Source organism: Pituophis catenifer, unplaced genomic scaffold, assembly GCF_029215685.1.
Source record: "Pituophis catenifer annectens isolate HBS135680 unplaced genomic scaffold, rPitCat1.0.hap2 SCAF_3, whole genome shotgun sequence".
Lineage (NCBI taxonomy): Eukaryota > Metazoa > Chordata > Lepidosauria > Squamata > Colubridae > Pituophis > Pituophis catenifer.
Window position 1 is genome coordinate 43,937,572 of NW_027256883.1, and position 72,089 is coordinate 44,009,660.

Consider the following 72,089-nt stretch of genomic DNA (forward strand, 5'->3'; position numbering starts at 1 on the left):
AAAATACTTGGAACCAAATGCAATGGCATAAAATACAGTCATTTATGGATCAAAACTACATTTCAACACTTCCCTTTGAGAGGCAAGCTGCAATTCTAAATATAGTACATTAGGAATAGCCTTTTCCTGTATGTCAGTTAACAAAGAAGTTAGATTAATTTATGCAGATTAAAGTTGTTATATGCCCTCTTTCCAATTGATAAGTCATGGAAGTACAATCCAGAAAATATTGTATGTCTAAAGATTTTCTAATTAGATTTGTAATTTATTGTTAATCTGGCACATTTTTTATAGTTTTTAGTCCCACCTTTATTATTTTTATAAATAACTCATGGTAATCAACATATATAATACTCACGAATGAAGACAAATATACTTATGGAGGATAATGTTGCAGGATCCAACCTAGGTCAGTCATTGGGACCAGAGGTTTAGTCTTCTGAGCTTTCAGATTCATTTTGGAGCCCATCCACAGGGAACTTCTCTCTCACTAGAATGTGTGCTTTGGACTATTCTATGCATGTTATTTATGTGGTGCCTGGTTTTATGTGGCTTTTTAGTTGTTGATTGGGGTGTTGATGGCCAATTAAATTGTTGGCTGTTGTTTCCTTGTGCTGCCATGTCCTCAACTCCTAAGTACCTGATAAACTAGTAAATCAGCATTTCTGTTGACTGACAAGGGTCCCATTTCCCAGGTTTCAATCAATACCCTGGCTCAGTCAAAATCTTAGTAGTGCAAAATTGAATGTATGTCCTTGATCATTGTAATATGAAGCTACCGATGAATTCAGGTCTCCTGCTCTGACTGCTTGCTTATGTTCTTGCAATCTGGTAGTTAGCTTCATCCCTGTCTGTCCTTCATAGTCACAGGGTCAATCTATGCAGGGGATCTGGTAGATACCGGTGCCAATTGTAGTCGTAAGTTGAGGACTACCTGCATATCTGAATGCTTCCAAAAATGGTAGGGTGTGGCCCTTAACATGAGAAAATCACATCCTTTATTTACAGGACTAAGACAGAATCCAGCCTTTTTGGCTCTTCAACCTCTAACCTGATCTGAGGTCTAGAAATCTTTATCTCCATAATAGCAACACCCATTCCAAGTCAGAGGTTATCACCTATCTTCTTCCTCAAACTTTAAACTTAGGCAAATGCTGATAAAAAGATTTTACAAGATAGATATTAAGAAGGATAGATAGAGAAACTGGGTGTTGAACTGCAAAGGGCTCCAAAAAGGGCCTTCCTTAAATATATTAAATAAATACTTAAATAAACTGGGGACAGATTAGATTGGAACCATATGCTCTAAGACCAGGGGTGAAATCTAAAAATTTTCCCTACAGGTTCTGTGGGCATGGCTTAATTTGTGGGTGTGGCTTGGTGGTCAGGTGACCTAGTAGGTGTGGCTTTGTGGTCAGGTGACTGGGTGGGCATGGCCAATAATAATAAATAATAAAAATAATAAACAAAGTACACAAAACAATAAGAGGTACCAAAAACCACTTGCACATTTTACACACACACAATACAACACAACTGACTCCCACACAATGTAAAAGCTGCTGCACTTGACCCAAAATGGCCCCTGCAACAAGCAGGAACCTCACACAGCCACAAAAAGCTCAAAAACCAACTTTTACACTTTACACACACACAACACAACACAACTGACTCACACACAATGTAAAAGCAGCTGCGCTTGACCCAAAGTGGCCCCTACAACAAGCAGGAACCTCACACAGCCACAAAAAGCTCAAAAGCCAAGTTTCACACTTTTTCCACACAAAATGCCACATACAGCTTTGTGAGATTTTGTGTGTTTGTGTAGTTAGAGTGAAACACTACAGAAACACACCAAATCTCAGAAAGCTGCACAAATATTTTATTTTATTTTATTTTATTATTTTATTTTATTTTATTTATATTTTTAGATAAAAGCAGCTAAATTTAAAACTTCCTTAACTTTAAATTGCTATGTCTAAAAAAAGAAATAAAACTCCTTTAAAAGAACCCAATTAACTATTTTTTTAAAGCTCCCAAAAAACAAACAAACCCAGTTACTTACCCAATTGAAGGCACAAGGCAGGCAGATTCAGTTGCTCACTGATGAGATTGATTGCATGTAGGCAGATTCAGTTGCTAGCTGATGCAATTGATTGCAGGGATTGCAGCAGGTGAAGCAAGGCCGGAAAAGCAAGAGAGCCGGAAAGAAACAGCAAGCGGCCAAGCGGCCAAGTGGGCAACCAGGCGATTGGGTGGGCATGGGCATGAGGGGAAAAGGGATTTTTGCTACCCGCTGCCATTACTAACTGATCGGCCGATCCGGTCCAAACCAGGAGCATTTCACCCCTGTCTCAGACCCATCCACCAATTTTGCTTTTTGAGAAACCCATTTTTTTTCAGTAGTTCTCTTCTAGTTTGCCAGATATCTACTTTATTTTTAGCTTTCCGATAGTGGGAAGGAAAATAATCCTAGAACATAGAACAACAGAGCTGGAAGGAACTTGGACGTCTTCTACTCCAACCTCCTGCTCAAGCAGGAGACCCTAAACCAGGGGTCTGCAACCTTAAACACTCAAAGAGCCATTTGGACCCATTTCCCACAGAAAATAAAACACTAGGAGCCACAAAAGCCTTCCCGTGCCCGACTATTTCTTGAGCGGCCACAAAACTAGCATATGTAGTTGAATGAAACATTCTGTTTTCTTCTGAAACTTTTCTTTTCTTGGATTTATCCATGGTTGGCCTACCAGAAGTTGAAAAACTCAATAAATCACGTGCCGGCGGGTGTCGCACATTGGCAGTTGCAACGCATATTTTGAGTGACAGGAAGCCTCAGCAGAGGGGCGAAAGAGCCACATGCAGCTCCAGAGCCGCAGGTTGCTGACCCCTGCCCTATACCATTTCAGACAAATGGCTGTCCAGTCTCTTCTTAAAAGCCTCCAGTGATGGAGCACCCACCCAATGGTCTGTAGGCCAACCGCTCCACTGGTTAATTGTTCTTACTATTAGGACATTTCTCCTTAGTTCTAGGTTGCTTCTCTCCTTCTTTAATTTCCAACCATTTCTCATTCACAGATGCCCATGCCAGCTCAGTAGATATTTTGAATATACGTTAATTTTAATAAAAATACCAGAGATGCTGGTATCATCTCCGACCAATCTATACTATGGTTAGAGTGTTGGAAGTTAGGTGAACAGTTGTTCTTAAAATCAGTGTTCTTATGCATGCCAAATTGCAGCAAGTTTTTTGCAATTAAAGATTAAATTAAATAAAGACTATAAAGATTCCCAGTGAAATGTTGACAAGATTCTGAATGCTAATGATGCCCTTTTAAGTATATGCTATTCTTTCCAAACTTTCATGAATATTAGGTAGTTTTGCTTCTTTTCTTTCTAACAAACATTCTGTATTCACAAAGAGTTGTTTTCTTATGCTAGCAAATCTTTTCTACTTACTTTTACTACCTGTGAAAGTAGCCCCTAGCTTTTAGAAAAATAAATAACTTTTTATAAAGAGCAAATTTGACAGGCCCGCAATAGCTTAAGGGCTACTTGCAAGAGCTGCCTTCTACAGGATGTGACAAATTATTCTCCGTAAACAAAAGAAAGAAGGATTGCCTGTTTAAAAAGAACAGTTGTGTCAATCTGCTAATGAAGGTTCCCAAGGAAAGTGATTGCTTAATTGTGATGAGTAATGACAGGGATTTCCTAGTCTTCCATGGAAGTCTTAGAATAAGGATATGTATGGTCACAAATATGCCTGACAGCACTATTATTGTCTATTGGAAAGGATGCTAAATTGTTTTGTGTATGTCACACCAAGGCATATACATATGCAGTTAAATCTGCTGTTTTTGTGATATGATGCATTGTTCACAGTGATGTAGCTGGTTAAAATATTGATCATAATGAATGAAACCTGAATCAGAATATAAGTAGAAAGTCAAAGCAACCAGGCATAGAAAACTCTGGAAATACAATTCCACCAAGGCAGCTTGAGAAGCAGGAATTGTTATTTGCTGGTATATCAGGAGATGAATGCTCACTATTTCAAATAGTCTACAGCTGAGATTAAAAGTAAAGGTTCTCCTCGCACATATGTGCTAGTCGTTCCTGACTCTGGGGGCGGTGCTCATCTCCGTTTCAAAGCCGAAGAGCCAGTGCTGTCGAAGACATCTCTGTGGTCATGTGGCTGGCATGACTAAATGCCAAAGGCGCACAAAACGCTGTTACCTTCCCAACAAAGGTGGTCCCTATTTTTCTACTTGCATTTTTTATGTGCTTTCGAACTGCTAGGTTGGCAGAACCTGGGACAAGTAATGAGAGCTCACCCTGTTACATGGCACTAGGGATTCGAACCACTGAACTGCTGACTTTTCAATCGACAAGTTCAGCATTTTAGCCACTGAGCCACCGCATCCCTTGGGATTAAATTTGGGATTAAACCGGGATTAGATAGAGGCAAATAATTAAAATATTTGCCAATCAAATATTTGTTTTCATTTGTGATCAAAATTTTTAAATGTATTATTAATTGTACTGATTATTGACTGAATAAATTCTGCCCACAAATGTGGCTAGCACGCACTATGATAGCTCATGTAGGTTCTAAGTTTTCCTCTTTCGCAAAATGTGGATATATTCAAATTGAATATCTTTCTCCCTACCCTGAAAAAAGGTTTGTGAGAAAGAACCAATCACCACCCTTACCAACAACCATTAAAGGCACAAAATGAATATTAACCGGATAAGTTGGGGACCATTGCTATAAAGGACTGTCTAACATACATCCAGATTAAAGATAATGAGCCATCAAAAAAGGAGAAAAAGTTTGAACCTGCCCAAACTACTGTTAGCACCAGTGTAAGAGATTGTGTATTCATCTAATCATAACCTTCCATACAGTGAGATGTATTTATGTTTTAAGGAAGTATAGTTCTAGTTAAATAACTATTTCACATTAGACACTAAACATATATTTAAGAAATGTAAATTACCCCGCAAACCTGAACCCCCAAATCTATGAAATAAATTTAGTTAGTTTGGGAATTTGTTTATGGCAATTGGACAAAAGATAGCCGTAATTGGAAACAAAGTGGGTCAGTGCAAGCCCATTTATTCAAATGAAAATAGGCACTAGACAAAAAAAGCCATGTTACTATATATGTTGCATTTATCCAAGACTCCATCTCCTAAAAACGGTCTGCCAAGCCACAGAAAAGATTCTATGAGGTCAGAATAGGTCTTATATAGATAGGATAACAAGATAAAAGCATACTTATGGCACCAATGCTTCTTTTTATATAGCTGACTCACAAATGCATGAATCCTTATCAAAAAGCTCCCATTTGAAATGAATTAACTGCCTCTTGTTTTGTTCAACATATGAGCCAGTGTGTAATCATTATGGCACCTGCATTATGACAAAACAGATCTAATAAAGGCATATTTTTTTAGTCTAGTAGATGTCTGAATAGGGACTGTCACTGAAAACAGGAAGCAAATGCTGTAATTTGAAGAACGCTGGCAACCAATCCATTAAAAGAAGACTGATTCAAGCTTTAAAAACAAAACAATCTAGAAACCTATATTTGGAAGCATCCAAATAAGGTTTCCCAGCTAACTCTTGACTGTGATTTGTGTTACTTTGGAAAGAGGGATGGACCTAATTAAAACAATCCAGTGCATAAAGCAGTGGAAGAAACAGCCTATTATCTGGAGAATACCGGTATGAACAAAATCAATTTATTTCATTTATAACTATTTTGCAGTGAAGGAAAGTAGATTAATTCTTCTAACTGGTGACTTAATGACAGTCCATTCTAATATAAAGTTCAATTCATAAACATAAATGAATGAGGAAAGCTCAAAATCAAATTCCTCTATCCCAGGCCTTGTTTTTTAATAGTCCCAGATCAAAAATAGAACTAGATCTAACTCATAATGGTCCTCAGACCTGCAACTGGGATTGGATTTGCCAGCATTCCGGTGACACACTGTCTAAAATTTTTATAGTTTATTTTTGGGAGAAAAAGTCAGAGGTACCCAAACTTCTTTTTCTTTTCAATGGCTCTTTAGCCAGAAAAAAATACATATCTCTCTGCAACTGTGAGTGATAGCCATTTATTGCCTCAAAGGAAGGAAGAAACAATGATTTTGTTAAGGTTGTTGTTGTACCTGGGAGTAATTCTTATATCTTACTAGGAGAAAGTCCATTTTTACTCCTTTATAACGAAACTACTTGCTTTTGTGTAAATCTTGTGGTATCTTTCTTTTTCACCAGTCTTTCACAGGTATATAGGAATTCTAGGAGTTCTGGTTGCAACTGTAGAATTGATAAGATGACCACAATCTTTGTAACATTGAAGGTGCTCTCTTTGTAGTCTTTTTAATAATATTGATTATAATATGTTTGAATAACTTTTATAGCTGTTTTACTGTACAGTGTCCAAAGTCACATTTGTGAGATGGATGGATATACAAATTAAAGGAATAAATAAATAAACATGGAAGGTGCCAAATCTCTTTGGGGCCAAGGTATTTTTCGTCCCTTGCTTTTAGACCTCATCTGTCTATGCCTATTTATCTACTTATCTACATCATAAAGTTTATGGAATAAAAAGTATAGTCATACCTCACATGGAAAATGTTGAAAATCTAAGGAAAATCTCTCCTTCAGTATTATAAAATACCTTAAAGTATTGGTTCTTCTGGAGTTTCAAACTAATTTTTCTAACCCAGATAAATCTCTATCAAAATACATTTCTCAATAAATCCAAGATTATGAGAATATTTTGATGAACATTTTTTCTTATCAAAACAATAGTGATGGTACAGTTATATTTCAGGATGAGTATGTAGTTCAAATGGCAGACAGAAACCCTGAAAACAACTCTGTTATACAAATAAACAGTGCTGTTCTTGAACTTCGAGCTTCTGATCTTTGTTATTACTCAGATTCAGTATTTGATTTAAAAAACTCAGACAACTAATGTGAAGAAAGACAGAGACAAAGCATATTTTGAGCTCAGGAAAAATACTCTTGATTAAAAGAATTACGAAATACTAATTTTTTACTTTTCTATTCAAATGCATGAAAAGGGGCATTTTTTGGTGTAATTGTTGTGGCCCACCAGCAGCCTGCGCGGATCGTGGCTGATCCCGACAACGAGGAGGCTGGTGTGGGGTCACGCCAGCAGCCTGCACAGCCGGCGCTCGCATCAGCCAGCGATGAGGCTGAAGAGGATGTGGTGCCAGAGGCAGAGACTCAGCTTGGGCCTTCAGAACCTCCAGAGGCTCCTTCAAGTGGAGAGAGCGAAGTGGAGGAGCCTCTCCTCAATGCTCGAGCATGCAGGGCTGCCAAAAGGCAGGAGTGGCTACTCAGGAGGAGGAGGTCTCCTCGAGAGTAAGATTTGAGGATAATTGGCCACTCCCTTAGCCTATTTAAGTTGCACGCAGTTAGTAATTTCTTGCTGGAAACAACATGTTATTATTACAGAGCATTTTTGAAAGAGTGAGTGTCTTATTGTATCTTGTTTTCTGGGCTGGTTGCCAACCTTTGCCGGACTTTGTTTATTCTTGGTACGTTATAACTTTGATAAGGATCATTGGTGTGTGTCACAATCCTTGGGAATCCAGAGCTGGGGCAGAATAGTAATAAAAATAGTTTGCTCTAATATTGAACTACCAGCTACCATCACTTCTGTCAAATTTCTCAAAAGGCTGGACTAGAAATTAGCACAACAGGCATTCAAGAATATAAACGCTCTTGATAAACAGTTATATTGTAGAAATGGTGATCCATTATGAATGAATGCCAATGACTTCTGTATTAAACACAATTCACTCAAGATTTAATTTTTGTGCCTGTTTTTCCAGCCCATGCAGTATAATGGGTTTGAAACTACAAAAGTCTTCTTGGACAGACAGGATATTTTCCATCTATCCCTTGGTTATGTAATGTAGTAGTCTAGTTTCAGGCTGGTATCTACTGAACCTATGAGAACTATATTCTACAACTTTCTGCACATTGAGCTTGAAATCTGAATTTAGACAGGAAGAAGATGACAATTTCCCTCTGGTCCAAGGCCGCACCTTTATTGTTACTGCCCTCCTAGAAAAGTTGATAGTAACTCAGAAAATTACTGAAAGGTTGGGGTGAAATTGTATGGCAAGAAAAAATCTGACAGAATTTAAGTCTCAAAATAAAGTTTCTATACTTACTAGGATTTAAAAAACAGTAAAAAGTTATACCATGCAAAATCATGTTTATCCATGAATCAAAATTGGATTGAGACCATATACTTTTCATAAACAAAATACCTTGGGGGCTCTGTGAATGGCAGACATCTATGGCCAATGCATGGAAGATATTAGGCAAGGAATCAAGCCATATCAGAAGAAATAAAATATACATCCCTGTGCCCCTTCACGTGATCAATCTTTTCAAAAGCAAGAGACATTTCACAGACAATAGGTGTGTGCGAGGCCTGGCTGCAACTGTCCGAAAGTAAGCAGCTCCACCATCCCCCATCCTTACCTTTGTTTGATTTTGGGGATAGGTGATTTATACTGTTTTGTTTGTCTCTTTTATTGCTCTATTCATAATTTTTTATAAAAATATTTTTTTAAAAAAATAATGCAGTGTTAGTTCTGTTTGTATTGGAAATTAGCTTTGGAACAGTCACTTTCCTTTAATTTGCCTTCATGATCTGAAAGCAAGTACCAAGTTTCTAGAAAATGGTTTCTCAGTTTGACAACAAAAAGGCATGCACAACATAAATGGTCCTCCAGAACAGTAAAAAAGCAAATGAACTCATGAATTTTCTTGAAATATAAATAGATCATTTATGGGGTAGAAAATGGCCTTGATATGTTTAATGGAAGGGCCAAATCTGACAATGCAACCAGCAGATCTACAAAAGTTATGTTATTCAGATGGCTTCCAAGCCTATCAGGAAAACAGCCAATTCAGAACGGCAGGAGGAAAAAGCCTAGAGTTTAAACTCTAGGTCATAGACCTATATTAAGGATTTAATTTTGCACTATAGAAAAAATCTAGTCGAGTTTTCTCTAACTCTTCTGCCAAGTTAAGCAATTGCTGAATAAGGGGTTAGGCATATGAGATTTACTGCTGAGTTCTGGTTTGAAGCCTAACATATAAATGTGTGTTATTTTATTCTGTTGAAGCAATATGGATAGTAAGGCCAAGAGCCAGTGCGGTATGGTCCTCGTTGCATCCAAAGAATAGTCTCATTATTTGGATTGCATCACAGTTTCTGCTGTGAAAGGATGGAGTTGTAATTCTTATAAGTAAAAAGCAGACTGAGGTTTCATCAGCTTTTATCATTAAGATGTAGATTTTATGCACAGAATATATCAGTTATTTTTATAACTAATTCAATAATAATGAAGTACAATCAACACTGAATTTTCTCCCCCTTTCTCCTTTAAAAGTCAGCTAAAACTCAAGAAAGTTTACCATCTTTGCCAACAGCCAAATCTACTCACTCAGCTAAGGTGGAGTAACTTTAACCACCCAAGAAGTATAATTATCACCCTGAAATTCACTGTCTGGAATGTATTATTTATGTCATGAAATGGAATTTCTACATAATCATGAAAACAGTTAGATATATGGATTTACCAGGCTTTATTGGCACTAAGAATAACCAATGAGAAAGTTTCAGCAAAAGTTCAGCTTTTCCAAACAAATCCTAATTCTGTAGGATTTTTACTCAGATAAAAGTCTGGGGAGAAGATTGGGGCCCAGTGCTTTACTCCTACTTCTAGCAGTTCCTAATGTAACAAATACTCATTTTCTCCATGAGTTCTTGGAACAGTCTGAGCTGTTGTTATGCGGGGAAATGTGGGTGGTTATTAATCTGTCTTTTTCCTGCATATGAGTTGAAAATTGTAGTGATGGCTGAATACTGTAGCTTTGTGGCCAAATACAATCATTCCAATCGTTGTTGGCTCAGTGAAGATTGTCTATGTATGTTAAGGGGGAAACTAATGGTGCTTAGCACATAGTCTGGGAAGTAGATAGAAGCAAGAGTTTGATGTTTGGTATTTATAATAAGCAGAAAATATTGAGCTTGACAGTTCCTTTTTTTAATAGAATCATTGAATTGCCTAGAAATACACTACAAAGATTAAAATCAGACTCATTGCTAAGGTTCCCTGTGAAGTCTTACTAGAGAGCTCTGATTTCAAGCAGCTGGAGGCAAGGTGAGAAAAATGGAAAATTTGTCCACCCCCAGGTTCTGTGGAATGATATGTACAAATTATAAAAGAGAAATGTTGCAATTTAAGCTATGGTGAAGTTAAATCCAAAAATAAAATTAGTTTGTCTGCCCAAGAAAAACAAGATTATGGGAACTTGGGTTGTCCGCAGGGAACGGTAAAATAAAAGTTAACATGTTGGTCACAATGATGCAATCAAAACTGTGCTTGTTTTTATGTGTACTGTGCATAAAATATAATGCACCTAAATGCCAGGTGGGTATCAGGATACCCCTGATGTGAATGTAATAGAATACTGTCAATTTTGGAACAGCACTAAAATCACAGATGGATGTTCTTCATTCAGAAGAATGATCTCCCTCAGGCACCTGGTTCTCCAGTTTTTCATTTTTTTTCTCTCTCTCTTTCTCTCTAACCTTGAACTTCATTTCTATATTTAAAACTTGACCTCTGATGCAGGATTAAATAGCCTGAATCTTGGTTCCTCTTCTTATTACTGCTTCCTATCATGGATTTGTCATGTGTAACAAAAAACCTTCAACAAATTAACCAACCAAATTAAAGAGGACGTCATATTATTGTCTGAAACTACACCAGTACCTTCCTGGTAATAAGTGTCAATATTTAAGTGATTTATCAAACAGAGATATACATTGTATGACAGTTGAATTGCTTTTCAGTAGTTCTCTGCTTTTAGATGTTGTTAATTCAATATACTTATCCTCAAATAGCTGCCTTATTTATTACTTTGCATTATGAATTCTATTTGCTAATATAAGACATTTATTGATCTGAGATAATGAACATAGTTTTCAAAATTTAAAAACTTGTCATGGGATAGTTATGATTATGTTTTCTATTAAAATGGAAAATGATAAGAATAAGTTGCAATTATCAAGAATTTCTGGTAATTATTAGTTCACAATGATGTGGCTTTTTTTTTTTTGTCCTCTTCATCTCTGGCTGGCAGCTGTCCTATTTCCTTTCTTAATTTTAAGGAAAGGTGAGAGGGCATTTTGCATTGTCTGGCAAAAAAACACTTGTCCCATGAGATAGGCAATGCCTTCCTACAGACAGGAAGAAAGTTTCACCAGACGGGATGCATTGTTCTCTCCCAACTCAAAAGTACATTTCATTGTCATCAGATAAGATTAAGAGAGTCCATACCTGAAGATATTATTGAACTTGACACAATACACACTGATGAGGACACATCCCTGTATAGAAAAGGAGTAATTAATGAAAAGCCTCACATAGATATTGCCTTCTGACACAAGATATTTAGCTCCCTTCTTACATGGAGCCTCAGCAGCTGCTTACATCTTGCTGATTATCTGGCCTTGAAAGCTCAGCAGAACTTGCCTGAACTTCAAGGAAATACGAGGACTCCATCTAACCTAGATGAAAAGTTAAAAAAAAAACTGTATTAATAATATTGGAAGAAGGCAATGGCAGACTGTTTCTGAATTGCTGTCAAGAAATTTAATAGATATATTCATGAAGTCCACAGAAATCACTTGAAGAATACCTTATTTCACAGACATGGAACTTGTAACTCTGTGTCACATACACAGAGTGTATGTGCACAATTTTGCAATGCTGAATCTTCAGCATGGATATAAATGCTGGAAATAATTTATCAAAGGCTGTACTTTAAAAAAAAAATCTCACAATTGTATTTAATTTCAAAGGTAAAACTGACACCAGGCGAGAAACTGAAAGTTACATTTGAAAGTTAAACAATTCTTGAGATTTGGAGATCACCGTACTTAGTATGGGATTCTTATTCTTATTTTTAATTATTATTTGGAAGAATTGGTGACAAAGTGGTATCTCTTTTTCATGCTTCTTATGCAAATTCTGGAGTTAATTCTAGAGAAGCTCCCTGAATACATAAAAAAGAAGGGAAATTCAATTGTAGATTCAGGTATTTCAAAAAGTGACCAGAAAGATCTCATGTTTGCAGTACGGATTCTTTAAAGCTTGATGACAAGAATGATTTGCTCAAAGCCTGACTTCATATATACTGTGTTTCCCCGAAAATAAGATCCTGTCTTATATTTTTTTGAACCCTAAAATAAGTTCTTGGTCTTATTTTTGGGGAGGTCTTATTATTTTGGGGCGCATGGAGCAAGATGGGGCTCCTCTTCCCGTCTTACCTGATTTCCAGCTCTGCGTTTAAATATTTTTGGGGAGGGCTTATTTTGGGGGGAAGGCTTATTTTAGCGCATGCACTCAAAGCCCAATTGGGCTTATTATCAGGAGATGTCTTATTTTCAGGAAAACAGGGTAGTACAGTTGAAAGAATAATATAAATTCAACCCTGGTTATATTTTGTTTCATGAATTTAAATATGTGTACTTAGAATCATGCCTTAGATTTCTATTACTGGATCTTTTATTTGTGAATAGCATTTGATTTAGTCTGCTAATTGCTAAAAGGAGTGATGCCCTTTTCAGAAGAAAAATAACAGTATTTACATTGGGAATGAAGTTTAGAGTTGCCTTTTAGTCATTGTAGAAACAAGAATTCAGAACAAAAACTTGGACATGTTAGAAAAGAATCCATAACTTGGCAATCTTGACAGGCTAGAGCAGGCCTGTCAAACTCCCAGCCCGTGGGCTGGATGTGTCACGCATTGGCTACGCCCACAGCTGGTTTAGTGAAGAGGGAAAAAGTTCCGATACGTCACATGATGCCTCTGTGATGGCATGAGTTTGACATCCCTGGGCTAGAGCTATATTTGCATAACCAGGCCCCTAAACGTCCCTTATCTGTTTCATGAGATAGATTTTGCTAAAAACTGTAATTTGATGCCGACAGTAGCTGGGTAGCTAAGAAGAGTCAAGTCTGGGTAATACTTGAAGGGGTCTCCAGGGAAACCCAGGTCCGTAGGCAAGATTGGGGAGTTGTAAAGCCACTTCAAAAGGAGGTTATGGCAAATGAGTTCTGTGCTGCTGTCAAGAAAATGACAGGATATGTCCACATGATCATCAGGATTCTAGCTCAACTTGAGAGATTTTTATCTACCATTATTTAAGCTTCCAATTTCTCTTTAGTTAGACTGAACAAACCACATTGCTTCATCTCCAGACTATACAAGGATATAGTTGTTCCTTATCAAGGCAAATTGCTTTACCAGTGCTAATATTGAAAGATATTGTCTTGATGTGCTGGGAATTTTTTTCTAAAGTGAGAATAGTTCAGAGAAAGAAACACAGTATAAATAATGTAAAAAATAAAAGCCCACCAATTAAAAAACTGCTATAATAACAACTAAAAAATCCATACTTAAAGCTGGAAAAAATGTTCCTGTGGAAAATAAAAAGCAGAGTGGTTTGAATTCAGAAAAAGATGCCAACTGTAGCTCTGAATTTCCAGGCTCTGTGTCAGATTCTGTCAATGTTAGCATTATCCACAGAGAGCTTTATGTCCATGAGTTTAGTCTTTACTATGACTATTTTAAGAGAAACTGTAAAAAAAATATGGCTTTTTTATCCATGAGTGAAACATGCATGTATTGAGCTAAAATAAGAGAATGGGAAATCATGGAAAAAGACAAATTATTGGATCCCTATTTCTGCCTGATCAACATACACAGGTTTAAAAGACATATTTGGTATAGAATATTTTAACAAGTGTAATTTAAGTCTCTGTTTAATCTGATCATTCTGAATTGAATGCTAGATAATTACCTTCTAGTAACCATATGGACTCCAAAGCAATTCATCAATGCAATTTCACAATAACTTATGTAACTCTTGCCTCCTTTATATGCAGTGAATATATTCAGAATAGGATATTTTTCCTTACCAGTAGAGGAAATATAGTGAAGGCAGGGAAGGGAGTTGCCTTAAAGGGTGTTCATCAAACTCAAACTTGATATTCCCTTTCCATTCAGGAGGCTCTTCTCAAAGTCACTTAAAGGTCACCTTCTGAATGGCCTATTGCATGCATTCCATATGAAGTTAGTTTGAAGAGCATCCAAAAGCTACAACTGGTGCAGAATACAGTTGCACAGGCAGTTATGGATGTTCTGTATAGGGCATATGTTAGACCTCTGATCCGTGAGCTGTATTGCTTGCCAGTATGCTTCCAGGTTCAATCAAGATGCTGGTAAGTATCTATAAAATCTTTCATGGCAGTAGACTATTTGTAGGATCACCTTTCCTTGGTTACACCTATCTACCCCATTAAATGTAGCAGGAGAGGCATGTTCTGGGTCCCATCAGCTAGAGAATGTTATCTGGCAGGGCTCAGGAAAAGTGCCTTTTTTATCATGGCACCCGCCTGTGGAACATCATTCCCCAGAGATCAGATTAGCCCCAATCTTACTGGCATTTTATAAGGACTTAGGGATATCGGTACTAATATATACTGGGCAGTCATCTAAGGATGGCAACTGGTGAGTAATACTTCTCAGGTAACTGTTTAATAACACAACCAACTTGAACACGAACAGCTGAGGTAAAAAGAAAAGACCGCGAACTCTGCTTTGACAGCTCTAATATATGCAGCTGTCAAAACGGCTAACCAATCCTTTTACAGAACATTTCAACCACGGCCCCTAGGGGGCCCACTCTCAGAGCAGACTCAATACATTACACCCCTTTCCCCCTGGATCGCACATGCATAATCCTGCAAGTATGCTGGTCACCATCGTATGCGGCCCGACCGCCGGGGGCTCTTGCTCTGCACTGGCTCCAGCTGATCCGGAACGTTAGTTTCTCCTGGGCATTGCACAACAGACTCCTGCATGGGCTGTTCACCTGAACTTGGATCTATTCTGACATCGTTAGGTAAGTCCACCAGTTCCCTTTCATGAATCCGGCACTCTTTCCCCATCCCTAGATGTGTATTCTCCCTTAAACTCGTTTCCAGCGCCAACTCATCACCCTCCGGAACAGGGACTGGCGCTGACCACCTGGCTCGTAACTGATCACTGTGGCGGTGCCACATGCGGCCGTGCCCCAGTTCAACCCTGTATGAGCAGGGACCCGTGACATCTGCTATAGTACCCGGCAACCATAAAGGTTGACCTCCATAATTTCGGGCGTATACTGCGTCCCCCACCTTGAATGCCCGATGCATTTTAGTAGAATCTAGGGGGGTGCTAGGGACATATTGTGGGTGGAGCTGGTCCAAAATGGTCCTTAAACGGTGTCCCATAAGGAGCTCTGCCGGGCTCCGATTCGTTGATTGGCACGGGGTGGTATGTTGTACTAGCAAATATTCAGCAATTCGCTCATGCCAATCCCTGGACCCCATTCTTCCTAGTATCTCTTTGGCATGTTCTGCAAAACCATTAGTCGAAGGATGGAACGGAGAGATCAGGCAATGCCGAATACCCAATCTCGCTAAAAACATTTCGAATGTGTGGGACGTTAATTGTGGTCCATTATCTGATACTAACAGATCAGGTAAACCATGAGTGGCGAACACCCTGCGGAGTGCCCTGATCACTGCATCTGATGTGGTGGAATGCATCAATACAATCTCTATCCATTTTGAGTAGGCATCGGCTACTATGAGGAACATCTGACCATAGAACGGTCCTGCAAAATCGATATGAATGCGGGACCATGGTCCCTTTGGGTCTTCCCAATTCCGGGCCTTTTCCTTAGGGGGCATAGGCCGTGATTCTTGACATTTACTACAGGTAGCCACCCACTCTGTGATGCAACTATCCATGCCAGGCCATCACAATCTCTTTTTGAAAATTTCCAGTGATGGAGCACCTACAACTTCTGGAGGCAAGCCGTTCCATTGATTAATTGTTGTCCTTAATTCTAGGTTAGATCTCTCTTTGATAATCTTCCATCCATTAGTGGTTAGGTGGTGGTTGTTGTTGTTGTTGTTATTGTTTGCTATTTTGACTTGTATCCCTACAATCAATTGATAAGTTGCACTATTTTTTTCCTTTTGTGTAAAGACAGATGCAAAGAATGAATTAAGCAATTGCATTTTCTCCCAGATGCCTGTTACCTCCTTGCCATTTTCTCCAGTTAGTGGACCGATCATTATATTGAATGTATATTATTTTTTATGGAATGTTGAATGTAGATTATTTTTTAGAAGAGAATAGATGTAGCTCAGGGTTGAATTATGGAGGCCTTGGTGCTTTCTGAGCTTGGTTTTTGCTTGCAGATGTTTTATAAAATATCTGGAAGCAAACACCAAGCTCAGAGAGCAACAATGAATCCACAGATTGTTTTTTAGATTTGGCTGCTGATTCTATTATTTAGTTTGTGTTTGGTTTTATATGCTTTTTTATATGTTTTAAGATTGTACTTTGTTCTTTTTGTAGTTTTTAATTGTTGTAAACCACCCAGAGTCATGCATCTGAGATGATCTATATAAATTGAATGAATAAATATATAAATTTCTTGCCCCCATCTTCAACAAACTTGATTAGTGGAATAAATCTACTATATCTATACACAGTGGTGCAATGGTTAGAGTGCAGTACCGCAGGTTACTTCTGCTGATCACCGGCTGCCAGCAGTTTGGCAAATCAAATCTCACCAGGCTCAAGGTTGACCCAGCCTTCCATCCTTCCAAGGTGGGTAAAATAAGGACCCAGATTGTTGGGGGCAATATGCTGACTCGGTAAACCACTTAGAGAAAGCTATAAAGCACTGTGAAGCAGTATATAAGTCTAAGTGTGATTGGTACAGTATATCTGAGCTGCAAAAGTCAGACTACCACTAGATGGTAGTGAAAAATTCTATTTGCTACGGTGTCAAGTGGTTGTCCTGATGTTTGCAACCCATAGATGAGAACTGAAGATCAGAGTCCAAATAGAAGCTGCAATATAGCAGAACAGTCCATGAATATCTATGCATATAAAAAGATTGAATGAAAAGTAATGCCTCCAATGTTACACATTACCAAAAGATCACTGTACTTACATACTAGAATCTCTGATGTATTCTTTAGAATCTCTTCTTTTATTTCAGTTGGTGAGAAATCACTGTGGGAAGAGGTGTTGCTGTTTGCAAAATGGAAGCTTGCAGCGAGTAAGTGCACTTTAAGCAATATAGCATTGAATTTTGACTGCCAAAGAAATCCTTCCAATTAAAATTCATCATCAAATGCAGGTTGTTCATAGCATTGATGTGAGTTCGGCCAAAAGAGGCAAAGATGTTGAATTAGGAAGAGTTCATTTGGGTGACCAAACATTTAATTAAACAATTGTGACAGCAAGCAACAAGTTTCCAATGAGAAAGGTTGATAAACTGATCAAGAACAATCAATAGTTTACTGAAAAGAATGTTGCCATCAAAGTAGATGTTTCATGGAAACATGCAAGTCACATTTATATAGTAACATAGAGTTATGCAACACCAGTTACTGTCAAACTGACAGCACAGATGAAAACTTCAAGATTGAATTAGATGACAATTGTGCTGCAGAAATCAAGACAATAAATTCATTTAAAGCATTGTGACAGCTGACAACATGGATTCATCATCATGACCCAGAAATGAAACATCAGTCCATCAAATAACATCACAAAGCTTCACATTCAAAAACTTAATAAATTCAAATTTTGTGCTCTAACTGGAAAGCTCATTGTTGCAATTTTTAGATAATGTTCTTCATATGGAGTTTATTGAACCTAGCACTACTATCAATACAGATCACTATATCACAACACTTAAAACTATGATAATTTAAAAAGAGTTTCAAACCTCACAAACTACCCAACAGAGAATTGTGAAGTTGAATATTACCCCATCTGCCATGCAATCTAGACTTGGCACCATGCAACTTCCACCTTTTCCCAAAATTGAAGAAATTCCTTTGGGGCATCCTGGTGACTTAAATAAGGAAGTGGAAAGGACTGACAAGATCTGATTGAAGAGAGAAAGTTTGACATTCTTTCATGGCAGTTTAAAGAAGCTGGTCCATCATTACCAGAAATGTGTAGCAAATGACAGTAATTATAAGGAAAGGTTTCTCCTGTTCAGTCGTGTTCAATTCTTAGCCGAGGGAGCCAGCATTGTCCGAAGATACTTCCATGGTCATGTGGCCAGCAAGACTATATGCTGGGCGCATGGAACACTATCACCTTCCCACCAAAGTGGTACCTATTTATCTACCTATATTTGCATGCTTTCGAACTACTAGGTTGGCAGGAGCTGGGACAAGTAATGGGATCTCATCCTGTCTTGCAGTGCTCAGGTCTCAAATTCAAGCTGTCAGCTTTCCAGCTGACAAGCTCAGCATCTTTAACTGCTAAGATATCACACCCCCTGTCAGTAGTTACATGAAGAAGTAAATACAGGTAAAAAATAATATTTCAAGGATTATTTTCCATTTTCATGTATTAAAATATTCCATTTAAACTATGGAGGAAAAAGCATTGCTTTTTATTTAAGCCACACAGAACCCTCTATGAGACTTTAGGATACATTAACCTCATATAGGACTATGTTGATTTTTTTTCATGACAACAATATAACTTTTAACAGAATTTCCCATGCTTCTGGGTCTTCTAAGAAATTGGCACGTAGGAATTTCTCCGCACATTTTCTGCTTTATTTAATCATGGAACCCATGCTTCCATATAAAATGCTAAAAGGAGCTAAAAACATTTTTAACATATAAAAAGAGAAAAAACCAAAGTTAATGCATTTGCTGTTTTTTTCTACAGTGTAGCCATTCATATTAATCTATGTTTGCAAGACATGAAAGAAAGAAAATGTCATACTAAGCTGAGCAACTTAAGAGCCTTGGTAGTACAAGGGTTTGAGGCACCCTGTTATTAAGCTGCTTAAGACCAGCTGCCTGCAATTACTGCAGGGTTCGAATCTCGCCAAGGCTCAAGGTTGACTCAGCCTTCCATCCTTTCTAAGGTAGGTGAAATGAGGACCCAGTTTGTGGGGGCAATAAGCTGACTTTGTATAAATATACAAAAGGATGAAGGCTATTGCTGAGCACATTGTAAGCCGCCCTGAGTCTTCGGAGAAGGGCGGCATATAAATCAAATTAAAAAAAAAAAAATCTCATCTCATGTATCCAAGTAAGACAATTAAGAAATCAGTACATATCACGCTAAATTTATGACAGGACAACAGGGTATTAAACAAGTAAAAATATTAAGCATCCAAATTCAAAGGATTAATGATTGTCAGAGAAAACCTTTGTTTCAAACTTCTGCTAAATACGAAGTCTTTTAATAATAAATTGATACAAATTGTGTATAGATGGTTATCTAAATTATTTGATGGAACAATCCTACGATTTGCAGTCATCCTTAGCTGCCACTATATGTTATATATTTCATTGCTACACAAACAATCTGAATATGACATTATGATATATATTATTTACTTGAACTCTAATTAATATTCAGTATAATTGTGCACATGTTACAATATGTGTTTTGGAATATTTTATTTTATATTGGGCAATTTTTATTATTTTCACATATTTCCAGCATTGTTAAATAATGTTGGGAAATTGTCCCCTGAGGAAAGTTCAAGATAATATCTTTGAATCTGTCAGCCATTTGAAAAGACAAAGGCAACTAGGAATTACTTACACAATATATTAAACCTGGAAGAGGAAATGGAGAGCACAATTCAATTTGTATAATTGAAAAGTATGACATGTTTCTCAATGTAAAAATCAGCATATATGGCACATTTTCAACTTGCTTGGGAAACTACAGCCCAGCAAATTCTTCTTTGTTTATATAATTTTATATGAATGAAACTATGTTTTAAAAAATATAAGAAATCTTTGACCCACATTTATAGAGAAAGTGAATTCAAAACACTAAGTAGTGTTCTATTTGTGAACTTCAACAATCATCCAGCTGAAAGCTGCTGAAGACAGAATGTTGTAACAGTTGGAGCCATTGGTCTTATTTCACAGTGGCTGATTTCTAGAACCAAGAATCATAATTAGTCCAAAATTTAATTTACATAAAATAGATAGCAATTTTTACTACTTTGTGGCCTTACATAAAAAATGCATTATTGTGCAAATTGGGCAACACATTCTGAAATCCTTCCAACTAATTAATTAATGTCTGTATTTTTATTAACATGGCTGAAAATATATATCAGTTCACATCAAATGTTATTGATTGTGGTAGACCATTTTTCAAAGCTAATACCAAGATTTATTGATGTGGTTGTATGATAAGAAAAATTTGTAGCACGGTTGTTCTTTAAATACATCTTCTGGCTTCTCATTCTATATTGGCTTTTATCAATAAAAGTGCATTGTTTTAATTCTTAGTCATTTTCTTAAAAGCATGTAATACACAAGGGGAAATTTAGAGATGCTGTCAAATATCCCAGTATTGAGTTCTTTTCTCTTCTCTAATATGTAGAAAAAATTCCTTTATTTCTGGCAATACTACCTAAACCTTTCCCTGCACCTATCTCTGGTCAATGAAGAAAAAGGGATACCACAGCATGGATAGATGTAATTTTTCTTTATTTATGCCAAGGAATGTGATGACAACCAAGATAGCAGTGATATCTCCCTGGTAACAATCAATAAGGAAAAGTTTTAGCAGCCAACAAAGAGCAGCAGAATAATGGATCAAGAAAATACAAGACAGCAGCTTTCACAAATGTTCTTGTATGATAGTGTTACACATCCAATTTATATATAATTTTTTTTAAAAAATGAACTGCATTCAATGGCCCATATCCTTTTTCCAGAAAGCACAGTATACTTTTATTATTTATTATACCTCTTTTTTCAAAGCTCTTTCTATTTCTGCCAAGGTTATTTTAACAACATACTTTAATAGCAACCTCATAAATATCACATAGATGCAAATTTTCCACATGTGCTTACATTGTGACTCCAACTGATAAATGTTTGAACTTAAAGTTCAAACATTTGATACAAACATTTGGACTTTTGAGCAAGCAAATGCAAGGAAGCCAAAACAAATCTAATTGTCCACAAAGTAGGATGGGAGATGCCACCTACAATTTAGAAAGAAGAAATAGTGTCATTACAGCCATGAGGGGCATCTGATGAGACCAAGAAGTAGACAGTGTCAGACACACACTTCTTTGGCTTTAGAATGTTGTTTCCAAACAAGAAATTTCACTTCTACAATCAGTGCAAGAGGTAGAAAACCAGCTGTCCTTGACACAAGAACTAGCAACACCTGTCAATAGAATTCAAACCACCTGTTTGGTCTTCCTTGGGGGATTTGGTCTGCAGCTGGTGTTGTGCGCGCCAGTCTTTTGCCTATATCTTTTTTACAACAACAAGGAAGAATGTGCTGAATATATAACACTGGTTAGATATTTCATGTAGAACAAGAGAGACTACAATCATTTTAGGCCGATGTTTTGATCGTGATTTTAAGATATGAATTTCTATTCCCATTTGATTTCCAGGTTTGTGCTAATTCAATGAAAGTGTAAAAAGCTAACACCATGTAGAATTTTGTTGTGAATTCTGCTGGAAGCATATCTGGGCATTCTGTTTCCACTGATTTTGCAATGGAAAAAAGATTAGTATCAAATTCTAGTAATCTTTGAATTTTTGTTTTATCAAAAATCAGCCCTTACTTCCATCACACACACACCCCAAAGAAAAAAGCTAAAAAAGAAAAAAGCTAAAAAAATAAACCTATTAACAGCTGAATCAAATCAGTGCTAATCTTTACTTTTGAGAGAAATCTTAAAAAGTTGTATTACCTATGTAATATTTTGGAGTCTTAGATTTTCTTCCTTCCTGAAATTGAGAGCAAAAGTCACAGTTTCAAAAGTCACAAACAATTTGCTTGTATGTAGTGAAAGCTAAAACAGATTGTTCCTAACTTCCTAACCCTTACAAATTAACTGTGCTTTTCCCATTCAGCCTTAGGATAATTATAAAATACATAATCAGCATCTTTAAAACCGTTCTAGTGTTTTAATTTCCATAAGGTTTAACTTCCTTACACTCAGTTGTAGAGCTCGTGCTGGCCTTGCTGCTGAATTTAGACTTCCAGAGGATCACCTAATTCCAAAGAAGCATATAATGGGACAAAGGCAGTAGTGGGTTTCAAATCCCGATGCTACTGGTTTGCTATTGGGAGCGTGCGGGTGTGCTCGCTCGCTTCACGAGCATGCGGCACTTCTGCACATGCGCAGAGCATTTTTGATGACATCTGGGTGGGTGGGCAGAGCCTCCTGCCGCTGCCACTACCGGTTCACCCAAACCAGGGTGAACCGATAGCAACCCACTACTGGACAAAGGCAAACAAATCCAAGGGCCAGCAGCACATGCCAATATCACTGATATTGTGACCAACTCTTCCAACAATAATTACAATAATAATAATAACCACCATTGATCATTTTTAAAAAGTTACTATACAACCCATGATCTATCAAGTCCATTTCAGAGATATTTCCTTATCAAACAATGTAATAGAAAAGTTCTTAAACATTCTTTAAAAAATAAGAACTTCTGATATACTGCCTTCTCTGGAAAAGTTGGGATTCATTCAGAGATGCATCTGCCTTAAAAAATAGCTCATGTTAAACTGTATAGCATAATCAAATATCATCAGATGAATAGTTTTACAACATTTTGTATTATATCATAAATAATTTTATGATAATTTTTATATCATAAAATGTTTTATAATATTTGTCAAATTTCAATTCTATGAGAGCCATGAGTCCTGGATTTTGGACACATTCCATAAGCCCATCATATGAGAATCAAAAATTGTTGCTCTATGATGCAGCAATTCACCAGTTAAAAGTTATGGGAGCAAATGTTTTAGCAATATATAGATAAATGGGGGAATGAACCAGACTCATTTGCCTTTTTTAAATTCTACATGCTTACATGCTACATGCTTTCTACATACAAAAAAATCCTCTCAAAATAAACAAAATTTCATTTCATTCTTTTAACCATGAATTACAATAATAATTAAAGAAAGTTTAAAATGCATATATTCAGAATCTTGTATCAGTCTTAACAGGTAGCTTTTTTTGCTTGCATTGAAATAGGTAGATACAAAATTTATAGTAACTTTTACCTCAACAGAGTTCTAATAAGTGTACAATTATAATAAAATAAGTATATGATAAAACTATGCAATTTATATTATCCTTCATACCAGTAACAAAGAAATAGTTATCAAATATGGAGGATTTAAAGATGAAGGAAAAATAGATATCACTGTGGCAATGTGTGGCATTTCCTGAGGTAATACAATGAGACTAACTGATCAAATAAAGACTTCTGTCAGACCATTAAATTTAGGGTTTAAAGTTACCTACTGGTAGTTGTATCATGCCTGGGAGCAACACATTGGGTGAATATTTAACTTAGTGACATATCTATTAAAGGATCAGAGGTAGTTGTAGACAAAGAAAGGTCATTTTCCACAAATTACAATGAGGGAAGCCCTCAGAATGTGGTAGAACAATAAATCACATTTAATGAAGAAGTCCGATAGAAGTAGTTTATAGCAGGAAAATCAATAGAAAAAGAGAAAATATACTAGGAGAAAAGGTTGGGAAGTATATTCTGTGCCATATGAGTAATTCAGATACCCCACCATTTGGATAAAATGGTAAAATAGATTATTCTCATGTAAGGTTCTCATGTGCAGCTATTTCCCGATAATCAGAAACCTCAGGAAAACTATGGGTTTGTTAGAGAGGAATAATAAATAATAGTCATAACTTATCAAGTCTGTTGAAAGAATTAGTGTTTTCCCAACTGTGCAAAGGGAGAGCTTTGGAAGTGCACAATTATGAGAGATTGATTAGGATTGTGGATTAGGCATATGTTACAAGATTTGTCTTATACTGTAAATACTTCTTTTAAATTTCACATACATTAGAACATTGATAACAATAGAAAAGACTGGGTATACATAATCCTATCTTTTAGAAGTTGATATCAACACTACAAGATGAAATAATGTGATGTGCTTCTTTACTCATGACTTTAGGTTCAGCAATCAAGAATAATTTATACATGAAAGAAGTAATCACACCTACTATAACTAAAATTGATTACTATCTTCTAACCATAGAATATGGGGGACAAGTAAGATGTATTTTTATTTATTAACAGGGAATTGGGTTGGTTTTTAGAGAAGTTGGAAGTTGGAAGACAGTGATGTTTTGTATTATTAGCCTCCTTAGCTGTTCTGAACAATTTGGGAGGTCTGAGAGATAATGTTGAGAAGATTTCAAATTGACATACTGGAACATTTAATGAGATCCTGGGATAGCAATATTCCCCTGATAAAATAATGTGTGACAACATTTTTAACAGTGCTTTTAAAGCATTTAAATCTAGAAAATAATCTTGCTCTTGAATTTTGTCTTATAATTATTGTTCAATGCACTTTTCACCAGGCCCTCAAGAATATCGGTTATAAATGTCTATTGTTTATAAGTGGAGATTGATTCGGTATTAAAAGAAGGTTAGTAAAATGCAGAGCAAATAAAACTGGAAGTAGCACAACTAAAGTCTATTAACACTGTTGCCCCAGGGACTTTTAAAAATGGTATACAATGTTTGTCTAGCAAAATCCCCCCCCCCTTAAATCTGAACCTGAACTTGGAGTGAGTGAATTGGAAGTTGAGAATATTTCACAATACATTTGGTTCTCAGTAAATACATTCCTAGTTGTTAGCATTTGGTAAATTTCCAGTTAAAATTTATCCTTGCTGAGTTACTCTAGAATTCTGATCCATTTCAAGGCACTGTCTAATTTGGTAGAGAGGGATAACAATCAACTACTGGTGCAGTTCTATGTATGTGTACTCAAATGATAGCTCTACAGGCTTTATTTCTAATTAGTGTATATAGGATTGAAAATTATAAATAGGCTCAAACTAAACCACACATTAAAGAAAATTTGTTTTTGCTAAAACTGTGGTCAAATTGGATTTAGCAGGTCTCAGAATACCTGCAAATGGGAAATTAAGACAGCTTTCATTCTTCATGTCAAATAGTTCTGAATACTATTTACAGTTTTCCTAAATAAAGGTTTATCTTTACAATAAAAGCAGAAAACATTTTGTCTGACATTTTAACTCATTATTTTCTACCTAAAAACATATGTATTCTTTTATGTATAATAATGTAGATCTTTTGTATTTCTTTTATGAAATCTATATTTTTTTTCTCTACAGACACAGAATACAAGTCCTTCTGTGTAGGTCTACAACACGTTGTTTTTCCCAGTTATATCTTACATCTTTGTTAAATCTTTTACTACTCAGCAGCCTCAACCATCTTTTCTTCCTTATATACAACCATAGTTCTCTAAGTATTAAAGATACAAATAAGTTTTACATACTGTAAAACAATAAAAATATCTAGGCCTTTTTTCGTGTACCTTATAGTTGTTGCTTCTTTAACAGAAGTATGATAAGTCAATTCCTTGTAACTGGATGGGGGATGGAACAAGGGATTGCAAGACTGGCTGGGAAACTGTCACAGAACATTGAAAATGAAGATCATGTGACTGCAGCAGCAGTACAGCAACAGCTGGTAGCACTGATGCAACAACAACTTCCTCAAATTTCATTCCCTTGAGAATAATTGATTCCAGATAATATTTACTTTTTTTTTTTTTTTGCTGTTATAATAGTCTGTCTTCATCATGGTAACATATAGCATATATTTATTCTACTGTGGTTTGCCCTGTTGATCTACATAACTATACTTATAGAAGAATTACTTCAAATAGCAAATCTGGGAAAATAGCATTCTTTACAGAAAATAGCACTCTTTACAGAAAACAGCATTCTTTATGCCAGAAGTCAACATGTTACTGTGACATACATATAAACCAGACTCAGGAGTAAAATGAATTTTCATTTCAAGCCAGAAGTTAAGGAGTATCCTTTTGAATAGCTTCTCAGTTTTAAAAAAAAGTTTTATCCAAAGATAAAAAGAATTATAGAGAATGATTGTAGCCCAATTATTTTCTTTTTGTGCACATTTTCTATTTTCATGGAACACAAAAGACAGCATTTGGAAACATCAGTCCAAAATATAAATATAACGAGTTGAGATATGTAGATCTGATGACCCATGAATCTCCACCGATTTTAACATGTTATCCTGAACTGTTCTACGTCCTCACAGAGTGGAGCTGTATGTAAAAAGGTCCCTTCCAGTTATCATAAAGCCCACAGCATTTAGGATGAAACAATTCCAAAAATAAGAACAATCAGTCAGCATTCTGATATGACCCAAAATTGGGATTAATGCAACCAATATAATTATTGGAAAATATAGTTAGATAATTAAGTTCCAGTCAATAAGTTATGATGGTACATTACTCAAGCATGAAAGCCTTTTGTGATCAAGGTAACTACTGTGTCAAATAAATATTTTAGATTTTTGTATAACAATAAAGTATTATTTATTAAAATAGCACATTAAAGGGATCTGGTTATAACCAAAACACATATATTTAACAAAATGGTCCATATTAGTCTACTAGAAATTCTGAGTAAACAGCTCAGTCCAGTTTCCTCTACATTATCAGAAGTAAAGCTTGCTATTTCTTCCTTTAGTAGAAGACACTGAACTGGTTTCTCCTATTTATTATTAATATTTCTATCTCATCTGAATTAAGCTTCAGCATGTCCCCCTTTACTAATTTCAGATGCTGATTTCTCCTCTTGTCCCTAGCAATCCAATGGCTAGACCAAGAGTTATGGACACTATGATCCCAAGACATCCAAAGGGCATCTAGCTGAAGAAAGTCAAAAAATACATATAACAAGGCTGATAAAACAGAAATTGTATCGTGTGAAGCCATAATAACAATCTGACAAAACCAAAATAATTAGCTGGGAACTAGAATAAATGAAAATATTAATCTTAATGTAATCAACAATATTTTATTAATCACTCCTATAAAGTTATTAGCAATGTTATTTATAGTCTTCATCTCATTCACTTTAAAAAGTTATTATTTCCATTCTGCAATATATGTAACAACGCTTGGACATTTCACAAGAACTATCATGTTCCAAAACTGGAATGAGGCATGAATTATTTAATCCAAGATTCAGCTACAGTTTCAAATAAGGTCTCCTCATTTTGAATCTAAAACTGACAACTCTGGGAAATACTAACTTTAATACAGATTTTTTTTTTTAAAAAAAGAGCTAATTAATCAGGGAATATTGATCAACAAGAGAGATTATATGATCTTTTTTACTGAAATAATATTTTGAGTTCTCCATGGCAAATATTCAGATATGGTAATTCCATAAAAGAGTTGAAGAAAATATGCTCTTGGAAACAAGATTATACATTTTAATCTCTAAAGCAAATATATGTTGCAACAAATTACAAAATGTTTCCAAATTAAAAAAACTCTCTTGAACATCCAAATGTGTTCATCTCCTGAGCAAGACGGAGGTGAAGAACATATATTTCTTCCCAAATTTGAAACTCTAGAGACAATAAGATGTGAAAAGATAATAGCGAAGGAGGCCAGGGAAGAAAAGTATTACTGGTCTCCATCCAAACAATGTGGAAGTAATTGAAACTTACAATTTTTATAGTAACAGCAGATATAAAAGAGCAGAACAGAGGAAAGCCACAGAGTTCTAAACACTAGGATCCATGGACACATTTCATTCATAAAGCTGAAATAGTTCTCATTTTCCAGTGTTTTTTTGATGTTCTTATAACTGTTTCTTATAGATGTAATTGATCTGTAATGAATTTCCTATTGATATTAGATCATCTGGGTTACATTTTTGTTACATTTCTACCTCTATTTAGAAAAGATTAGTCAGATTCATCATATAACTATTCAATTTTCTTTGCACAAATAACTCATTAGTAAAATCATCCAGCTCCTTTATAACATCTATGCCTTATGCTGAACAAAACTGATTCTTAGCATTGCCAGAAGAATTAAAATAAATTAAAACCACAGTAATTATAGAATACAAAAGTTCTGCATTACGTCTTATTTGCTTTCCCTCCATCCCCAAAGATCAGCAGCTACATCTCATGAGCCAGATGAAGGAGGAACAATTGACTTTTGCCAATAACCTCTTTGGATGACCCTTCTTTCTTGATAAAGAGCCATGGAGCATCATGATACTGTTCCCTATCCTCCCAATACATACAAATTGAAGGTATGTATACTGAAGAAAGTATTACTATAAATAAGCTGTATCTAGCTCAACATCGATTGATATATCAATAAACCAAACTTATTATAAAGGGATATTAGAAAACTTCCTTCATGTGTCAATGAGCTTTTTGGGAGAAGAAGATTAAAAAAGCTGTTATACTGGCACAATAGCAATATAAAACAGTATGTGTTGAGATCAAAGCATTATCTTTACAAGCAACCCCGACATGTTCTATGAAATATGTTCTCAGCTTGAATAACCCTGAGTCTAAGCTTTTAATTATATACAGTATGTGCATGTGTCTTGAAAGAAATAAAAGGTAAACATAAAGGTGTCCCTGCAGATTTCACTCTGCTAATCATAGCCGACTTTTTTTTTTTTTTTTTTAATTTGATTTATATGCCGCCCTTCTCCGGAGACTCAGGGCGGCTTACAATGTGCTCAGCAATAGCCTTCATACTTTTGTATATTTTATACAAAGTCAGCTTATTGCCCCCACAAACTGGGTCCTCATTTAACCTACCTTAGAAAGGATGGAAGGCTGAGTCAACCTTGAGCCTTGGAGAGATTCGAACCAGCAGTAAATTGCAGGCAGCTGTGTTAATAACAGGGTGCTTTAAACCACTGTAGTACCAAGGCTCTTTAGGGGGCGGTGCTTATCTCCATTTCTTTAAGTCATTGAGCCAGCACTTTTCCATGGTCATGTGGTCAGCATGACATCATGCTGCAGTGCAAAGCATATGGCAAGACACAGAACACTATTTTCTTTCCACCAAAGTGGTTTTATCTACTTGCATTTACATACTTTCAAACTGCTAGGCTGGCAAGACCTGAGGCAAGTGACAGGGGCACACTCTGTCACACTGCCGAAATATAGATCTTCTCCAGCATCTGAGCCATCTTGAAGGAAATAAGATAATCTTTTTGTTACCATCCCAAAGTGTAATTCTGTTAAGTAGTGACTCTAAATACTGAGCCCTTGCTGGGCAATATGTGCACAATGTTTTCTGTTTTTCTGTTTCTGGTGCTTCACAAATACATTCTCTCTCCCAAAATATGGTATTTGATGGATTTATCCATATTTAAGCATAGAATCCAGCTGCTGGAATCTTGCTACCCCATGGTACTGAATCAGATCCACTGGCAGGTATTTTTTTTCTTTGAAAATACATTTTATTCTTGGTCAGCCAATTCAACAACCTGATAGAGTTCACAATTCTGCACCATACAGTGCAATTTTTGCCTTGTGGACATTTAAAATGGAGTTCACAGTGCTTGGGTGGTTTTAACTAAGTAATTTAGTTAGCATTTTAGAACTTGTGGCATTTACTGAACTTTGAAGAGGTTTGCTCAAGTATCCATTAAAAATACCCATAAATATGGGAATGAGTCTTTTTCTTTAGGCTCCCTATCCAAATGCCAGATGTCTTTGGCCCATCTTTTTCCAAAAAACACACTTTGAATTTAGGAGTTTTTTTAATGTTCAAAGAAATAGAGGCACAATAGGTGCCAAATTTTCCTATCAATCTTCTCAGTCCTACTTGGGAGTACATCATCAGAACAAGAATGCTGATAACTCTATTGTAGCTTTGACATGTGAAGATCAGTATAATGGAGGAATCCTGAGATGTCATTGACATAAAAGTAAAACAACATTCTGGCCAAGATGCATCTTTGACCAACATCTTTATAAGTGGGTATTCTTTAGCCTAATGAAAAGAAGGGTTGGGGGAACATGGTAACTGTCTTCCAGTGCTTGAGGGGCCATCACAGACTGACTTATTCTCTAAGGCACCAGAGAGCAGGACAATAAGTAAGGGTGAAAGTTTGTTAAACAGAGATCCAACCTAGAAGCAAAGATAAATTTTCTGACAGTGAGAACATTTAATGGAATACCTTGCTTCCCAGAGTTGTGGGTGCTCCATCACTGGAGGTTTTCAAAAATAGACTGGACAACCATTTGACTGAGATATATAAAGCTCCTGCCTTCAACAGGGATTGGACTAGAAGACTTCCAAAGTCTCTTCCAACCTATGATTCTGTGTTCTATGTATTTATTTATTAAATTTATGCAGCCCATTTCATGAATAAGACTCTGAGCAGGATACAATAAAAACAGAACAATTAAACTCATTTTCAATCATCATTAAAGCAATAATCTTTTTAAAAATAAAACATACATATAAGACCATGGGAGAGTGTTTTAAAAATTCAGAGTAGAAGTATCTTGCGGGCTACTAAGTCATTGATATTAACTATTTATTTAGGTAACACCACTAATAGGTAAAGTTAGGACACTTCCAGAGTTTCAGCATACTAGTAGTTCAAATAGCTATTCCACCTTTCCTTCCTTTAGATATTTTCCAATAAGAATTTTTTTAAAAAAATAAATAAACAGAAAATTTGGAAAGATTGCAATAGAAGGCATCAATGTAATTGCTATGTTAAAACATCCCAGCATAACAGTAGCTTAGTAATCAAATAGCCTGAAGTGTAGACTCAAGACAGGAGAATATGCTGCATTAGGACAAGTTTATTTTGGTTTGAAATGGGGTGTGGCAGAAAAAAGTCATTTTTTTATTTGCAGCAGGTGAATCTATAACAAGAGGAAGGGTGAGATTCAAACAAACATTGAATAAGTGTTATATAAACTAGAGCAAAACTTACACTAATAACTTACTAATAAGTAATATACACATTTGACTTATATTTAAGAATTTATGAAGTTCAGCAATAGAATTATCTGAAACCTTTTTAAAACAGAACAAGTCAACATAGTCTTATGAAAATAACACAAAGCACATTTAAAGATATAAGAAGCCCAACACAAAGTTCCTTAAAATATTTCATTATGCAATGGAAATCGAAAAAATGGTATACATTCTTAGCAATTTCCAGGAATGCAAAAAGTGAGTTCAGGAGGCAGGGTGTATGCCATTAAAGTCAGGACATATGATTTAATTATGGAGACACGCTCCATCAACAAAAGTGAATAAGCTATTTTTAAAAGTAAACATACAAATTATTTCTGCATTAAATAAATAAAAGAGGAACTATTTGTGATCAAGTCAGGATAGGCTTGCTTTGGAAATGATCCAATTCCTGGTGACTTCAAGGATATAGAATGCATCAAGAATATACTAGATGCAGAGGTGCACTTCTCAGAAATCTCATCACAAATTTTAGGTTCTACTCTTAACCCCTCTACTAAGATATCAACTTTTAGTATATTAGAAATATATTTGTGGTTATATAGAATATATTAAAAGTATGGCAGCAACTAAAGTTATTACATAGAATATATTAAAAAAATATGATACCAACTAAATAAGGTGGAGAAGGTATAACCCTACAGAAGTTGCTTATTGCAGCAGTCCCCAACCTTTATGGCTTGGTGACCCAATTGTGGGGAGGGAAGAGAACCAGCCTGTGCAAGAGGAGAACCGACATGCATGTATGCGCTGGGCCACCACTTGTGCAAGTTGAGCTGCATGCGTGCTGGCCCGCTGTTCACACAAGTTGAGTTACATGCACACATGCATGTGCCAGTCAGCTGCTCATTGAGCCCTGGTTCCAAACAAGTCACACTTCAGTAGTAGGCCATGGATTGGGGACCCTTGTCTTATTGCAAGTTCCAATATCTCTTCCTTTTGCTTAAACTGATAGACAATGCTGAAACTGTAATTGTCCAGAATCAAGCATTTAAGCCCACTATCTCGGTCAGCATCAGTCACAAGGGCTTATTCAAAAATTTTACTGATATCTCCAGTATTTGGCCCAACTCTGACTCATTTCATGTATCATATTTTTTAAAATAAAAACCAAAATTTGCAATATTTCAACCATATTGCAAATTTTGGTTTTTATTTAAAAAATATGATACTGTTCTGCCCCGGATTTCCAAGGATATTGACACACACACCAACGGTCCTTATCAAATTTATTAAGTAGGAAGAATAAACAAGACCGGCAAAGGTTGGCAACCAGCCCAGAAAACAAGATATGATAAACCAAAATACTCTGATAATAAAATACGAGTTGTTTCCAGCAAGAAAGCACTAGCTGCGTTTAACTTAAATAGGCTAAGGGAATGGCCAATTATCCTCAAACCCTACTTCGAGTAGATCTCCTCCTCCTGAATAGCCACTCCTGCCTTTTGGCAGCCCTGCATGCTCGAGCATTGAGGAGAGGCTCCTCCACTTCGCTCTCTCCACTTGAAAGAACCTCTGGAGGTTCTGAAGGCCCTGGCTCTTCAGCCTCCACACTGTCCGATGCGAGCGCTGGCTATGCAGGCTGCTGGCGCGATACACCAGCCTCCTCTTTGTCGGGATCAGCCACAATCTGCGCAGGCCGCTGGCGGGCCACAACAGATACATGAGTCAGAGTTTTAATCAGGGGTGAAATCCAGCAGGTTCTGACAGGTTCTGCAGAACCTGTAGCGGATATTTTGAGCAGTTCAGAGAATCAGTAGCGGAAATTTTGAGTAGTTCGGAGAACCAGCAAATACTACCTCTGGCTAGCCCCAGAGTGGGGTGGGAATGGAGATTTTGCAATGTCCTTTCCCCAGGAGTGGGGAGGGAATGGGGATTTTGCAGTATCCTTCCCCTGCCATGCCCACCAAGCCACGCCCACCAAGCTATACCATGCCCACCAAGCCATGCCAACAGAACCTGTAATAAAAAAATTTCAATTTCACCATTGATTTTAATGCAAAATTTGCATTAAATAATGTTTCTAGCAGAAGCATATTTTAAAATGGAAAACCAGGAAATGAACTGTTAGCCAAGAAATGCTTTTTTAAAGCTTACTTTAATCTCACTGAGTTGTGAGGATTACTGTGAGGTACAGATGCCTACCTGGTGACTATATTCTGAAACCGACCATTATTTCTATTTGTTACTTTCTCTTATTATTTTAAAATTATTCCTATGTGTGTATTTTTCCAAATTTGTAAAGATTCCCTAAGAAATTGAATGATATGTCTAGCAACAAATCAATCAAGATAATAGGCTACTGAGCTTTAAATAAATGGACTAAATAAAAAATAACTACTTGTAAACTGTAAATTGCTGAATATTAATTAAACTGTATTTGCTGTAGCATCATTAAGTAGATGAATTAAATATCTCATTCTCCTGATTTCTGATTAACAATTTACATCAAAGTATAGTTTTTTCTTTGCCACTGTAAATTTATGTAGAAGTCAGAAAGTAGAAAGGATGCATCTTCAGAGAGAAATTCAGAATGTCAGAGTCATCCAATTATGACATGAGGGAATAAGTATGAATTGTAACAGGCTTTCTGACTAATATTTCATCAAAAAAGCATACAGGAAGTCAGGCAAAGTCAGGAAGGACACTGCCCTGGTGCTTCCTTTCTATCACTTCAAAAATATCAACTCATAGACCTATTCAAGGAGTCCTTTGGCCAGACCACGAATTAGCACTTGGCCTTTGCCTTGTATTATGTTGCTGAAAAACGGAAAGAACAAGTGTAGTCTAATAATAATCATAGCAAACCATTGGTCTGGGTGGAAAGCATTTCATGAATGGTTGTATCTGGGGAATTCAAAACTGAAGTGTTTTGAATGTGAATTTTCAATATTGATGGTACGAAGCACAAACCATTCCAAGGTCTCACACACACATTTGTTTTTAGTCAAATCATACTAGCAGGTCGACTATTTCTACAGAAATGAAGTGGAACCACTGATCCATCACAGCCATATGTAGCCCATTTGACTGACAGCCGGGAGACTTGCATCAGCTTCATCCCTAAAGACCTTGTTATTCAAAACAAAAGATCAAACTGCATGAGTAACCTGCAACATTTGTTAACCCTATGAAAACTAGTATGAATTCCTGAACTAATCCAGACAATATAGCCTCAAAACAAATATTTTAGCCATTCAGCTTGAAGGTTCCCAACATTAATACCTATAACCAGATTAATCAACCAAGTTTGCTTCCTCATATATTACCAAATTGGGATGATCTATGTTTTGAGCCAAACTGGTACTACAAAGGAGCTTCTTTGAGAGATTAGAAACATTTTCATAATTTGACCAAATTATATCTTTTAAATGTTTAGCCTCCTTTTCTCTGTAATAATCATAGCTACCATTTCACAAAGAGGCTAAGCTGGGTTTAGATCCCCTCTCCCAGATGTTTTTAAAAAAGTAGTAATAACATCTGTGTTGAGAGTTTTCAATTTATTTAAATATGTACTTTGGAAATATTGCATGCATATATTGTCACTGTATCTATATCACAGAAGTGGTGGGTAGAATAGTCATTTAATATTCAATCCTTTTAATGTATAGCTTTCTACAGTCTTTTTTTAGTGTGCTATTCTAATTGGTTTGATCCAGCAAGCCTCTTTTTACATTCTTTTTTACTTAATTTAAGAAGCGAAACAGCTTTTCCTGTTTCTCACATCAGAGCCATCTGGAAATATCTCTGGCTCCATGGTTCAGTTTCAACTGTTTCTAGGAAGTTTGTCTCAATAGCATTGTGATTGCTTATCTACATAGTATAATAAACTCAAGTAGAGACAATAATTCTAAATATAACAATAGACAGACAATTGCTAAAGGTAACTTCCCTTTAATCATGCAAATCAGAACTACCTTAAGATCTTTTTAAAAAATAATTGGGTTCTACTAAACTGACAAATTGCAAAAAAAATAATGAAGGAACATGTTGCCATCTCTACTTACTGTGGCAAACTTACTCAGATTTAGGAAGAACAAAGGTCTATTTTACAATTTACTTGTATTGTTTGATTTGTTTTTTTAGTGGCTCTCTCCTCCTCCTCCTCTTCCTGTCTTCCAAGTTCTGATTCTACTGAATCAGAATCATAGTTAGCAAGCAGCTTACATGGCTAATGATTCTTCACCAGGCAGTTTAATTAAGTTATTTTTTTTAAAAAAAGGAATATACAGAGTGAAGGTTTGACAAGGTATTGCTATAAAATATAATTTGATATAAGAACCCCTAAAAGATCTCGCATTCTACCCCAGAAGTCATTTCCCCATGGAAAGAACAAGAATAGGAGCTTCCCGGATGGCAGATTTTACTGCTGGTAAAAATAAATAGGAACAATATCATATGTTTTGGGGGAGGGGGAGTGTTTGTCTCCCAGAAAGATTGCTTTGAGTTGTGGTTGTGGTCTGTTCCTCCTTCCCATTTTTTTCTTGTATGAGTGAAAAATCTCAGAACTAATAGAATCCTACTGAAAAATACAGATTAAAATGGTCCGCAGACCATCATTATCTGGAAATCATGGGATAACCTTTTGGCAAAAGTATTTATGAATAAACATTTCTGTCAGAAACATCCACTGTCTTCTCATGCTCTGAAACCAAGGAACTTTCTGTTCTTCTCTCCCCTGCAGCCTCCTCTCAATCGGCTCCTGCTCTCCCTGCCTGCCTGCCTATCATCTTGCTGTAATTGTTTCCAGATTTGTGTGGGAGGTCAGGGCCTGGGAGTGCTGCTTCATGCCAAGTTTATAAACAGAGCAGTGTTTCCAGATGGCCACTGGCTCCAGCCTGGCGAGCAGGTTGATTGGGACCAGAATAACAACAGGTGGAGCACAGACAATGAATTCCTTAACACTTATTTTATTCTTTCGGGTCTCCTTCCTCTCCCCTCCCCCCCCTGCACACAGACACAATTCAACAGTCACCGCAGTTATTACCAGCCTCACCAACAAGCTCAAATATATATTAGCCAGGAGAGGGAATGAAGCATTTAAGGAAAACAAGCAACTTCATATGTAGAAATTAAATAAAGGAACATGGAGATGAAGTCTTACTTATTTTACTGCCACAAATCACTTCTTGCTGCTTTTTATTAAAACTGACAGAACACTTTGGCTAAAGGTGTGAAGAGGGAGCCTAACTTCAAATATGTGAAACACACCACACATACACCCGTCTGATGACATACTCAGATACATGATGCTTCTTTAGCAAACACCTTCCATTCATTAACATATTCTGCTCAGAAATATCTTTATGTATGGGAATCTAGTATTTTCTTAACACTGCTATTTCTTCCACATCGATAAATTGGAGCTTTAAGTAATGTGCACAGAAGTTTCTTGCATACTCCAATGGTCTCCTGAATGTTGAGTCAGAGGCAGAACAGACAGACCATCAGCCTGAGGAGCCAGCAGGCAATCAGACACCTGCAGCAGCTCCAGGAGACGATGGGCAGATCTGCACTTTTTCCTGGGCCCATTGCCAGTATGGGCCCCTCACCACTTCCTGAGTGCAAGAATGGATGACATCATTCTCCTACTCCCAACCCATTACAAATGTACTCCACACCATGTTTTCCAGCTTAAATTCAAAACTGCTGTTTTCTGGCCAAAGCCCTTTAGAGCGGATGATGTCTAGTGCTTTGTCCATTCTTACAACAGACTCATGCTCCCCTCCTCCAGCAGCTGGTGTCTGCCCTAGACAACCATTTGATCCTGGGCTACCAGGCTGCTAAGCGCTCTGCTCATCAGTAGTTGCTGGCACGTGTGTGTTTATAATATTGCCACTGTCAGTTAATTATCCTTAGTATTAGAAGCTTATTCTGCTTTCCACCTTTATCTCTCCCAATAGGATACCTTTCATTTCTGTCAAGGCTAGATGAACCACGGTCCCTAGGCTTTCCTATTTCTGCCCATAGTAATGCAAAGCTTCCTTCTTTTCACTTTTATTTTATAAAACATATCTACATTGCAAAGTAAGAGTATTGCTATTTTGCTTCCATGAAATTGACCATTTTTTCCTTATTATAAAATTTATATGGACTACAGAGGACGTTTGGTAGCAAAGAACCTGTTACTTTGTTTATTGTATAAACTCAACAGTGCCACAATAAAGAGAAAAAGACCAAAAGGGTATGTTTAGTGTAAACAGAAATAATGTGGAAAAGTGGTTGCAGTTATCCATCTGTGCAAACATCTAGGGGAAAAAAGAAAGAGACAGGGACTAATGAGTGACAATATCTAAAAGAGCAAATCTGGTACTTGCAGACAATCTGGCCAGTGCTGCTTGCTTTTCCTGCAAGGGTGGAAGGATAAGAAGCAAGAATTAACCACTCAGGTCTTGTGATGGCCACAGTCTATAGCACTGGTGTCAAATTTGCAGTGTCACGTTGCTGTTACGTGATGTTTCATGATGTTTTTCCCATTCACAGAGCTGGGGTGGGCATGACCTGCGTGTGACGCATCCAGCCCACAGGCTGCCAGTTTGACATCCCTGGTATAGTAATCACCAGCTCAGCCTTCTCACCAACTCCTTGCAATCCAGAGTGGAAGTTTTTGAATTGGCTTAAGAAGCAACCGGGAGCAGAAGGGAAGGCAAACAATGTAAAGTGCAGTGCAGAATTACCCTATGAGCCCATGTAGGTAAGATTGATCCAGGTAGTGAAAAGCTAGTTTCAAACAGGGCAGATAGTTCAAGGACACAACAGTTGTGAAGGGCAGAGCAAAGGTGATCAATTTGCTTCATTTATTTAGAAAACATATGGGCACCTATCTTATACGTTGTAAAAAGACAATGAGCAACCACTGATGAATGCTAACTTTGCAATCAATCCTCTAGGACCACAACAGCCTTCAATGTGAAACTGATTAAGATCTGGTCAATTTCAAGCAGCAGTTGCAAGCCCCTACAGGGTTCTAATCAACTAATTAAGGCCACAGAGCTCAGCTTGTTAACTTAGAATTTGCACTTTTGGGGGAAGCTGGGGGAAAGCAGCTAAGAAAAAGATGACTTGTATAAGCCATCTCTTCACCCTGCAGGTGGGGAGGGGGAAATGGGTCAGGCACAGGACAATACAGCAGAGAATTGTATCTGAATGAGTTAGTAGCAACCAGCAATATTTGTAATGTTTCTCAGTCACAAGGTTTGCATTGTGACCATATCACATAGCTTCTATTTCACCCAAACCAATTTCAGTCACTAAACAAGGACTATCAAGACATGCTAGCAGTTGAGGCTATGTAATAGCAACCTCAAGGACTTTATTCTTCCATTGGAACAAGTTTTCCTAATCCAGACTTATGTTTCTTTCATTCTTCTTTCTTGCCCTGCATGCAGGTTGACATCTGAACTGACATGCAATTCTCTACTGTCAAAACCCTGGAGTGGCATTGAACTGCGTAGGTTGGAAATATCAGTTATGCCAACAAGCACTCAGTTTCAAAAGCATGAAATTCAAGGCAATGGGTCTATTGAAACTTGATTATTGTGGGGAAAAGAAGCAATGGGTTTAAATTGCTGTTGTTATAAAAAGGGAACTACACTCTGACACTGAAAAAGGACAACCTTCTTTTTAATGTGGTTTCATTTTAGCTCACCATAAATATTTTAGTAGTATTGTGCTTGTGTCTGTAAGACTTTAACTGAATCCAAGCCTAGCAGCCAAGTTAAGCTGTGTGAAATTAGGGAATCAAGATTTTCTGTTAGGGTTTGGAAAACCTGACAGCAAGTGCTGTCAGAATGTTGTATCACTTTGTCTTAAACTGAGAGGAAAAATATAGATCTTTTTTTTTTTTTAAGATATAGATCTTAAGGTGAGTTTCTGCCTTCAGGAATTTTGTTGTTGGTCCACACAAACAGAAATCTGAATCTGTGTGGTTCTTTGAAGTTGCAGGCTGAGATGCATTGAGGGGGAGAAGGAGATACAAAAAGCATTTTTACAGTTTTGTCATCCTGATTCAGCATTATATTATAAATTGTAAAAACCAATGGAAAGTAGTGTGGAATGAAGAAGCCTTTCCCTCCATTTTTCTGATTCTCATCTTTTTATATGAACAGAGAACATCATTAAGCAATTTATAGTCTAGCCAGCTTCAGTTCAGGTGGAAACAATGTACTATTTTCTGATAAATGGTCTATTGTTGATGCACAAACACTTTTAAGTAGATGACGCTACAAAAAAAGGCCATTAAGAACACAATAGCTTTAAAAATGGTCTGATTTTTTTGCCACACTGCAGACATTGTTATATGGAAATACATTTTAAATATATATGAATGTAGAGGTGCCATAAATCAGATCTGAGATAAGACAAGAGGACAACAGAGAAAATCTTAGATTACAACAGATTTGTGGATTTTTGAGGGTTTCCAGACAAGGATTTTATCATACATTAACCATGCCTCTTCTGGAATTTTATAGGACTCCAGGTATAACCTTCTTTATAAATATTCATTCCATGTTTCCCCAACTTAGTTTTTACTCTTTTTTTGAATCAGAAAAAAATGTTATAGAAGAAAAAGCAAAAATCCTCCATAATTTATTCAACTGGTAACTCTAGGAGAAACAGACTTCATATAAGAGGTATGAATGGAAGATAAGAAAAAGCTACTGTGAAAGTATCCCAGTTTTTGCCTGGAAAAATAGATTTCCATTTATAGCCCTACCACCACCAGGACCACTCTGGCTTCCCTTTCCACATTCTTTCTAGTTCCTCCTTTAGGTCCTGGTATGTCTTCAGCTTCTCATACTCCTTCTTCCTGATTTTGCTGTCACTTGGCACCGCAACATCTATAGCCACTGTTGTTTTCTGGCCCTTGTCTACTCCACAAAGTCTAAATTATTGATTAGGTCTAAACAAATTTGAGATGACTGGATTCCTTTAAATCTATATCCAAAAACTGAGGACATACTTGAAGTTTATTCTTATAATTCTCAATGGTCCACTCAGAACCATATCTACTCGTATTTATTTTTTTCTTTCTTGCTAAATTTATCAGCTTTGCCTTTGGGTCCTATTTTTACTTGACATTCAACTTTGGCAAAATGTTTTATTCCCATTCTTTATCTTTCTCTAAAATAAAGTTACTACATTGAATAAAGGAGATGTCTACATTAACAATACAGAATCATTACTGCCCAACATAATATGTGTTTGTTTAAAGTAAACATAACATTTGAAGTACAAATGTTGAATTATTATAGCCATTGCTTTATTTGAATGATTCTTTATACTAATACTTTTCTATTTAGAAGTAACTATTTCCAAAATTAATTTCCAAAATTAATGAAATATGTATATAAATCTAATATAGGTGTGCCATACTCTTTGAAAAGATTTCTTGTTGAAGAAGCTGGCCAAATAGATAAAAACATGTTATAAACACAACATACCCAGCAATAGTTGTGGAGTTTTTCTCTATTAATTTCCCGGAATCATAGTCTTATTCCACCACAGAATCACTCTTATTATTCCAAGACTGATTTAGTTTGTAAGAAAATAGAATATGACTCATATAAGGGAGATTATTACATATGACATTGGACAGTTAACTTGTGGTATTTTTATTCTTTCTTTTCATCTATTTGTACTTTGCAGCCTACTATGCTTACTCGGCAGATTATTAAATCTTTGCCATTTTCCCCATTTTTGTGGTTTCCTTTCCTAATGTTTGTCTTTTTTTCTAAAGATCTCTCAATTTCATTTAGTTTGTGCTTATTCCTAAACTGTACTGTGGTTTATTTTGGGATAATTTTATACTTGGGATGGAATTATACTCTGAAAATTTATGCAATAAGTATATATTTTTGTTGGGAAAATAATACTTGTCTGGTTTGTTTTGTTTTAAGATGTTATTTACAATTGATAAATGTATTCTATTTTTTTTATTGGTAACCAGGCTGACAAACTAAATTGTAAAAATCAATCCTATGCAAATCTACTCAGAAATAAGTCCCACTGACCTATGTTCTGACAAGTGTAAGATTACGCCTAGTTATATTGGAAACATTTAGCATTTAGAAGTTAAAGCTGCCAGCTCATTAATATTAGGGACAAAATGGGATAAATCCATGACTGGGAATATTTATGAAGACAATATCCTTGTCATGAAGTATATTTACATCTTTTGACTCTGGCTGGAGCCAATCAGAAGCAAAGTTCAGTAAAACTAGCAACATTTTATAGAGCGTTACTTGCCCAGTCTATTACTGATACTTATACTTTAAAAATAGAGCCCTTTGAGGTTCTCTGTGTAACTTCTTTTCTGAAGAAAAATCCTCAAATCCCTTATACATAAGCAAGAGGGATATCTGGGAAAGAAAAATTCCCATAATAACCAGGATGACTATTAAGAGGATACAAATCACTCTTATATAGGTTTCTTATATAGATATCACCAAGAAGTCTGTAGTTATAACTCCATGTTTATAAATGCACATCCTAAGGATTTTATGAATGTGTTGCAATTGGGGATATGCTTATGGGAATGTCCCTTTGAAAGACTTGCTATAATACAATTTATCATAGACTACTGACATGAATCCTTTTCACTAAACACAGCTGAATTAGTGTGGGGCATTCATTTCAAATAGGGTGAAGTGTTGGTGAATAAAATTCTATACGCTATTGGGCCTGTTTTATATCTAGCTTGCTGTTCTGAATGATAGCTAACCCACTGTCCCATCTTCAATGGAATAATTATCACTCTAGTTGATGAGTATGAACTGAGGAGGCTCACCAACCTGGTGCAACATTTCAATAGAACAGCAAATACTTTATCTGTATTACTCCTAATCTTTTGGATATGTTTACATGTGATTTTTTTTTTTTTTAGAAACCCTTCCTATAGATAGCTGCATTTATATAGTTCCTTGCCATTGAAGTAAAAATTTTGAAAACTTTTTAGTCCAGAATAAACCTGCTCACTTCAATTTTGGAAATGTGTTTCACAAAGTAACTTAGCATTTCTTTGGCTTTAAGCCTAAAACTAATATGAATACATATAATTTTTGTACACTTGCTGAGTTAAAACTATACTCAAAACATTTCACAGATTGGAAGTTTTACACTAAATTCAGATAACGGATTTATACATTTCTAAAGCAATGGCTCCATAGTGTCTGTGATGTTACAGTACTTCCATATCATGTGTCTGGAAGACAAATTAAGTATCTGTTCCTGAATGGCTGACACAACTTTTCAGAACTGTTCTATATTCATCCGTGTGGAATAATCACGATTGCCTGTCTCTACTATTTTTGTCTTACAGTTTTCCTGTTCAACCTTTTACGTTACATGCATTATAAATATCAATTCCGAACTGCCTACTCAAAGAAAAGGAGTATAAATGGCTATTCTTCAGATTGTTCACAAATATTATTCACATAGGGAGGAAATCCTCTGGCCAAAATAAAAAAGGAGGCCTGCAGCATACTAAACCTATGGTTTAGATTTGAAGATAGGTAATTAATCTAATTATATATAAAATAAATGAACTGTAATTTATGAACAAAAAATATTTCTTCTCGATGTAGAATCCCTGGAATGCCTGGGCTTTAAGGGGAAGCCTAAACTAGCTTTTTCAGAGTATAAACTAAAGGAAGAGAAAATTAGATCATTAGATACTAATCAATCAGTACTATACTTCATCTGGGCAAATTCCCTATAACCCTCTAAATCAGGAGCCATATGATTTATTTCCTTTTTAGAGCTTAAAAAAAAGTATTTATAGGGAGCAAGTACATAAAATCATTACAAAGGGGTTCTTAGAGAAATATTTGGTCTAATAAATGTTTATATTTATTTATTACTGTATCCTATGTTTCATTCCCAAGAATCTTGCCATATAAATATTTAATATACACTTTTCCAAATTAAATGTTAAATTTACCTAAGCGTAAGCCCAACATAACATGACATAATATAAATAATAAGAATAAGTGTGTTCTTCCAGCTGTTTCTATGACTCCAATTTGGTCAGCCAGGTTAGGCTTGTTATGGATCCTATTGCCAAGGAATGGTGGCTATAGGGACTAAGAAATGTGCCTTCCCTGCCATTCTACTTCCTGTCCTCTGGAACATTCTTCCTTCATGGATCAGAATGCTGTGTTTCCTGACTGTAAAGACTTGGTTATATGTTAACATCTTTGACAATAGTTTTTCTTAGCAACCATATATATTCTGCATTGTTTAATTGTTTCATGTTTCTTTGATGTACACCATTTAGAGTCACTCTTTGAGATGGGTGGGTATAGAAATTAAATAAATAAATCCACTGGTATAGTATAGAGTATATCAATGGTTGTTTTCTGGCATTTTTCTTAGCAGGGAAGAAAGTAAAGTAAGTAAACATTAAGTAAGAATGTAATTAAGTTCTTTAATTAAAGTAACTAAATTTTATTTAAAATATTATTTATTTAGCCTCATTGTTTTGAATGCGATCGTTTCAAATTTAGAGAGAAAACTAAATATATACATTAACTGGGATGATGTTGCCAGTACCTATCTTTTATTTAGCTAGTGTACAAACTCATAGAGTTTGCTGCTCTTTCAAACATGTGAACATCTCGAGTTTGATCTACCTATGCATCCTTGAATTAACTACACACTTTTTCCTTTCAATGTAGGACAATACAGGCAACTGGCCCATACAGAAAATTAATTCTTAAATGCTGATGAGGATATTCATGTGCTTTGTAGGCCTTCTTAATACAGTCAATGTAATGCATCCTCCAGATGTTTTAGACTACAATTCCATAATTACCTGCCATAAACTAATAAGAGCTGAAATCCAAAAATCTGGAGTACATATTCTGACTATGCATCTTTTAATATTATCTTTGGTGGGTTAGCATTGAAACAGAAAAATGCAGCATTTCAAAAAGTTCCATCCAGGTAATTATAGTAATTCTGAAATATGAAAGTCTATTATAATTGCTTTTTTCTGTCCATAGCCCCCATATTTTAACTAACTCTTACCTATAAAACAAGACTTAATTCCTCATTCTACATTAAATCTAATTGTTGTTGTTGTTTTTTTAAAGGGGGATTTGTTGGCAAATAGCATATTCCTGGGGGGCGGAAATCAATCAGATTCTTTTGCCACAAGAATATACAAGCTGTTTGTTAATTGGTTAAAGGAAGCATTTATCCCTTTTCTTTCTGTTTGTAATCTGTTAGCTTTTAGGAGAAAACTCTCCAGTTTTATGTTCTGTGGTGAATTTGTGCATGTACCACCCCATTAACACAATAGAGCTATAAGGAAAAAGAAATTGCGTGCTGTTTGTGGTTTAAAGTATTCTCCTATATATTAAAAAAACACACAAAAAGTTTGTTTCTAATTTAGCTCCAGAAGATGACGAAATTAGCCACTAAATAATAACAAAAGAGAACAAATAAACACTAAAGTGTCATTCTTTTCCATTTTATTTGATACTTTAAAAGAAAAATCCACAGTAATATGCAGAGTTTTAGTTATTTAGATGAAAAGCAGTGCTTCTGTTTTTCTAAGGCTCTATTCTGACCTCAAGTAGATAAAGAACATTAAGCAACAAACATTCTGCAAAGAGTTACTGTGTTCTTCCCCCCACCTTCAGTTCTGTTTACGTTAGGAAATCTACCCGGGGATGAGGGGAAGGAGAAGACGGGAAAGCTGCTTTTCATCGGCTGCTCTCAGTTCCACTGGCTCCAGTTAAAGCTGGCCCCTGTTTCTCGGTAAGTTTACTCCACTCCAGATGTGCCTCGGCTCCAGAGTGGCTGCCATGTACAGTAAATCGGCATCTGAGGGCTCGTCAATCTGTGAAGTAGAGCAGTTGCGGTCTCGCCAGGCCACCCCACTGGCACAAACAGAAATTTGTGCTGCTAACTGGTGAAGGAGGAGGGAATGGGAAAGAGCCAGTAAAAGAAATATCGGAGGCTGGGAGGGGGGGAAGGGGGGCAGGAGAAGCGGTGCAGAAAATGGAGGGACGCGGAGCTCCTTAATAACGTTTGCAAACTTGCTTGAAAATGTTTTACGCATTAAAAGTCAAAGGAATGCTCTCTGGCCCTTGTAAATGTGGGCTGTCTATAGGTTCCGTAAAGGCACACATTTAGTACAACTAGTAATCAAAGTGAGAATAATGCAAAGTAGATGGGGAAACTACGCTAATTATTACATCTATAATATAAAATCATGAGAGGGTAATGGCTTTAAGCTATTCACATGTTGGTGGCTTATTGCCCAACCCCTCCCCCGACCAAAATACTGTAGAAACTCATGTCCCTGAAGTTAAGTGGCAGAAGTGAAGTTAGCATTAGATTCAATATTTAAGGAATATTTTGATTTTTCTACCTTTTCGATGTTTATATGTGACTTAGCATAAGCTGGTGAAGTATTCAGCTTGCTTTCCTGGAGATAACTTAAGTACATTGCAATTTCTGTCCATCTTACTTCAAATATAGTAAAATAAAAATAAATTAGTTAGCATTATGCCATTACAGGGGTGAAATCCAGCAGGTTCTGACAGGTCCTGGAGAACCAGTAGCAGAAATTTTGAGTAGTTCGGAGAACTGGCAAATACCACCTCTGGCTGGCCCCAGAGTGGGGTGGAAATTTCACAATATCCTTCCTCCAGGAGTGGGGAGAGAATGGGGATTTTGCAGTATCCTTGCCCTGGAGTGGGGTGGGAATGGAGATTTTGCAGTATCCTTCCCCTGCCACTCCCACCAAGCTATGCCCTCCAAGCCATGCCACGCCCACAGAACCGGTAGTAAATAAAACTGGATTTCACCACTGTGCCATTGTTCAGTTTTGTTATATATTGGAGGTTGTAATATCCACTGTAAGAAATTTCTAAATGAAAGAAAATGATGTTAAGACTAAATTGCATATTATATTTAACACTGAAGGAAGAATTAACTAGCCAAGATTCATAGATAGAAGATGGATGGATGGATGGATGGATGGATGGATGGATGGATGGATGGATGACATCCTGTTAACATATTCAGCTTTCAGTTAAATAAAGAATTTAAATAGAGAAAAGTCTTCAGGTCCAATGAAAATGTGATCATAACATTATTTCATCTACCAGACCACAGAACTAAAAACCACTACAAGTTGACATACAATACATCCTCTCATCTATCTGAAAAAAAATCAATATATACTTTGCCTCACAGCAATTTGCCTTCTTACAGCAAACAGCCTGGTCAGCTTCAGCACAGTCTGATTTAGCACGATCAGCTGATTAGCAGTTGGATCTGTCTCCCTGAATACTGCAGCTGTTCCAGGCTGCATGGATTGCCACCGGCCATCGCCGGCCATCACCACCTCCACCTATCACTGCCTCTGGGTGCCCCGTGTTTGGCTTCCGTGTGTCCCATTTTCAGCCTTGCATCCCATTTTTGGCCTCCATGCACCCCATTTTTGGCATCCATGCACCCCATTTTTTGCCCATTCTAGGCGGCAGGGATACCCACCACTGCCTATCCCCGCCACCTGAAACGGGCCAAAAATGGGGTGTGCTGAGGCCAAAAATGGGGCACACGGAGGCTGAAAATGGGGTGTGCTGACACCGAAAATGGGATGCACGGAGGCTGAAAATGGGATGCACGGAGGCCCAGAATGAGATGAGTGGAGGTGGCGAGAGGTGGTGGCGGCGATGGGCAGCGACAGCAGTGATGGGCGGTGGTGATCCCTGCAGCCTGGAACAGCTGATAGGCGGTATTCAGGGAGGCAGATCCAACCGCCAATCAGCTGCTCATGCTAAATCAGGCTGTGCTGAAGCTGACCAAGCTGTTTGCTGCAAGGAGGCAAATTGTTGGGAGGCAGAGGCAGAATTTTTTTTTCTTGTCTTCCTCCCCAAAAGTTAGGTGCGTCTTATAGTCGGAAGCATCTTATAGTCCAAAAAATATGATATCTGTCATAAAAAGCAGAAGAGATAATAAACTTATATGTAGACCAATTTATTTAAGATTGCAGTATTGTGCTTAAATTTTCAAACTAAGCCATGAAAGGTCACTGGTCATTCTGTCTCAGCCCACCCTACACTTCAGGTTGTGATTATGGGGGAAAAAACTAAAGATAGAAGTGCTAATTATGCCTCTTTAAGGCCTTGGAGAAAAGGAGACCAAGGCCACATAGGTCTGATCTGGTTACAAAAGTAGAACCATGTAGATGGAAAAAAGATCCAAATTATGCAATCAGATAACACCCACTTTTGATTATTTATTGATAGTGTGCATTCAAGTCACTTCAGCTCAAGATGATTGATCATCTGTGGAGTTGCACAGAGATTAACTGGGGAAGAGACTAAGAATTATTGAGATCAAATACTTTAATTCGGAGAATTCTTAAAATGTACAACTGAAACCGAACATCTTTCTTTTATGTTTAATGGATAACCAGTTGGAGAAAAAAACTTTTGCTTTTACATAAAATAACTGCAACAAGACTTTTGTATGGAAAGAGATTAAAAAATTTACAGATTCCCACCATGGGAGAATGGATGGTGAAGTTAATGGGACTCACCAAGATGGCAAAACTAACTCTGTTGATTAAAGAAAAGACTTTTCCTAGCTTTGTATCTACATGGAAATCACTATTGGACTTTTTGCTAGAAACCGAAGGAAATGCCATCTTAATTTGGGAATTTGATTATTAGAACTGTCTATAACTAAAGAAATACTATGTAATTCTGAATTTTAGATCCAAAAAGTTAATGTATTTTATATTTGTAACTGTATTGAAAAAGGTTATCCATTTTCTATTTATTTTTTTATTCCTTTGCACCTTCCCTATTCTTTTTTCCTTTTTAATTCCCTTTTTTGCTACTTTCTTTTAAGATTACAAGAATGTATCCAAGAACACCAACTTGCAGTCAGAAGACACGATGAAAACTCTTTAACTTCACAACATATGAATATATCAATTGGGAAATTGACCATCCTAGACCAAGCCAAGTCCAAAAATGCTAGAGAATTTCTAGAAGCCTAGCACCCTGACAAATTAATCATCAATAGACACATAGACATGAACAATATCTACATACTGTACAAAGAAACAATCAACAAGCCAAAAAGGGAACAAAAAGACTAAAACACTTACCCCCACTAGCAATCAACTCCCAGATTAGCATTAACTCCAAGATAAAAATCAAACCAACAATCAAGTGGTAAAAATACCCCAAGCAAGGAACTGCCAAATAAATTAATAGTAAACAATCCAACCAAATAACTTCCAAATTATTCCCACCAACATTGACAGGGCAAGCCACTAGAATATAAACTCAGCACAAATCCCATTCCTTACTAGCATTATGATGTTATATTAGTTTGTGGTATTGAGATGTCTGCAAGAAAACAACCAAGCTCAGAAATCACCAACGACTCTTCATTTTAACCCTGGACTACAAATATTCTTCTTAATTATTATTATTATTATTATTATTATTTTTGCTTTTTATTCTTACAGTAGTCCACTTACAACAGACCATTCGAAGTTACAATAGCACTGAAATAGTGACTTATGACCATTTCTAACATGACCATTGTAGCATCCCCATGGCCACGTGATCAAAAATTAGATGCTTGGCAATTGACTCATATTTATAATGGTTGCAATGTCCAGGGATCATGTGATAACCTTTTGCAACCTTCTGACAAGCAAAGTCAATGGAGAAGCCAGATTTACTTAACAACCATGTTACTAACTTAACTGCAGTGATTCAATTAACAGCTGTGAAAAGAAACGTTGTAAAATGGGGCAAAACTCAACAACTGTCTCATTTAGCAACATAAATTTTGGGCTGAATTGTAGCTGTAAATCAAGGATTGACTGTATTTTATCTTTTGTAGAAATTTAATAAAGTATATTTTTAAAAAGAATACCTTGGAGAAGATAGGTGAACATGTTTAGCAAAACATGACCTCAGTCTAGGAAAATAAAGTGTGCGAATGAAACTTAACATTGCCTCGCCATGACCCTCTGATATAAAATGGAAAGAAAGCGAAAGACTGTCAGGCTTTCAAGATTCTGTTAGTACAGCTTACATAAATAGAGTTCTAGTGTTTCTTATGGAGTTTTTTTCCTGACCTGGCCTATCTCAGAGAGTTGACATTTTTTCCAGAATGATCTATCCCCAGCCAGGCCTTTCAGGTCATCCAACAATTTGAATACTCTCCTTGAGAGAATCTTGTTCCATTAAAAAAATGTCCTACAGAAAAGAAACTAGTTGTCAAAAATTATTCTAGCATAGTGATCCACTTAAAATGCTTAAATTTGTATGTATAAGTAGGCTTCTATCATGTAAGTTCCTTCCATAAATGTTTAAAAGGTAGGGGAAATGTGCATGGTATGGTTTCTAGAAATCTTTCCACCTCATTTACTTCCAGCGGCCATAACAGACATCTGTGTTTTGTTATGTGTAATGAAGAAACATGTGGTATGTTTCTACTCTCCCCTCATGTTTCATCTATATCTTTTTGTATGTATGTATGGACTGGACAACTCAGGGCAAGCTGTATTTGCTCCACTTTCAGTCACAATCCTGTGTAGCCAGCAGGTTGCAGCAGGTTCAGAGCTGAATAATCAGTAATGTTCTATTTTTTGAGGTGAATTAAGGATTGTTTTTTTCTGGAATATTTTTTCTCCCAAACCTTTACTGATCTGTCACATTTTCAAACTCAGTCTTTCTTTTGCCAGCTTTTCCCTTGACACCAAATTTTGTCCATTTCAGTTTAATTTTCAAAGTACCATCCTGCTATTAAACAGGCATAGTCTTAAACTTTTTCACATAATTTCTTATCAAACTTTCATTGGGCTGGGAGAAGGCTAAGATTGACACCACCCACATGAGTAATATTTATGCAAATTTGTCACAATAGCATGGTAATTAAATAGTCATCTGTGGTCCGTGGACCTCTAGAGAGGCCACAATGTCATCACGGGTCTGTGAAAGCTTGAAGAAATGTTAGTATTTAAATCTTGAGTTCAGTCTTTTGTGGTCCACAAAAGGTGTATTTAAAGGGGGTCCAATGGTGAAGAAAAGGTTGAGAACCTATTCCATTGGAATGAATTATAATTCTGATTATTGGCTTACATTTAAGATGTTTCTCCAAGTTAAAAACCAACATAAGTCAAGACTGGGATAAAAGACCTTTCCCTTTAATGTGCTACTTTACTATTTACAACCACAGTAGCTTTCTTACAAGTGGGTATTTAAATAGCAGTTCCCACTTGCAGACTGAATTGATAAAAGGCATCTTATTACAGCATGTTTCAGCATTTTGCATGTGTTTTCAGTCTAAGCAGTGACAGAATTATCTTTATACTAGGAATACAAAACATAGCATAACAAAAATATTTGATTTTGCATGCAATTCTGCTCTCTATTCCTCCTTTCCTCATTTGTAGAGCTGAAAAAGGCCTCTAAAATAATCTACAATTAGGAACAATTCACCTATAATGTAATTATATACATGTATAAAATTACACCATCATTGAAAGGAATAAATATTGTTTTTCTTACTGAATAGTAATGCTACAATATGGGAATCATACAAAGAAGCTTTCAATAAAGCTGAATGGGGGTACATTCAGAACAATTTTTTTCAATAAAGTACAGTTAAACCTTACTATATGAATATACTAATCTGTGCTGATTAAAATGGTATTAAGCAAATTGATGTAAGCATAATATTATTAAATACCACTTTTAATATCAGGTGCAAAATGGACCTTAATAATGGTAGATGGAAAAGAGAAGATGAAGAAAAGAGGCATTGCACTGGTTAGCACCTTTAAAGGATAATCAGGCAATGTTTTGACAAACTCAAGTCAGCCTGACCAATTTAATCATTTAGAGAGGCCCCCCTGCAATTCCCTTTCCTCATTTGACCAGTAACAGACCCTCATTGTAGTAACCCCCACTTGCCCGTGAGTGTATGGGTGACCCCTTACTCTACAACCCTTTTACTCAAAAATAAGCTAAAGCAGCACTGCTCCAGCAGGTTAAGTGACTGGTTTTTTGTGTTGATAGTTATATCTGTTTTAATTTTTTTTTTTCTGGACTTTGTTATACCCTGCCTAGAATCTATCAGGACTGAGTTGGCAATAAATATTGTTAACCCAAATAATAAGTAAACATCTTGCTTATTGGCTTCCTATTAAGTTTTAGAATTATTTTCCTTACCATTCTAGGTACATAGACAGAAAATTCCTTGAATTTTTTAAAATCTAAATTAGGAATGGTAGATAGTGGGGACTAAAAAAAGCTTAAAGTTGGTAACTTTTAAGAAATAAGGCAAATATTCTTGAGAACTGGCAATGATATGCAACTACATGTACAATGCAGTATTTAAAAATCTAAGAGATGACCAAAAGAGTGTGAACTATAGTAAATAAGAAGTGTTGGAAAAAATGCCATGTTAAGTATGAGCCTAGAAATAGGCTTGGGTTATGAACTACTTCATGTCACTCTCTTTAGGAAATCTTACAGCTTTAACCCAGTTGGGAAACATTAAATTGACATGGTATCCCATCAGTTTAGCACCATTTCACTCACAATCTTCTCTATCAACCTGATGCTATTTCCTCTCAAAAATCTACTGTTTTATTACATATCTTTCAGGCAAACATGCTTCCATATGTTTCCAAAATATAATATGTCTCAAAGCTATGGTCCTACCAGTTCTTATTTATAGGAAACCAATAAGAAAAAATGCATTACTTATTATGAGAAAAATCTAAGCTGCAGTCTTACTGGAAACTGACTATACTAAGCTCCCTGGTAAGATAAATTGTGAAACTGGTTAAGGTAAGGTATGGTTATACAAGAGTTCTCTCTCTCTCTCTCTCTCCCCTCTCCCTCTCCCTCTCCCTCAATGGTGGGTTGTCCCAGTTCAGAACAGTTCTATAGAACCAGTAGTAAAACCGGAGGGACCTCTGCCACCGACCCTGATGTCATCAGAACGCTTCTGCACATGCACAAAAGCTTCTGCAGAAGAGCGCGCATGCGGCTCCATTGCGAACCAGTAGTAAAGGTAAGTAGAACCCACCCCTGCTCTCCCTCTCTCTTTCTGTGTGAGAAATCAATAGCAATATTTGGCCTTGGAGTAGTTTAATGGAAGCCACATTCCAAAACTAGAAGTTGCCAGAACAAAGCCCAATTTAATTTGACTTCATTTATCTTTAAATTTATTTAAAATTAAATCTAGCGAATAAGATCATTCTCTGGGCAATCAATCATGCAATAAGTTTCCCTTCTGTTAAATTAAAATTTTAATTTAGTAATTAAACCAAATCAATATTAGAGAATGGGAAAAAAAGGTCCCAAAAAGACAGTGGAAAAGAACAGGAATAATCTAGTCTCTGCTTCTCCCAAAGCAGAATTGATTTCTCTCTCTCTGCTCCTCAGTAATCAAAAAGACAAATAAATAAATAAATAAATAAATAAATAAATAAATAAATAAATAAATAAATAAATAAATAAATAAATAAATAAATAAATAAATAAATAAAGTTTCATCCCTGTATGTTTTTTGAGACAGAAAATTGTAGTTTAAATAGGAAGACAGTGGTTAGATCCTGCAATTAGAGAGTTTATTGGTCACTAGAAAAAGGTATCCTGTCTTGGATCTCCTACTTTTCTTACAATAAGATGGCATCTTTTAAAATGCTGTGTATTCATTTTCTAAACACTGTATTTTGTATTGTATTGTTGTCACATGGCTACCGAGTAGAGATTTCATTGGAAAAACTGTTGTTATTGCAACATTTCACAAACAAAAGGAGCTTCAATGGAGAAGTTATCTGTGTCTTTTCAAAAATAATCTTCAAAATAAACTGTCCATTTTTTAAAAAAAAAATTTTTTTTACAAACTTCACTCAGAATAGATGTTACTAATCTTTCTTCCACATGCAAGGAGGACATTGTGGTTGCACCATTCCCTCCAAGTGAATTCTATTCAACTCAGAATACTAACTGAATTCTGAATTAGTATGAAAAAAAAAATGGCATACCGGGGAATGCATTTGAAAATGAATGGAAGAATAAAAAAAGAGGCAGACACATTAAGTTAATATTTCAGGGATCAGAGCCTCCAAGAGACAAATGGTAATAAAAATGAAAAGTTTGATATGCTGATGTAAGCCTCTATGTATTAAGTGCCTGTACAGGTAATCCTTGATTTAACAACCACAGTTGAGCCCAAAATTTCCATTGCTAAGCAAGGCAGTTAAGTGAGTTTTCTCCATTTAGGACCATTTTTGTCACAGCTGTTAAGTCAACCACTGTAGTTATTAAATTAGTAACATGGTTGTTAAGAGATTCTGGCTTCCTCAATGACTTTGCTTGTCAGAAGATCACAAAGGGTGATCACATGATCCCCGGCAGGAGTGAAATCTACTTACCTTCCCTACCGGTTTGGAAGTGCACGGACCGTCTGTGCGTGCGCAGATGGTAAAAAACAAGTTACTTCCTGGTTAAAACCAGGAAGTAACAACGACTGGATGGGTGGGCGGAGCCTCGCGCTGCAATCACTATCGGTTCTCCAAACCATCTGCCACCATCGCTACCGGTTCGGTCGAACCGGTACGAACTGGTAACATTTCACCCGTGACCCCCACACACCACAACCATCATAAATATGAATCAGTTGCCAAGCATCCAATTTTGATCATGTGACCATGGGATGCTGTAATGGTCCTAAGTGAAAACCAGTCATAAATCATTTGTTTTCAGTGCCATTGTAACTTTGAACATACACTAAATGAATGGTTGTAAATCAACTGTCTGTACTTATATATTAATATTAAATCTGGCATTGGTTATTGTCACTAAATTAGAAATTATAAATCAAATCATTTTCAATACTTGCTTACAGTCCAAAGATACACACTGCTATTAAATGGCATAAAATGTACATCAACAATATCAAGTAATATGGCAAAGTTACAAAACATCTAGTTGGTTCTGCTCTGCTCTTTAGGATCTAAACTAAATAAGTTTAAAATATTAGAAGCTGTTGAAGATGTGCCAGTAGTTTTAAATTTGCTGACTTGCCTTTTTTTTATTTGTGAGTGATAATTTTTCAAATAAGGTGGGTTCTTTATAAAAATAAATTATTGACTCAGTGCATCAAGACTGAGAATCTACTTCCTGGCAAAAACAAAAACAAAATCAACTAGTAGTTTAAGTAAAATGTTCGAACTTTAAAGCTCATCATTCAAATTACAAGTAGAAATTTGAAATGTCTACGGAGATTCTCAGTCATCCAGATCATGGTTGTCCCAAAGGTACTTTTTTCAACTGGTCTTTCTTGACTCTCTTCAAAGAAAAACAAGAAAGTCCAGTTGCCTCTTGAAAAAACATCTTTGGGATAGAAATTTGAAAAGAAGTATAATGATTTTTAATTAACTGGAGCCAAGGCATTTTCATTAATAATTTTCAGTAGACTGGCTATTCATCAGAATTGTGGATAATATAACAGGTTCTGAGTCTGCACTGGGTAGTGCAATCTGAAGTAGAGTTTAGTATTTACAGATAATTAGGATTATTGTCACTATATCAACATATATACTATATATATATACATATATATACTCCTATATACATATATATAGGACCCTTGGTGGCACAGTGGACTAAAGTGCTGTTAAGTAGCACTTAGCTGCCAATTGCCTGCAATCACTGCAAGTTCAAATCTCACCAGGCTCAAGGTTGACTCAGCCTTCCATCCTTCCGAGGTAGGTAAAATGAGGACCCGGACTGTGGGGGCAATAAGTTGACTTTGTATAAAAAAGAACACCGCTTTGGGGGTGGGTGGATGAAAGCCCTACTAAGCAGGTATATACAAAAGTATGAAGGCTATTGCTTAACGCATTGTAAGCCGTCCTGAATCTCCGGAGAAGGGCGGCATATAAATCGAACCAATAAATAAATAATAAATAAATAAATAAATACTGTTGATCCTTTTTAATGTATACATATTAACTTATTAAGCAAAAATGCATATGCATAATCAATGGTGATTTAAATGACCGATAATTAGAATATCATCAGGATAGTCATAAATAATAATAAGTGCATATTAATGGTCCTGGAAAATGATTATGGAGACCAGATTTAAAGCTGTGAGTAATTTATTCAGCTCTTTGGGTTTGCCATTTTCTCTAACCCTAATCTATCTCACAAGTTATTGTGACCACTAAGTGAGTTTGTAAATAGTATGTACAGTATATAATGCGAAGTCCTTGAAGAAAAGCAGGGGTATAAACAGACAGGACCAAATCCTTTCCATTAAGCTGATCATCCTTCATATTTCAGATGGCATAATTGCAATTTCATCATTAAAAATTTTAATGCATAGTCAAAAAAGGAGGATGAGGGTGAGGAATGGTAATGTAAAACCAATTTTGGAAATACAAACATTGAGCTTTTTGCTTTGGTGACTCTTATCTCAATATTTACGTCTGATGCTCCTTAGCCATAGTCTTTGAACTCATTTCCTAGGTATTTGGCAACCTGTCTCACTTTTCATATTACAGTATCTTACTCATTATTTTATACTTGCTTTACTAGTTTAAATGCTTCAGAAAATCAGACCATTAATTCTTTACAATACATGGAGACTTTGGAAACTAGCTTCAAAATCTTTATTTTGACAAGCCTGCCACTCACAGACTTTTGCTTTTGAGTAAGTCTTGATGGATAACAGCATTTTTTTTAACTGCTCTAGAGTGATGACTCTGTGCACTTGTTTGTTGATTAACTCAATCCTCAGGATGCTTAATTAAGGAAAGAATTACACACTGCAAAACACTGTTTACTAAAACCATCAAAGCCCTCTCAATCAATTAGATATGCCTTCTGGATTGCATTCTCCAAGCCAATATCTCTCTTTTGCACTCGCTAACCCCAACTTTCTAAAACACACACCTTTTTTTTCTAGCCAGAGGGTTAAAAATCTATTTTCTGGTCACCTTCTCTCGCTCTCTCTCGCTCTCTGAAAACACAGGAGATCTTGTAAATACCATGACCCCTCACACTGAGTCCCAATATATCATGTGAGTACTGTTGAGAGAATCTGTAAAGGAATTTCTTCAGCACAGAGGGAGGCTAACCAACAAAGTGACCTCCTGCAATGACAATATGAATCCATTGTCTTTGACAGACTTCTTCCTTTAAAAGATATCTATATAGCTGCAATCTGCTCTGTAAAACATTGCAAAGAGATGTTCTTAAATCTACATCACTGACTAAATCAAAGCACCCTGGTGCCATTCATTCTGTTTTATATAGGGAACCAAGCCATCAAGGAAAACTAGTTAAACATAGGTAGTTGCACACTCCAAAACCCATTGAGAATATTTTAGCCATACATTATCAACCTGGTGCTAGTGCCATGAACTCATGATAGCTTCAATAAACTTAAAGAGAGATAGAAAAGAAATTAATTTTCATTCTGAATCTTTTATGTCTTTAGAAAAGTAACTAAAGAGAGAAGAAAGTATAGCCATGATGGTCTTGCCTAATCTTCTCACTTTTGTAAAAGCAAGCAGGAACGATCACTATTACACAAGCAATTCTGTAGCTTAATCTAAGCACAATATAATAAATTTGTGATCCACCCACCCTCTTCCACCTGTCCTGCTTCACAGCTCAGGAATAGATCCAGATTTTGAATAAATAGACCTGAGATGATTTTCCAATTTAGATAGACAGTGTTTTCCTATATTACTGTATGTTTATTTTTCTCAATGAAATTAGTAGTACTTTAATAAAGACATACTATCGTAATTCTTAAATTCAATTTTTGTTTCACAAGATTGTGCAGAAAAGTGTTCACTAAATCATATTTAATTATGTTATATAAAATTCATTTCATGCATTGAAACAATCATTAAAATCCTGAATAAAAATATTTAACACATTGTATTCTATAAGCACTTATAAATGCCAGACTTCCTTCACTTTTACATATGTAGAAGTTTATTAACGTTATTTATATTTATCCTACTGTTCAAGGCTGTTCATTGGCAAGGTTTTGAGAATATGGTAGGATCCAGAATAGGCAAAACAATTAAATGCAAAATATAACCAGATTAATATTTCAATTATATAGGAAACATAGTAAAAACATGATCCCCTTCTTGGAAAATATGTTGCCTTCCCACTTCAATTACTAAGAGGACATTTTAGTAGTAAAATTTCAACCAAGGTTACATCTTGGTGGCCTAGATTCAAGCATTTCTATTTCCCAAAAGTGACAGAGAAGCATCATGTTACATTGAAAGCTGTTATTAAAATTACATTGCAATATATTTCTTAACTGATTTGATTAAATTTTTTATATTTTATTACAAGAAAAATGTGGGCTTTTAAATTTATTGTTGAACTATTCATAGAGCCTGGTCCTGCTTTTACTCATGGGAACCCTTATACAGTTTTTTTATATATATTTGAAGACCAAAAGTTTGATTAATACTTCTGCAGGGAAAGAAGGAGAAGCAGCTCAGATCTGTTCAAATTTTAAAATACTTTTAAAACATAAAAATATAATATGCAGCTTAGCTGTTCCTCTGATGCAAAGAAGTCAAAGCATTGTGTTTTTTTAAGAAGGGGATTATAGAAGTGAATACTTTCAGCATTTGTTGTAATACAAATGAGTAAAGCCACCCCTATGGGAAGATGTACCTAAGAAACAGATGTAATCTATCTACATAAAAGGAATGGAACAAATGAAACTACCTTATTCTGAGTCAGACCAATGGCAGACAAAGCACAGAGTTGTCTGCTGACAGGCAAAAAAATCTCCTGGGTTATTCCTGGCCTTGCTACTTAATACAGTCTCCTCTTAAATAAAAATGCCAGAATTGAATTAGGAAGATCTACATGAGAATAATATGCTCTAGCAAGAGATATAACCCCAAACACTTTTACTAAAGAAATACAGAATCAAATAAAAGCTATTATTTCAATGCTTTAAAAACTGGCTGTCACCTATATACCTTTAGAGAGGTACTATGATGTCATAACATGTTCATTTTCCACTCATTGGTCAAAGAAAGAAGTATAGATCTTGAAGTGTTTGAATGAGAATAAATATGCTATGAACTGAAAGATTCAGGGCTGCTGTTTATATCTAGACCCAAATCTGCTGACCTATAGCTAGCACATAGCATCATGTGGGTCAGAAAAATCTTGTGGCAAAAGAAAGAAGTAAAGAAGGGAAAAACTGAAGATTAAATTAGAGTGTGACAGGAGCCTAAGAAAAACAGTCAGGAAAAGGCAAGGAAATTTATATTTATATACCATATTTTTTATTTTGATTGATGTGTATCCTATCTTTTTCCTGAAAGGGTACTTCAAAAAAGTTGGCTATAACACACATGTAAAGGAAGGTATTTTTGAAGCGGCTCAAAGGGAAAAATTGTTCCTAAAGGGGTTCTGGAAAAATCTTACAGAAAACTTATGGAACAGCTAGGGCAAACTGTAATCTAGTCCAAAGATTTAGAGGAGAAGCAAAGGACTGACAAAAGTACGGGAACTCTTGGCCTATAGCAGTAGTGGTGGTCAGACTTAGAAAGAAGAGCCCTCTGAGGACCTCAGATCCTGAAAATCCTGGCGATTGTATTATAGGGAGGAAAAAAATACAATTTCATATGTGAATCTGAAGTATCGGTTTTTATTGGCTGATACTCACAACTGCTTTAACAAATCTCAGATTTTGAATCTTTTATCTTTAGAGTAGCAAATTAAAAGATCAAATGAAAGATTTCAGTGGCACAATGGATCTGGAATCTATTCTTCTGAGTATCAAGTAATATACTAACTCTTCGCTAGGTCCTGAAGTGCATGGCAATTCATTTGAGAGAACTATGACTTTCCTTTAATTGGGACTAATGCTACTAAGATTCCCAGTGCGTTGTGGCCAAGGTTTGCTTGTTTTCAACTAGTATCTTCTTTCAGTCAGTGCATTCTTTAAAAAAAAAAAATAGTGAATTTTGAGATAGGAATTCTTGATGGAGCCAGAGACCTGCACCTTTCATGAATTAATCCTGTGTGCTTAAGATGCATGGTTTTGTTTAATGTGGAACATCTGACAATAGAGTCTGCATATCTTTGTTCCCATGTAGCATATTAAAAGGAAATGCTGTGTAATCATTTTAATCAGGTCACAGGGGGAGAAATCAGTACATTCATTTATTGGCAAAATCCTAGGCTCAGTGGGTACAGTCCAACAAAGACAATTTGGATATCCTATAGATGCATTTTGTTTCATATTGAATAACTTAATTCTATTTGGCTGACTATCCTGAGGACTAAAAGAATAGGCATGGCTTTACACAAATCTCATTCTTCACCTGTTCTTTTCACTTTGTTCTTTCTTCCACCCAGTTCATAAAGTTCAAAAGACAATGAAAGAATGTTTGTATTCATCACCTCTGCTGTTATTTAAACCAAATAATTTATTAATTTATAATAATGCATTTGTAAAATCAATGACTAATGATGTAGGTTGAAAAACAGCTACATGTAAAAATCACCATGAAATTAATAAGACATATAGAATTGCAGCTTATTTCCTATTTTTAAAAGTGTTTATGAGAAAAATGGAACTTTAAATCTATAACAGGGAGTGGAAAAGAATTAAGGAAATGTAAGCTTACAATTATGTTCAGCCTTCCCTGTGACCTGTCAGGTGCACTACTTCTGAAACCTGCATGTGGCTGACAGGTGACGGATGTGAAGGACAGTTGTAGGGCAGAGAACCAACAAATGACTGATAACAAGTGAGTTCCATCCTCAGAGCACCAAGAGAACCATAGAACTGGCAGCAAATGACCAAAGAGTTCATTTCAGCCAGAACTAATTCATGGATGGTCATGCATAATAATGAAAATCACCACCAGGTGCTACCAAATCCAGACAGAAGTAAGCCAAAGGACTTTCTCCCAGCCCCAAATAAAAAACACAAGTGGTAGAAAATAGTCACATGTAACCCCTTGTTGACCAAAGCAACATAAAGTCTATAATGTTCCTTATAGTGACAATACCAGCCATACACAGCTATAGGTCCCAGAAGAGGGTATACTTAGCAGCCCTAAATCCTATAAACCACTAGGACACACTCTTTCACTATCATCACAGAATTGTGCAAGAAATACCAAAAGATTCAGACTAGATCAATGGATATTTATCGTTCAAAGTAGAATATTTGCTTTCACTATGAAATGTTTCTTTAAATACAGTTTAGACCTAAACAGTAAAGCTAAATGCATTAGTATTAATTAAGTATGTTTTTAAATACAGTTTATAATGAAGCTTAAAAAGTGCTAAAATATACATATATTTTTTTGCCCTTCAGCTTAGTTTTTTGTTCCCATTACTTCTTTCTGTTGAAGGCATCTGACTTTTACTCCAAAAGGGAAAAGCTCAGACTGCTGGATGGGGAGAAGAAAGGGAATGTGGTTTCCTGAAACATTTCCAGAAATGACATGGGAAAATAACTCTTGAAAGAGATGCAGCGGTAGAAACACTTCCTTTTGGAGCAGCATTTCCACAGTATTCTTGGTTGAGCCAAATGTAATAACAGTTCAGCTATTATTGTTGCAAGGAGGGTGGGCATCAAGGAGGAGAAGTAATTCATGCAAACAGCAGTTTGTAATTTCTGGGATTACAAACCATGTCTACAGAGACTTGATATTCATGTGGTTTTAACATGCATTTAAAGAGAAAGAGACAGAGAGAGAGAGGCAAGAAAGAAAGGTGGATTTTTTTTTCTAATCCTACCAAAAATTAGCATTTCCAAGAATGTTTTAGGCAGCAATTTAAAACATGCTTTTATTGTTTGCTTTTTAGTTCCTTCATCTTCAATTTTTCTACATTCCTTTTAAGAAAGCTGCAATTGATTGTGAGTCAGTTATAGTATAATTCTTTACATATCTACTTAAAGTAAGCTGTACTACATTTAGTGTGCCTTACTCCTAGTAATTAGGTATAGCACTGCAGCCTTAATTAAATCACCATGGGCATGAATATTCCATCCAACAGAGCATTCTGGCTTTCCATACAGAATCTATGTACTGGAAAAGGATATGTCCCTTTTTCCTTTTTTTGAAAAGAAAAAAAAAGGCCAACATCTTATAACTATCATGTTTGAAGAGTGGTGGGAAATGCTGGTATATTTTTAGAAAGCAGAGAAGGCTCAGGGGAGTCTTGGGAAGACAGGAAAGAACCCTCAGTGTATTTCTCACTCCTTCATATTTGAAACTTTCTTTATATAATTAGTGACGTGAAAATAATAATTATAACAGTAACAATGATAACAACCACATGCTTTAAATTTCCGTATCAGTGGAAAGCAGTACAATAAACTTTCCAGTGTTTCAATCATTTTTATTATTCTATGTATGTGTCAAGGGCCCCATTTTCTGGCTATACTGTTAACTGACCAAGTGTGTATATTTACTGTATTCGAGTTGATTTTTATTGGGTTTATTTTTTAAAATATTGTTTTCACCGTATATTTTTGAATTCTGGGCAGCCCAGCATCATTGAGTAAGATGCACACTATAGTGAATGAATGAATGAATGAATGAATGAATGAATGAATGAATGAATGAATGAATGAAAAATTAAAAATAACAGCAAAAAAAAGTGGAGCTTCATATCTGACCTGCAAAAATATGGATGACCACTAGATAGCAGGAAAGAATTTACTGTCATTTTAAAGTTGTTTGGAATTTTACAGCCTAGTAAAGTAAAATGTTTTTATTTTGACATTTAATAATGGGTTTAATTATTTGAACAGGCAAGACATTTCAGAAGACAAGCAGTGAAAAATATTCTATATCTTGTATCAAGTTTCACTTTCAAAAGTAGTTTTACTTAGTTTCTCTTCCATCAAGAAAATCTTTTAGCTTACTGGCAGGTTCTTAAAAGAAATCTCACAGCTCCACTGGCCTTTTTCTAATTAACAAAAAAAACCCCAAATTCAATTACAAATTGAAAAGCTTATTAAATTATAAGGGTTATTTTCTTTTCCAAATGGAAGTACAACTAATGTTCCCATGCTCTGTGTTCCTTGCTAGTTTGGCTTCTCTCACAGTAATTTATATCAAGGAGAAATTACCTCATTCTAGAAGCCAGCAAAGAATTTAAGAGATAGGGATAGAGTTTAAAACACCAGCTAATATCCTCTGTGCCACTGACACAGAATTCATAAAGTTAATTTTTTTTTTCTAAATGTTAAACTTGGTGTTTAATTTCAGGAGTTATTTTTTTAATGGACCAGAGTCTGATTTTTGCCTTGCTACTATGCTGAGAAACTATGACCTCTCCTGAGGTAACTGACTAAACTTTGACAAAGTTTAAAGAGATAAGACGCCCACCCAAAAAAATCACTATAAATCTTAAATATGTACTGTTCTTTATGTTTTAGCAATGCTTTTTCTGCAGTGCTAATATGGCAACACAGTCTGATTCACATTATAGGTTGCCAACTTTAAAAAACTGAGATAATTAAATCTTTTTGTGGAGACAGCAAAATCAACTCTTTCCTAACAGTTTCTTGATGCAAGCTTGGGTAGATGGATATCACGGGCAGTTTGTAGCAAAAGATTATATTGTTGCTTCCTTTCTCTCCATCCCCAACCATTCCAACTTTTTACTTTGTATAATCATTATTAGGAACTAGGTCTTTTGGTATAGTATTCCACATCACGAGAAATACAGTCTTTTTATTTAAATATATATTTTCTCCCAAAAAAGATTTTGAACATTAGCAGGCTGCCTCCTCCTTAACATCATTGTCCTAATTTAGATCAGAGTTCATACGTGAAGAGCCATAACCAAACTTTTTAAAGGATAAAAAACAAGACACCAGCCTATCCTTTTCATTCTCTCCATAGCAAGGAAACGTTAACTTGTACTTGACCTTTTTTAAAGTTAACACTTTAAAATAAATAGTGTTTTGCTTTTATCATTTGGAAAATAGCTTAGACGCTAATCATAACACTCTCCACATATTTCTATTTTCTTTAGCTTGATACTTTTTTGGCATTACTTCAGCTTCTCATCTATGCATTCCAATTTGCAATGGTCTTCTGAACATTTTTTATCCCTCACACAATGTACAAAAACCTCTCTTGTGGCATTTTTACTACATTTTTAACTGATATTCTCAATTGCTTTAGTTTTGCTTCCTAGGCAAGTATATTGAATCCAATTCTCCCTTGCCCCTTTCTCTTTGAACAAGGAATGTTAGATACAACCTGATAAATACACATCACACTGTCTTTTCCTGTGATTCACCTCCTAAAGATAATCACATCATCCAAGATTTTGACAGAAATTCCCAGACTGTTGAAAAGTTTCAGGCACCCTTTAGCCTCTCTCCCTCTCACCACTGCTCATTGTAAGCTAATGTGAAGATAATGAAATATGTTTCACTTTTAAATGCAACTGACCATTTCTGATTCAATTCTATCTGTTAATTAATATATTGAAACTAGAATTCATATAATCCTGAGGGTAATCCCATGATTCAAACTTTGAGTTATGTGTATACCAGGTTTTAGGATGAGCAAAGAAAAGCTCTGGAAAATGAACTTACGACTTTTCAATAGATGCAGATTTAAAAACTGGCGGTCCATGGGTCTGATATATCATGTGCAGGCCACGCCCACCCCAGCTCCGCAAAGGCAAAAAACATTGTGATACATCACAATCCAGCCTGTGACACGATCGAGTTTGACACCCGTGAACTTGGGTATTAACCATTGGTATTAACCATATGAATGATGAAATCCTATCTATGAAATATATGACAAAGGGGATTCCCCATATTGAACTCTCTTATTTAAAGATCCCTTAACTTCATTGCTGAATCTCATACTGTAGAAAAAGCAATCAAGACATTTGAAAATAAGAAAATAAATTTAAGTGATTTATTCATTTTTAATGACAATCATGCAGTATGGGGGAAATGAGTCTGGTAGAAAACTATTTTATTTAGTAACATTTTTGGAGTAATTATTTTTACAATGCTCATTAACATTTTCTTTCTGGAAAGCCTCTATACTAGAATACAATCAAATTAAAAATTATTAGCATTCCAGTAATTGGTTTGGTGATTACGGGAACTGCTACCCAACCCATCTGGAGGACACCATGTTCAGGAAGGCTGAATTAGATTATTAGCTAATAAGTTATCCTTACATATAGGCGTGACAGGAGTAATGAAAGGTTTATATGACATGACATTTTAAATGTGCAGTCACTTTTATAAAACTGGTCTGCTTTCACATATAATCATATAAAATCAGCATGAGTGCTCATCAGTAGCAAAGTATCATTGGTCATAAATAGTCATACCTCCTCCCCAGGCACACACAAAGCAGGTCTAGCTTGACCTTAATTTAGCATAAATAAAGCAGTGCCCTGCTTTAAAAATAATCAAAGACTTCCGTCCATGAACAAATTAGAAGAAACCTTCAGAAAGTTATACTTTATTGTTTTTTTAAACGCTACTAAATTACTTAAATGGCAAGTATAATTTATGAAAAAGTATCACTGATTTTTTTCATATACTTCTCATCAATCTACAACAGTGTACTCTAAATTAGGAATATCCTATAATGCACACATAAAACTCTATGACAAATTAGAAAAAAAGTAAAATCACTTATATTAGGAAGTAGCTTTCACCATCAAATAATTGGTACAGGAAACTTTACTTGCTGGCACAATGTCAAACATTTAAAGAAAAGTCCCATCCATTGGAACTTTTCAAGTGAATAATTTTTATTCAAAGCTGCAATCTTTCAATTGATTTTTCTTTCATTATTTATATCTTGAATGTAAATTTATGTAAATTACATAATGAAATTGACTAATTTCATTACTTACATCTCATTTCATAGAGGAAAACAGTCAAAGAAATCACTTGAAACATGTGCTTCCTACTTAGATTTAAGGGTTGCTTCAAGGAAGAGATCCAAAGTGTGTCATCATACTATACAGTGGGGTATGGACAGATACCATCGGGACAGGGATTCCCCAAAACACCCAGTGCAACATATGGATTAATAATCTAATAATGAAATGTACACAGCAGCCTAATCAGTCATATCAGTTCACTGAGTAGTGGGTGTAGCTAGGTGTGCCCGTAACTACCTGCATTGCTGTATTCCAAGTATAGCTTCCAGAAGATCTTCAAGGGTTGCTTCATGTAGAGTGAATTGCAGTGATCCAAGAAGGAACAAGGACATGAGTACAGCAAGTAAAGTTTCCTGATCCAAGAACAGACCCAACTGGCGTGTAAGACAAAGTTCTGCAAAGGCAGCTGCCATCTTAACCCAAATTGCATATTGGCTTTGAGGAACAGAATGCCATCTCTCCCAGAGTCAAAGATGAACAATCTCCAGTGATAGAATCCAGGGGACACAAATCCGCACCTACTAGGTTTTGCTTGGGTTGAGTCGAAGCCTGTTCTTTCCATTCCAATACCCTCCAGACACTAAAACAGAGTCAGTGAGAGAAGCAACAGGACTTAGAAGAAAAGCAAAGTAAATGTGTACTCCATTTCTAGATAACATATTTGTATGTTTTGGGCAAAATTTCAGCCCAAAATAAATGAACTTGAATAAAGAGATAAAAATCATGTATAAATATAACAAAATATAATATTGTGCATGTGGACAATCTATGTATAAAGTTAGAATAGTGTTTCTTCCTCCAGTAAAAATAATGTGTTTTGGTCATTTAATATAAGCCAATCTATTGAATAGATTTAATGTTTGAACTGAAAACTTTGAGAGATGACATCCTGCTCATACAGTCATTCTCCATATTTGAGATAGCTGCAACATCCCTACACATGGCTTCATAGTTCCCTAAAATCAGAAATTGGAGGGTTCCCTCTTTGCCTATGATTACAGGCATGTTGCGTACATTTCTGAATTTAAAAGAATTTTATCATTTTCTCACTGAGCAGTTCCCGGCATTTGGTTTTCCATCAAATTCAAAAGAGCACATGCATTAATGTCAAGCCAGTGTTTTGGGAAAACTGGCAATAAAAAGCCTGCATCTGACGAAATTAGTTATTGAAAAATGGCAGCAGAATAATTTGCTTTTTTAAAAAAAAAAAAATCTTGAACAATTAAAAACAACTGTAAAAATCAGAGATAGTATTTGTTACAAATGTCAAGTTTAAGAATGTTTCCTCATGTTTTACACTTTTTAACCCAATAGAATATTGTAAAGATATCATAAAGAGTTTGATACTCTGCCCATCATCAGAACTCTCTGAAAACACAATAGGACCAAATTTGGTCTAGGACAGGGCTGTCAAACTCCCCATGCCTGGTTTAGTGAAGGGAGGAAAAGTCCAGATACATCACATGACACCGCCATGACGCCATGAGTTTGACACCCCGGTCTAGGAAGAGAGGCAAAAAAAAAAAAAAGACTGAATTAGAAAATAGACCAAGTCCATTAAAAAAACCAATCTTGGGTGAAATTATCCCAACAAATCTATAGTAGAAAGACTACTCAGCATTGTACTGGACCACTGTTAACTATTCCATTGTTAAACTTTCTCTTTCTTCCTTGGCAATCATATAATTCAAGCAGAATTATTTTGAAGGGGTTGAAAAGAATTAAAGAAGCATTTACTACATGTTTTACCTAATTATTTTTATTGCCACTATAGATTAATGCCTTTCTAACATGTACATCAGTTGTGTAAATAGTTTACTGATTCACAAATAGTTAAATGCTATTAAATTCATGTGCAGCTATTCACATAAATAAATATAAATTCACCCTTCTGGTAAATGTGTGTTGTAAAATTGAGAATATACATTCTGGAACAATAGTTTAAAGATCTGGAGGGGGGAGGAGGTTAGAGGAACATCTATTTTTTCAGCTGAAATTTTGACTCTTAGATATGTCCAGAGTTATTTATTGTTTGGACTCAGTTGCTCTTCAGTCTCTTTTGGAAATCTCCACCTTTGTTTTCTCTACTACTACAGCTTGTGAAAATGAAGTTGATTAAACTACTCTTAATTCCCCAGGACATTCATCCCAGGTATGAAAACTGCCTGAATATTCACCTGTTATGCTTCAGACAGCAAAATGCCACAGAGACTAAATACAGTGAGTCAGTCTGTGTAAACAGATGAACTTAAGAGAGAAACAGCCAATAATACATTGCAATTTTGCTGATTATTCAAGGACACTGAAGATGTTTTTGGTTGGAATCAGTTCAATACAGGATCAGCCTGAATGACAATTAGCTTGCAAGTCATGCCAAAAATGTTGCCAGGTTTACCTGTTGGGAAACAAATACAGACTTGATGGAAATCAACTTGTTTTTGCATGTTATGTATAAGAGAGTGAGCAGGTGTTTTCACAGCATGTTGATATGCTTCTATTGATGCTTTTCTTAAATTTAAATATATAACACCTGGATCACAAGCTGCAGTTTATTGACATATTTTAAAACTATGGCCTTGCTAAAAAAGCTGAAAAAAGTACTGTTAATTAAGTTTATACTGGATTTTTTCTTAGATCAGACAATATTATACTTTATACACATAGTCCCATCTAAATTTGATGTGGGAAATAGTATGGTTTCATTGATTATTAGTAAAATTAAATTGTACTAGGTAGGGTGAAGCAATGAAAGATATCAGAATTAAATAAATAGGAAGTAAGTTTCAGCACTACATCAAATCACAATACTGCTGGAAGAAAGAATTCTTTTATAAGAACTTTTGTGTAAAGGAAACTTTCCATTAAAGCTTTTCATTAAAGTACTTTTTCTAGCATCTATTTGAAAGCATCCACTGAAAGAAAGCCCACCAACTCTCTCAATAACTGGTTTCACTGTCCAACCTGTTTGGGATGGATGGATGGATGGAGACTTGTGGTTGCTGTTGCTGGTTGGAAGTGTGTGTGGAACATTGGAAAACAATGGATCCTAGTCCTGGCTGATGGGAAGTTCTCCTTCAGTCTTCGGCAATAGATTTTCTTGGACCACCCCTGAAAGAAGAATAACAAGGAAAAGACGATGGCAAGAGGCTAAAGATTACTCTTTAGTAATATATAAATATATATATATATTGATAGATAGATAGACAGATAGATAGATAGATAGATAGATAGATAGATAGATAGATAGATAGATAGATAGATAAACAGCCACAAAAGACGTAGCATATCCATAGAGAGCTTTTGTCTTTTTTCTTATGATGTTTGGTCATAAGCTCCAATGCTGCCATATACATTGTCTCCATGCTTCCATGCCTCTGTGTCACATCTTTGGAGCAAAAGTATTTGATGTGATATTATTATCCAGAACAGGTGGTCTTTTGTGAAGAATTACATTTCAAATAATAAATCCACACCAAATAAAAAAAGTATTGTCTGCCCATTGATGAATATTCACTACTTATAGTTATTCCAGTATTTATCTATTTGTTACAATTATTTATATCTTACCTTTTACAGGTCATATCTCACCAAGATGGCTAAAGTCATAAATAAATTCAATAAGTAATATTTAAAAAAATAATAATAGCTTGATCATGGATCTTTTGAAATCATTCACAAAAGGCCTCAATTTACAACAGTTTGTTTAGTGACAGTTCAGAGTTACAGTAGCACTGAAAAAGTGACTTATGACCATTTTTCACACTGATGATCACTGCAGCATCCCCTTGGTCATGTGATCAAAATTCAAATATTTGGCAACTGACTCCTATTTATGACAGTTGCAGTGTCCTGTGATCACCTTTTGTGATCAACTTTTGTGACCTTCTGACCAACAAAATCAAGGGGGAAATCAGATTCACTTAACCACGTTACTAACAACAACTGCAGTGATTCACTTAACAACTGTAACAAGAAAGGTCATAAAAATCACTTAACAACTGTCTCACTTAGCCTCAGATATTTTAGGCTCAGTTGTGATCTTGAGGGCTACCTGTAATATTATAAAAAATGAAATGAAAATGCCACACAATCTCAAAAGATTTCTCCTGTAAAGGAAAATTATTTTTTTCATTTAATTCTCAGAGTGATATTTTTGGGTTATCAGAGGGCAAGTGCTGCTTTCTTTCTATTTTTTTCCATCTCTCTGAAGCCTTTGTGTTTGCCCACTCTTCTGGGGATTTCCCTATGAGGAATTAACAGAAGGACGGTAAGCCAGAGAAGCTGCAAGGTACTCAAAAGGCAGGGCAATCATATACACAGCCTTGGTGACACAATCAATCAATCAATAACTGAAGAATAAATAAAATCTTCATGAGAATTCACCATTATTCTCATGTTTGAAATCAAGTACAATAATAAGTAGTGGATTTTTCTCTACCACGTTAATTGCAGTAGCTATGTGGGCCTTACAAGTACTCCTCAGCTTATGACTACAATTGAGCCCAAAATTTCCTCTTGTTAAGTGAGACAGTTGTTAAATGAGTTTTGCTCCATTTTACAACATTTGTTACCACAAAGGACATCTATGGGAATCTGTTTGGGGGGGGATGCCCATAGATGCCCTTTGTGGTAATCAATTAACCCTCTGAAGGTTAATATAAACAGGTTTGTTGCATCTATTCATACAATCCATCCATAAGGCAAAGCTACTGGTCCTTTCACTCTGGAATAATGTATAATAGTGGTTAAGCTAGTAATATGTGTAGTAATAGTAATATAAGTGAATCTGGCTTTTCCATTGGCTTTACTTGTCAGAAACTCACAAAAGATGATCACAGGACCCCGCGAGACTGCAACTGTCATAAATATATGCCAGTTTCCAAGCATCTGAATTTTGATCATTTGGCTATGGGGATGTTGCAACTGTCATAAGTGTGAAATAATGGTCATAAGTGCTGTTGTAACTTCAAATGGTCACTAAATGAAAGATAGTAAGTCGAAGACTACTGTACTTGGAAAAGGGAAGCAATGGTTCAGTTAGGTTCTGAGGTAGAAGTTGTTTGCTTACCTTTCTTTTATATTTAACATCTCTCACTAGACCTATGCAGCTTAAGCAACTAAAAAAGATGTTTTATGTGTTTCTTCTCAAACTATCATAGCCTCATCAACTGAATTAGTGATATCCATCATCTTCCAGAAACACCAATTATATTTGATCTCAAGACCAATTGTATTTGTTGTCTCCAAAATATTCCTTTGGAATGAGAAATGCATTCAGTATCAATACCGATACTTTGCTTCACATAGTAGTGCACTGTATATTCAACTAAATAAATAGTTAAAGTTCCATACTAAAAATGGAAATCCACCAAAATATGTAGGAAAACAAACAAACCTGAAATCATATTAAGGATTACTCGTTCTCAAATCAGCTGTGCCATTTACTCTAAGAGCCAGCTATACAAATTTAAATATAGGCAATTATTTTACACCATTAAAAAAAAAAAACACTTTCTGGGTCCATTTCCTTATGTCATGTTCCAAGTATTTCCATGATTTTTAAAATAAGTTTTTAATGCTGATTATTTGCAGAGATGACTTGTGGGATTAGTGATGGTTAGTTGAACAATCCTTCCCTAGGCACCCATAAATTTTTATTGTTTCTTTCCCTATTTCAAGCACAGGTGAAATTCATCATGTCTGAATGGGTTTCAGAGAGTGAAGAAGAGAAAGGAAAGATGCAGGAGAAAATACCTTGAAACAACCATTGGGAAGAAAATGAAAACAGATGCATGGAATGGGAAGATCCTGCTGGGAACAATATGAAAGTAAAGCACATTTTTCCGAAGAGATGACAGCCTTGTGCAATCCCTCAAGGCTTCCTTCCCACACAGACGTCTCCACTGCAAAGGTTCTCAGGAGGAGGCACAACATAACCTCTGGGAAGAGGCGTAAATGGGGAAATGTGTCACAACCCTGGAAGAAATATTTCACGTCAACTTGGTGCTGTGCTGCCTAGGTTTTAGGGAGGGGGAGGGGGGAGGAATACTTTCAACGCCTCCAGGAGAAAAGCAGCCTCTGCAATTTAGAAAACAGAAAGAAACGCCTTGTCTTAACCCTGTTTATTTGAAGAGGGCCAGCCAACAGCGGCCTGGCTTTCCAGCAGGGTGATCCCAGCCTGCTCTAAACTGACACACTGACATGATGACTAGGCTTTGAAGATAGAGTAGCAGTGTTTATGTGGAGAGCAGTCATGGTGCAAAGGGGAAGAAGTGAGGGGGAGGTGCAGGGAGGGAGACTGGGAAACTGTAAGTCATTGTAGATGGGCCGGGCTGGCCTGGGCTGGCCTGGCCTGGGTGGCAAGCTCTTAAAGCTCAGCACATTCATCAACCTGCCTAGTGGGCCCGACATACTGGAGCCACAAACTGCTCTCTCCCTCTCTCGCTGTGTCAAGCGTGATCTAGTCCAACTGTGTGGAGACAGCACAGCCCCAGCCAGACAAGCTCTGGTCAGTGCAAATAATCACAGTTCTGACTTCTTGCTCTGTTACTCAGCAAAGCCTGGCCACCGAACACAGAGTTCTCACAGGAAGTTTACGTCAATTTTCTTACAGACACACACACGCATGCACGCACGCACACACACACACACATACACACACAAAGTTCAATTCATCTTTAAAAGCATTCAAATCTCTCATATTACACCCAAAGCTCCATTTCACCTCCCATCTTAACTCTTCAGCACACTTCACCAATTAAAAAAAAGGTTTCTTTCAAATTTTAAATACTCCTAACGTAAGCCTCTTCAATTCTATAGAAATGTTTTCCAACTCGGTGCCCTCTAGATCTCTCCAACTATAAATTTCCATTGCCTCCAGTTCAATGTATCTGGGGGCACCAAGTTCCCAGAAACTTTTCTATAGTGTTGTTTTGCCCTTTAAAGCAGGAATAATTTGCCATTTTTTTAGAACTAAAAACAAACTTGTAATTATTTACAATAAATTTTTGCATAAAGTTAATAAAAACTAA